Raw genomic sequence first — 72,089 nt, forward strand, 5'->3', positions numbered from 1 at the left:
TGTTTGCCCTCCCAAGTGCCCTAATTTTAATATGAGTGTATGAAAATTTGTGAGAAAAAAAAAAAAAAGATGATTTAACTTTTTTTTTTGCTGTAGTCCTTAGAAAACAGCTTGTCTAACCACAACTATAGCTATGAGAGTTTGATCCCTTAGCTATTTTTCCTAATGATTAACATTTTAGATTAATTCACATTTTGCTGTGACCAGGAGGTCATTGAGGACAACACAAAAGTAACTTGCTCTGTAACTATTTTCTTAGTTTAAAGGTTCAGTTTTCTCCTTCTCAGTTCTTATGTTTTGTTTGCCCTGAACCAGAGGCATATCTAAGGTATGGTAGGCATGGCACGTGCCCTGGGCACCACTTGAAGGGGTGCCACTGAGCAGTTTCTATGAACCGTCACAGTTTTCATCGCCAACTGAGAGAACATTCAGCAAGTTAAAACTAATACTTTAGGATTTGAGAGCCTCCATGGGTCAAGGCAGACTGAGTGATCTTTCTCTTCTAAGTGTGGAAAGAGAAAAAAAAAATGACTGAGCACATCATAGACCAGCTTTCATCAGTGAAAGCAAGGAAGTACAGCTGTAATTTTCATGTAGTACCATACTGTGTTAAGGAAAAGATTAATGAGCTTCACTTGTATTTTTGAGCTGATATTGTGGTAAAGTTATCTCAAAAATGGGTGTCAGATGTTTGGACGGGGTGCAGAAGCATAGCGAAGGAGGACAGAACGCGTACTTGCCCCCAGGGGCGAGCTCAAGGTCTGGGGGTGGAGTGCCAGACAAATATGAAAGATGGCTGACTGAGGCAGCCGGACAAGGGGGGAAGGTGTTTCTACTGACGCGGCACCACTGTAAATGTCTATTCATCTTGAAATAGGGGTTGGGGTTGGGGTGGGTAGCGGTAGGGAATGGCTGCAATTTAGAGATTGCTCCTGGCGCTTGAATTGGAGGGGGGTGCAATTTAGAGATTGCCTCTGGGTGCTCCTGACTTCCGGAAGGGCTCTGCAGGGGTGCAGTTTCAGTGCTTGCCATGGTGCTACTTTCTGTAGATAACGCCTCGGGGTATGGCTTCTTCCCCTTTGTGATTGGATGAATACTGGTGGGGATGCTGCGTGCGACTGCTTGCAAGCTCCAAAATGGAGCTGAATGGAAAATAGTAGCTTCTGGGGTATCTCCTAGGAAGGCACTGAAGAGAAGGTGTCTGTCCACGTTGTGAGAACTGGTGCTAACGCAGAATTATCTGGTATTACAAAATACAGTGCATACATACAAGGAAAGTTTCCATCACTTTAATAGTGTACCTTAATTTTCTTTTTAATTTTACTTATTTGTAAACCTGAAAAATGCCCCCTTTTTTATGTGCTTTGAATTACAAATGCAACAAGTAGCATTCTAGAATGGTGTCATATTAGTGTCTGTGCCTGCTAAGATAATACTGTGGCTTCAGTATGTTGCTGTTTAAATTATTTTGTCTTTGAATATGCGAATCATCAGATATATACAAGATTTCCATATCATCACTGGAGTATTGGCTCAGCTTTATTTTATGATGAGGGCAAATTTCCTGTGGCTTATTTTCCCTTATTTCTGGTGAAAATAATATTCCTTCCATCACTTTCAATTAGGAATAAGTCAATTTTTTCATTATACTTGTTAAGACCTTCATTTTACTTGTTAAGACTTAAAATAGGCCATTGTATGAAGTACAGTTTGTCAATATTGCATTGCTATAGTAATCAGACAAATATTTACAAAACTGACATTTCTGTGTAATGTAATTTAAGAAATTAAATCTAAAACAATAGGGGAAAACATTTTTAACATTGTGGGAAGTTAGAGAAAATATATGAAATGTAATAGTAACCTGAATTTAGATTACATAGTTCAAATGAGCAACACATTTGAGATTGGTAATATTCCATAAGGTTCAGCTGCCTCATAGAAAATTAAATATCTGAATAATTTCTAGTCAGACTAAAAATAATTTGAAAAATTTTTAAAAATATACCTATTTGTTTATTTAGGTTTTCTTATCTCAGGGTTGATTCCAAAGCAGAGTATTGAATTTCTGTGTGTATATGTTTAATAGCTGTTATTTTTCAAAGCAAGAGTCTTTCAAGCCCTTCTCTAATCTCTCTAGCATCTAAAATAAGGCAATCTAAAACTCTCAGGGCTACTAAATATTAGATGTGTTGACATGGGCATGGGTGTATGGGTGGTAATGGGAGGAAGAAAAATGATTTTACAGAAAGTATGTGCTGTGGAATTAAGGTGGTCTTGGCTGCTTTCAATGCCTTTAAAGAAAGTGTTTTCTCAAATGAGAAGTAAGAGCCTTAAAAAAAGAGAAGTAGTTCATTGGCAACATCTGGTATGAAGAATTATTATAAACGATAAGAGGGTTCAGTACCAAAAATAATAAAACATTTTCCTAAAGAAGAGAGGTGAATCTAATAATTAAAATTTTTAAAAATGCACTTGAAAAATTATAGGGATTTTCCTATTTAAATTTATCTTTTAAAAACTTCCTAGACAAGAAGAATGGATTCCTATTATGCCTGGTTAGGATTTCTGAACCATTGTACTGGAAAAATGATTTTGAAACGTTGATTTTTTACCTTTAAGACACTTTAAGTCTTCGTTTCAACCTGACTGTCCCTGGGTGGCAAACAGAATTTGCACTCAATTATTGACTGAAAGCTTGATGATTCAAATTCACTATCTTAGTCATCTAGTGCTGCTATAACAGAAATACTACAAGTGGATGGCTTCAACAAACAGAAGTTTATTCTCTCACAGTCTAGTAGGCTAGAAGTCCAAATTCAGGGTGTCAGCTCCAGAGGAAAGCTTTCTCTCTCTGTTGGCTCTGGAGGAAGGTCCTTGTCATCAATCTTCCCCTGGTCTAGGAGCTTCTCAGTGCAGTGACCCTGTGTCCAAAGGACAAACTCTGCTCCTAGCGCTGCTTTCTTGGTGGTATGAGATCCCCCTGTCTCTCTGCTTGCTTTTCTCTCTTTTATATCTCAAAAAGATTGATTTAAGACACAGCCTAATCTTGTAGGTTGAGTCCTGCCTCATTAACATAACTGCTGCTAATCCCGCCTCCTTAACATCATAGAGGTTAGGATTTACAACACATAGGAAAATCACATCAGATGACAAAATGGTGGACAGTCACACAATACTGGGAATCATGGACTAGCCATGGACACACATTTTTTGGAGACACAATTCAGTCCATAACATCCACCTAGCGACACCTTTCTTGGCAATATACTTCTGTAAGGTTACAGCCATTGAATACCCTATGGAAAATCACAGCCTTTGAAACTCCTTTACAGCTTGGTTCTACTCTGAAACACGTGGGGTCAACTCAAAAGCAACGGGTTTGGGTATTTTTTTTTTTTTTTGCAAAGGGGGTGGGGATTATGATGAAGAAACTTTCACTGTCGAGTAGGCCTGCACCTCTGCCATTTACTTAATTCCTCCAGAGCTGATTCACTGACAGCGGTTACCTTGATCTCCTCAACTGTTGAATTCTTTGAAGGGAAGCTGAGTCATTAAGGAAATGTTGTTACAGAATAGGGGAAAGTAGGTCATTTTCCTAGACGTGGCAAAATTTTAATCAGCTTTAGACCCACTGGAGCAGGGGGTTTCAAACTTTAGGGTACATCAGAATCTCCTGGAGCGTTTATTAAAACAGGGTTCTGGGCCCCACTTGCAGTTTTTGATTCAGTAGGTGTAAGCCGGGACCAGAGAATTTACATTTCTAGCAAGTTCCCAGGTGATGCTGTTGCTGCAGATCATGGGACCACATTTGGAGAATCTCTGACCTAGAGGAATCTTGCAGAGAAACAAAATGGGGCAAGCCCTGGCCTAAATGTTTGGCAGTCTGCTTCACAGTTGAAAGGACAAGGGAACTACCAATTATTATTTGCTAGATACGGTGCTAGGTCCTGACATTTAATGTTACATCCCAAACTGTGAGGTAAGTAGTGACATATCCGTGTGAAAATGCTAAATTAATTTTTTAATTCAATATTTTAATTTATAAAACTAGTGGATATGGAAACAACTTTATTCAATGTGCAAAAATATTCTTACTGAGATGTCATTATAATCATGTACATTGTTAAATATGTTAAATTCAAGTATAAACTCTGGTAATAACTTGTTAGCACCTTGATGGTGGAGCCCTGGTGGCACAGTGGTTAAGAGATTAGGCTGCTAACCAAAATGTTGGTAGTTCGAACCCACCAGCCACTCCTTGGAAACCCTTTGGGGCAGTTCTACTTTGTCCTATAGGGTCGCTATGAGTGGGAATCATCTTAAAAGATGAGAATATATCATGACGGTAAGGATTACCTATAGCTAACTTAGAGTTGGAAATAGAAGTATGTGCTATGTTGAATTGAAAGTCAATTTGGGAGAATGTGATAGAGTATAATCTGACAGGTGTTAATGTTATCTTCAGAGGGAATAAACTAGAAGCCATATAAAGTATATGTTGCCACCACTCATTATATCATACAGTTTTCTGACTGAGCTAAAGGGAACTGTGAAGATTAAAATAATCAGTTTACATAATGCCATATATTGTGAAAATCTAAGATTTAACTTTCTGTTTGAATGACTTTTTCATGTAGAAAACTTAACTTTAGATAGGTATAGTTTATTATTTTCCATAATGCTTAAACTTTTTTTAATAATAAGCTTTATTATAATAGAAAATACCAACTGGAATTATATTTTAATGTTGTCCAGATTTTATTCATAGACTAATAAATACATGTTAGGCATGTAATGGATAGCAATTAAATACCTTTTTAAAATTTTGATGTTACTATTTTATGTTTTATAATTAGAAAAACGAGGGGTTCTAAAGATTGCACGTATGCATTTGATCTGATTTACCCTTTTATAGAATATAAGAGTATGGCTGATTTCTTTCAATTCTGAGAACTTTGCATAAAAGACCCTCTCATTTATATAGGTTATGATTGAATAGATTCTGATTTCAGCTGATTTTATTTCATATAAAACTATAACCATCATGATTTCATTTCAATCTCAAACTTCTTATAGAGATTTACTGTTAAAAAACAGAACAAACTTATTTTTCTAAGCTATATGTATAGATAGTAATTGATCTGAAAATATTTTTTAATATTTTATCATCTCCCTGACCTATAGTAGGATTTGATATATATAACTATATAAAAGTGGAAAACAAGTATGTGATCAAATACTATGCATTGTTGAAAGACAAGTAACAGATTGGGGAAGAATATCAGCAACATATTTAACAGTCAAAGGAATAATATCTAGAATATGAAAAAATTTATAGGAATAAATCAAAATTTAAAAGAATGAAAAGAAAAGAATAGAAAAATGCAAAGGGTTTGAGAAGTAAATTTATAGAAGAAGGGATGACAACATATAACAAAATGTTCATTCTTACTATTTATCTGGAAATTGGAAATTAAAGAGCTTTCCTAATATTGACAGAATTTATAAGGAATGATAATATCCTGTGTTGGCTTTGTCACACTGGTATGGAAAATCAGTTTCTCTCGTGTCCTGGTGGTGGGTGTCAAAAAGATAAAGCCTTTTTGGTAAGACAGGAAATAGCTTTCAAAATCAAAAATAAACATAACTTTTGATTCAGCATTCAAATTCCCTGTATCTAACAAGAGATACTTTCACATGGGTACAACAAGATATGTACACTGCAGAATTATAATAGTTTGGGAAAAAAAGAACCCTAATGGTCATCACTGAGAAGTGTTTAAATATATTATGATGACCATACTAGAGAATACTAGAGAGTAGTTAAAAATGATTTTGATGCCTCATACGTCAGGGAATATTTGTTTTTCCATTGCCTCTTATATTTCTTTGGATGAATGCATTATCTCCTCATTGAGAAGAAATTGTTCTTATACCAAGGATTCTGGCTGCTTGAAATTCAGCCAGTTTCTTGAACCATAGAAAATATACCCAGTGCCCCACCAACTCATCTTCTATGAGTGTAGCTGAAAGGAGGGAATTACAGAGCCATACACACTGGGATCATTCCCTTTTTATAGATTGCACTGTACATTTCATAATTTAGTAATATTTTAAACTTATTATTTTTCTTATGGAATACACATACCAAAAATATATGTACCATTTCAATAATAAATATTTTCGTGTAGTCGCACACAAATTAAGGAATAGACCGTTGCCACATATTTCTGTATCTCTAAACAATATATTGTTTCGTTGTTTGTTTCTACAGGAAAATTTATAATAGCTATTTTTCTGCAACTTGCCTTTTTCACTTCGTATTATGTTTTTAATTCATCCATGTTGATGGGAGTAGCTGTAGCTCATCCATTTTCACTGCTGTAGAGCAGTGGCTTTCAAATAGTTTTGACTGGAAGCCACCATAAGAGATGCATCTCACATGGCAAATCAGTATACACATAGGCACACACACAGAATTGAAACGAGTTTCTCAAACCAGCTTAGTTTACCATGAAGCAAGCACTCTGATAGTTTTTAATCCATCCTACTTTATATTAAAAAAAAAAAAAAAAGCAACTGATTGTGACCCAGTAAATTGATTTTATAACTCAGCTACTGTATAGTATTTAATTGTAGGCATGCATCAGAATAGAATTGTTCATCTGTTTTACTGTTTATGGACATTTTGGTTGTTTTCTACCATCATTCTCGAATAGTGAACACTACAGTGAACATTCTTGTGCATATCTCTGGGTCATCAAAACTAGATCCTTTCTAGTAATGGAATTGCATAGCCTTAGAGTGAATATGTACTTGGGTGGTACAAATAGTTGACAGGCTCGGGTGCTAACAGAAAAGCTCACAGTTAGAGTCTACCCATAGGTGCCTCAGACAAAAGGCCTGGCAATCTATTTCCCCAAAATCAGCCACTGAAAACCCTCTGGAGCACAGTTCTACTTTGACATACATGGGGTTGCCATGAGTTGGAATTGACTTGATGGCAACTGGTTTTAGAGTGGGTGTACTTGTGCTTACTTTCATGTGCGTAAGTGACCTGTTCTCCAAAGTGGTTGGTACCAGTGTAGTGAGGTCATACAGTGTTTGTCCATTTGTAATTGACTTATTTCACTCAGCACAATGTCTTCAAGCACCATCCATATAGTAGCATGTATCAAGACTTCATTTCTTCTACTGGCTGAATAGTATTCCATTTTATGTATATACCACATTTTGTTTATCCGTTTATCTGTTAGTGGGCATTTAGGTTGTTTATACCTTTGGACTATTGTGAATAGTGCTGCAGCGAACATTGGTGTACAAGTCTCTGTTTGAGTCTCTACTTTCAAGTCTTTTGGGTGTATATCTAGGAGTGGAATTGCTGGGTCATATGGTAGTTCTATTTTTAGTTTTTATTTCTTTCAATACATTAAATATAGTTATTTCATATTTTCAGTCTTAAAATTCTGATACATTATATGTTTTTTTTTCTTGTACTTTAGATGAAGGTTTACAGAACAAATAGTTTCTCATTAAACAGTACACATCTTGTTTTATGACAGTGGTTAACAACCCCACAACATGTCAACACTGTCCCTTCTCAACCTTCAGTTCCCTATTAGCAGTTTTCCTGTCCCACCCCCATCCCAGCCCTGCCTTCTAGTCCTTGTCCCTGGACTGTTGTGCCCCCATTAGTCTTGTTCTGTTTTATGGGGCTGCCTAATCTTTGGCTGAAGGGTGAACCTCAGGAGTGACTTCATTATTGAGCTAAAAGTGTGTCCAGCGGCCGTCTTCTCAAGGTTTCTCCAGTCTCTGTCAGGCTAGTAAATCTGGTCTACATTATATCTTTTTTGATATAATTCTGTTGTCTGCTATTTCTGCAGTCTTACTCAAATACCTTTTAAGGTCTTTTTATTGTGTATACTGTTATTTTGTTTTTAAAGCACCTGTTTCTTTGATACTCCATGGGAATTATTTGAGGGGTAGGGTTGTGTGTGTGTGTGTGTTTCTGTCAGCCATATGGGAGGACTGCTACCCAGAATGACTTTAAATTAAATTCACAGCTTCAGGTTTTTGGAATTGAGGAAGCATACATTGAGGTGAGATTTTTCTCTCCTTCACCCATTGCCAGTGCCAAAACAGTCAGTTTTTCTTGCTGCATCCCCTTTCATGTGAGTTATTTTTCAAATGCTGTTGCCCTGAGGGCAGCACTTTTTTATGTCCTAGATTTTTGTGAAAGTCTGCTATATACTCTACCTTACACGTTCCCTAGGGTTTGTTTCCTTTAACCTCTACCTTGTGAAAATGAATAATGTCAAGATTACTAAGTTTTGTCAGGTACTCTCAGGATAAAAGCTGACTTTGGTTTTGCTAACTTCCTGGGACCCTTTTTCACTTTAATTTTAGCCTGTATGGATTCTTTATGACCTTTGATTTATACCTTTTCATTTTTTAATTGAAAAAAATATTATCTAGCTTTTTAGTTGTGTTTCATTTGGAGTTTTGTTCATGTTAATAAAAGATAAAGTTTTAATATTAAGTTCATTATTAACCATTCTTCTAATTTTTATTTTTATTGTACTTCAGGTGAAGGTTTACAGAACAAATAGTTTCTCATGAAACAGTAGTACACGTATTGTTTTATGACATTGGTTAACAACCCCACAACATGTCAACTCTCTCCCTTCTTGACCTTTTTTTTTGGTGAAAATATACATAGCCAAAGATACACCATTTCAAAAATTTCTACATGCACAGTTCAGTGACATTGACTACGCTCTTCCAATTGTGCTGCTATTCTCACTTTAGATGAAGGATTACAGAACAAAATAGTTCCTCATTTAACAGTTAGTACACATGTTGCCCTATAACAATGGTTAACGACCTCACAACACATCAACACTATCCTTTCTCAACCTTGGGTTCCCTATCACCAGCTTTCCTGTCACCTTCTGCCTTCTGGCCCTTGTCCCATTTGGTTTTATGGGGCTGTCCACTCCCCGGCTGAACGGTGAACCTCGGAAATGACTTCACCACTGAGCTAAAAGGGTGTCTGGGGGGTCATACTCTCGGGGTTTCTCCAGTCTCCTTTAGGCCACTAAATCTGGTCTTTTTTTTGTGAGTTAGAATTTTGTTCTACATTCTTGTCCAGAACCCTCTGTTGTGATCCCGGTCAGACCAGTCAGTGGTGGTAGCTGGACACCATCTAGCTGTACTGGACTCAGTCTGGTGGAGGCCTTGGTAGCTGTGGTCCATTAGTCCTTCAGACTAATCTTTTCCTTGTATCCTGTTCTCTTCATTCTCCCTTGCTCCCGGAGGGATGAGACCAGTGGAGTATCTTAGATGGCTGCTCACCAAGGTGGAATGTAGAACATTGTCTTTATAAACTGTGTTATGCCAGTTGAGCAAGTGTTCCCTGAGACCATGGTCCCCACAGCCCTCCAGCCAGCAATTCAGTCCCTCAGGGAGTTTGGATGTGTCTATGGAGCTTCCATGACCTTTCCTTATACAAGTTGTGCTGGTTTTCCCTGTATTGTGTACTGTCTCATCCTTCACCCAAGATACCACTTATCTATTGCCTATTTAGTATTCTCCCACCCCACCCCTCCCATCCCTGGTAACCAATAAAGATTGTTACATTTTGTGTGTGAACTTTTTCACGGGTTTTTACAATAGAGGTCTCATACAATATTTATCCTTTAGTGATTGACTTATTTCACTCAGCATAATGCCCTCCAGTTTCATCCATGTTGTGAGATGCTTCACAGTTTCATCATTGTTCTTTCTCATTGCGTAGTACTCCATTGTGTGTATGTACCATAGTTTGTTTATCCATTCATCTGCTGATGGGCATCTAGGTTGTTTCCATCATTTTGCTATTGTGAACAATGCTGCCGTGAACATAGGTGTGCATGTCTATTCAAGTGACGACTCTTATTTCTCTAGGATATAGTCCTCGGAGTGGGATTGCTGGATCGAATGGTGTGTCTATTTCTAGCTTTCTGAGGAAGCATCATATCATTTTCCAGAATGGTTGTATCATTTTTCATTATTAACCATTTTTAAGATCCATTTTTAAAGTTCTTTTTAAAGCACTTGATAAGATCCCTTAAGGTTGTTTTCTAATTTGTTTTATCATGCTTGTATCACGCTAGTTCTTTGCTTTAGAGGCTACTTGGGTATATAAATTGACTTTGTGAAAATTCTTGCAACACATAATTTTAAGGAGGAAAAATGTCACAAATGAGAAGTCATGGCTATTGGAAAAAGACATCCACTGAGAATTTAAGAGTCAAATTTGGAGCCTATGAACCTTGACAGAATAATTAGAATGCTGTCACTTTTCTGGCAGATAGAAAAATGAATGTTCAGTTGGATGTATAGGACACTCAAAATCTCCTGAGAATTATGAATATGTCTAATTCATAAATTACTGTGTGCATATTCTTTAAAAATAGAAACCATTTTGGTAAATATATTTGTTATTTAGACTTCTAAACTAAGCCAGTCTGCTTTGCTGTTTCAGCATATGTCTAGACTACATACTGACCTTCTTGAAACCTTTAAATTAGTACAGTTTGGGGTGTTGAATTCTAACTAATATGAGAAGCATGTTGGCATTTAGGGAATAGTGAAGTGCTGACATCTTTGTAATCTAATGTCTGAACCTTTTTATGAAATTTAAATGTTAATACAATGTTCTCATTCCAAAACACTAATTTAAAGAACCTTTAAACGACTATTTCTACATGTTAGGACTTGGTGGATATCTGACTAAATGACACATTAGTACCACAGATTAGTGACACATTACTTGCCATTTATAAGAATGGGGCATATCTCAAAAGAAGAAATCATTTTTCAAAACAATGTCCTGTTTTCTCACCTTGGTTTTATATACTTGTTTGTGTGTAGGAACTATTGTTAATTTAGCATTAATTTTTGTGGGGGGAGTAGGGGACTGGCCTAAGTAAATCATCTTCTCTGAGTGGCACAAATGGTCTGTGTTCGTCTACTAACCTAAAGGTTCAAACCCACCTGGCAGTGCCTGGCAAGAAAGGCTTGGAGATCTGCTTCTGTAAAAATTACAGCTAAGGAAACCCTATGGAGCAGTTCTATTGTCTAACACATGGGGTCACCATGAGTCGGAATCGACTTGACAGCAACAGGTTAAGTAATTGCCAAAAACTAGGAGTTAAAATGGATATATTATTTTATAGTAAATTAAGAAAATTATCTTTTCATGTTCCTGTAAGTAGTGATAGTTTCTGGAAATGAAGAGATTAAGAATTAGGACACACTGAATGAAATAAATTGGTATTTATTTTTCTAATAACTGAATGGTTAACGTAAGGTACTATATATCCGTATCTATCTATGCATATGCCCACTCACCTGTACAACACTTTTTGAGCTGCCACATATTAGTCCAGGTCTCAGATGGTAGTCAGTCATGTTGAAAAACTTCCATGGATTATCTTGACAAAATTTTGGTATTTGCTTCTTGCAGATTTGCTACTTAAGGCTTAGTTTATATTTGGTCTCTGTGTTTTGTTTCATTGAAAACACTGTGTGCTCTGAAATTTGGTAAAGTGATATTCTTGTTTTGTTACTTTTTCCTTCTGATTTCCTTAATAACTATAAATGGAAATAGAATCATCTTGTTATTGAATTTATTCTTTCAGCTGAAGAGAAATAATTGAAGCCAGTGTGTCTCCTTGATACTTTTCATAAAGTAAACCTTTCTGGGACAGCTGAGATTTTCTGTTCATTGTGACTCAAGCTTATAGGCATTTGAGAAGTGAACCTGAGTGAACTGCCTTTATCAGTCAAATTTGCCTTAATAAAAGTATATACCGCAGTTTTGTGCAAATAACACGTGCCTTCCATGTTTGTTTGCCTACCGCCCCCTTACCCTGTGAGGTGTTTTCATTAGTACTCCTATGCCAATTTTTTTTTTTACATGTTGCTGTAAAAAAAATTAGCATAGCTTGCTTACAGAAGTAACCTCATGGGGGAGGGACGCAGTTGGCAAACAAAAGTAGAAGGCATGCATTATTTGTGTAAAAATATGGTACATACATACATACACGATTGATGGGGTGAATGTGATGAAAGCATCTAAAAGGCTGATGTAGTTGTGTATTTGGTGCTCTTGGCTCAGCAAGAAGTTGCTGTTATAGGAGTTGTGTCATGAGCTCATTGTATTTGCTTAATTCCAGCAGGCAGTGCCAGGAGGTCTTCCTAGAGTCCTTGACTCCTACTCTGGAGGCATTACTCTTTCTCTTCATCACCTGAGCAACCGCTGACCAAATGCTGAAATACATGACTCCACTGATGAATTTGCGTATGCTGTGAGCTAAGGCAGGGACTGTGCTTAATGTATGTTTTATGTTTTTGCAGAACATCTTAACAGTGCTCCACACATGGTATATGCTGTCTTTGTGTTGGTAGCTTGATCATTATGACTGTCTGGGAAATTGCGCTGAGTGCTGTACAAGGAATCATATTGTTCCCATCTGGTGAAGTTAAGAGAAAACGGAGCAGAAGTGCTGTTGGGCTCCTCATTTCACTAAAGATTTTAATTTAGTTTACATTTGGTTGGTAGATTGTGCTCACTTTTCTAGTAGGAGTTTTCCTTAGAGCATGGAATATGCTACTAAATTTCGGGAAACGTTGAGTAATGTGACTACTCCCAAGTGGAATGTCAGTGATCTGAGCCATTAGAAAATAAAGCATAGAGATTTACCCTAGTTTATATTAGTATGCTCCATTATTTCCCATCTATTTATCTGCCTTTTCTGTCACCAATAAAAGATTAGCAAACAAGGATAAGAAATATTTCAGGTCTGCGTGTCTAATCAGTTTTGCTATTTATAAATTCTGGAAGGATGTGGTAAGAAGTAACCATCCTACCACTCTATGAACTCTGAATGACTTAGCCCATGGCTTTGGAAATAATAGAGTATCAGGAAACAATTAGAACATTAGGAAAATAGAACAGAATAGAATAGAATTAAACTAACTGGTTGTCAGCAAGAGTGGTATGCATTGTACCAAGCAAGATTCTGAATTTAAAAAATAATAATAATTTATAGGTTTTTATTCTAGAGTTAACTTAAAACAAGACTCCTTGATAGTTAACCATTTTCTGTGACTATCAAACTTTATTTGAGTTTGCCATTAAATATTTTACGTAGGTTAAAGAGATTAGCAAGGTTAGCCCTAGGTCAGTATTAGTAAATGGACACATTGCAATAAAATGCCTATTATCAACTCAATGTAATGATCTCAACAAAAAGAAGAAAAACACGTGGACCTAGCATTTTAACTATTTTTTTTTTAAATATAGGTAGTTTTGATTGATGAAACAATCTCAGTATGAAATCATTACAGCTCCCACAGTGTGATACAAGGCGAGTTATTATTACAATAGAGTTTTACAAGTGGCTGCCATTGAACACATTCAGGAGCTGTTTATTCTTTTAGGTTTCTTTCAGAAAGTTTTGGTCAGCAAAACTTGTTTTCCATTTTTGAAGCTATTTTCTTTCAGTGCTCTGCTTTTAAGTCCCAGTGGAGTGCAATGCTCTTTAATTTTTATAACTATAATTATACAAAATAGCATGTATGTGTGTATGTGTGCTTGTGTGTAAGATTCTATTTAAGGTTTGTTATAACTCACTAGGATAATAAAGGTAAATTTATAATAATGCTTATGGTGACCATGTAATGTCTCTTGTCCAATATTTCAAGTGTCCATATTAAAAAAGAAAACAGTCATAGTTTTCCCAGATGCAAATTGGAATAACTTGATAAGCATTCACAAGAAATTTATCAGAGTTGATATTTGAATATTGAAAAAAAAAAATCTATATACAATAACAACCTGCTTTAAGCTGTGGATTTCTAGGGATTAGTGTATTCCCAAGAGGCTGAAGCACTCTGCCTCTGGTCACAGTCCTAATGTACTTGAGAAATGCAATAATTCTGCAGAAATGTAATGCTTCAGAGAGTCTTATTTCTTAATTATAAAGGCAGTTCTAATGATTTCATTTTAAGTGCTAACTTATTTAAGTTTTAAAGGCTCAGTAACTCAGCTAAAATTTCTTTAATTGAGATAGAATGGGAACTGTTGAATCTTGTTCTGTGACTAATAAAATATGTAATAAGGGGGAACACATCACAGTCCACAACTTGATGTCCTAATAATAAAAGTTGCTGAAGTTCTTTCAGCCTGTAAGTCATTATATGATATTTCTCAGTTGTTCATCTTCATTCTTACCAAATGTTAGTCTGGGAGTTTTTTGGATTTTTTACTTAACTGTCAAAATATGTAGGCATTTGCTAGGTTTATGGATCAAAAGAGTTCTCTACTTTCTGCTTTTTGTTATTATTTTTGGTGTTCTATTAGAATGTATTCACATTTTACCATTATCATTGTGGATATCCAATCATTCATTAGCTTTCATTAAGTAATACTATGTGCTTAGCCTGTTGCTTTCGAGGCAATTCTGACCCATAGCGATGCTATAGGACAGGTTAGAACTGCCTCATGATGTTTCCAAGGAGCAGCTGGTGGATTCAAACTGCCAGCCTTTTGGTTAGCAGCCGAGCTCTTAACCACTAGGCCACCAGGGCTCCACACTATGTACTAGATCCAATTTAAAATAGATGTATATACAAATGTTGCATAATTTCAAGAGCCTGTAAGAGGGACAGTTGGGTGAGTTATAGATTATAGGACTATGTGAAACCTCCATAATAATAGAATAGAAAGTGGACCTTAGAATCATAAAAGAGGGCATCTCAACCTTCCTAAGGAGTCAGGGGAGGTTTCTTGGTGGATGCCACATTTGAGCTGAGTTTTGAATAAAAATCTAGTGTTGGCTAGATGAAGGCTGATTTCCTGGTGCAAATAGTTAACTGATCGACTACTAACTGAAAGGTTGGCAGTCAAACCCACCCAAAGGCACCTCAGAAGATAGGCCTAGCTTCTGAAAAGTCACAACCTTGAAAACTCTATGGAGCTTGGTTCTACTCTGCACGTGTGGGACTGCCATGAGTCAGAATTGACTCAACGGCTACTAGCAACAACAATAGGTGAAGCCTGTACTTATGAAAGAAGTAGGGCAGAATGGTAGGCAGGGTTGGGCATTAGGACCAAAGGTTGGGCAAACTGAGTTATCCTTCTTTCAGTGTTGTGTTTGTGTTACACAGAGTAAGTCAGACTTAACGAAGCTGGACGTGAGAGTCAGTATTAGAATTTTCATATACATAAGATCAGCAAACTAAAGGACATGTTGACAATCATAAAAACTCAGTGAGTGATGAATGAACTTTGGAGAGGATCAAAGAAAGAAACAGAGTTTCAAGAGGTGTTCGATTATTTTTTTTTTCCCACAAATATTAACTGAGAATTTTTTTATGCACCAAGCGTGGTGCCAGAAGCTGAGGAGAGAGAAATGAGCAAAATAAGTATCCTTTTTCTCATGTGCAAGAGAAAGAAATTTTAATAAATCAGTGTACAAGTAAATGAATAATTATAAGTTGTGATAAATGCTGGGTTGAAAAATTAAAGGATTTAAGAGAGAGGATGTTGTTGTTAGGTGCCATCAAGTTGGTTCCGACTCATAGTGACTCCAGTGTACAACAGAACGAAACACTGCCCAGTCTTGCGCCATCCTCACAATCACTGTGTTTGAGTCCATTGTTAAAGCCACTGTGTCAGTCCATCTCGTTGAGGGTCTTCCTCTTTTTTGCTGACCCTCTACTTTACCATGCATGATGTCCTTCTCCAGGAACTGGTCCTCCTATTAACATGTCCGAAGTACTAGTCATCCTTGCTTCTAAAGAGCATTCTAGCTGTACTTCTTCCAAGACAAAGTTGTTCATTCTTCTGGCAATTAATGGAATATTCGATATTCTTTGCTAGCAACATAAGTCAAAGGCATTGATTCTTCTTTGGTCTTCTTATTCATTGTCAAGTTTTCACATGCATATGAGACCATTGAAAATACCATATCTTGGGTCAGGCGCACTTTAGTCCTGAAAGTGATATCTATGCTTTTTAACACTCTAAAGAGGTCTTTTGCAGCAGATTTGCCCAGTGCAATACATCATTTGATTTCTTGACTGCTGCTTCTATGAGCATTGATTAGGACTTCAAGTAGATGAAATCCCTGGCAACTTCAATATTTTGAAGTTTGAAAAAGTACGGTGAAAGGATACAACCCTGACACACACCTTTCCTGATTTAAGAGAGAGGAGAGAGTTGTCTTGTTTAAAGGGGGTCAAACAGGCATCTTTGAGGAAGGAATATCTCACTGAGACCTAAAGGGAGAGTTAGAAGTAGTTTAAGGGAAGAGTAAGAGGAGATGTAGCACATTCTAGGTAGAGAAAGAAGCATATTTGAAGGTCCTGAGGTGGAGCAGAGCTTGGATGGATCAAGACACTGAACGAAGTTCCATGAGAATGAAGTAAAGTGCACAAAGGGACAAGTGATGTAAGATGAGGCTAGGAGAGTAGGTGGAAAAGAATACAGAGGGATCATGAAACTAAGATGAAAAGTAAATTGGAATTAAGAAGCAAGGAGGGAACTCCTTAAAGGTCTGTCTGCAAGTGGTGCAGTTCAATAAGAGTCCAGGGGGATTTTTGTTTTATTACATCTTTACAGAGCAGTGTCTTTGATGCAATAGGACTATAAATTGATGAGGTAGACATTATCTGAATATTCAGTTCGAGAGTGTATGTTAGAAGAACATATCACAATTTCCCTGAGAAAATTGAAGAAATATAATTTAGAATAGGGAGGCAATGTAGTTTGGATAATCTGGTGAAAGACAATGAAGCAGTATGTATGGAGTTGCAATCAAGATTCCCAGAGATATTTTCCACCGAGGATAGGCAGAAAGTCTGCTTAGGTGAGTGTTTCACAGTGAAAGGATAATGCTGCTCACATAGCAGACTTTCACTAGCTTTCAGTATGATTGACATGCTTGAGACATAGGACTAAATGCCTCCTGAACTGGAGATACTCCTTTGTTCTTTTCAAAAAAGTCTCTTGTTTCATCTTCCTTGGGGGGAATAGTAGTCTCTTTATTATAAAAGTATACAGACTTCTAAACTCTCAGGCCCACACAAATGGATATATAGCTGCATGATGCCCCTGGTGGTGTAATCAGATGACTTTCTTTGAGCAATTCTACCTTTTTTTTCTCCACCCCCCTTTTAATTTTTTTTTTTTTTTAATCTCCCACTCATTATAAGTTACTGCTAAAGAGTCAGCAAAACTCAAAATATTATCTATTTTTGCATCACTATCACAATGCTGTAGAGCCCCTGGGTGGTGTGAATGGTTAAATGCCCGGCTACTAAATGAAAGGTTGACAGTTTGAGTCCACCCAGAGGTGCAGAAAGGCCTACAGACCTACTTCTAAAATATCACAACCATTGAAAACTCTGTGGATCACAGTTCCACTCTGACACAGGTGGGATGTCCTTGAGTTAGAATTTACTCGACTGGCAACTGGTTTATTACAATGCTGCGTACCAATCCCCAGGTGAACGTTCAGCATCTTTTTTTTTTTTTTTAACTTCCTTCAGTTAATATCATTGACAAGACTCATGAAGGCACAGCTCTTCTAGGTTGTTGAATTTGCACCATGCGTTTTAGAGGCAAGCTTCTCATCAGAAAATAACTTTTACTAGAAGACCATCCTTGTCAATTTCTCAAGCTGCTGGTGCCATTATGAGTCCTGTCTGGAAGAGAGTTTAGCCCAAGAGAGGAGGAGTGAAGCCACGAGAGGAGAAGTGAGTGTTATCCCCAACAGATCACCTGAGGGATGAGGCTACTGAACACTTGCTACCTTGGATTTGTCTTTCAACCTAATCCCTAATGGAATTCATCTATGTTCATAGCTGCTAACTTTATATATTTTTACAAATGAACCCAATAGCACAGTAATATCTTAAACTTATATCAACCATTTAATCATTCGTTTTATCAAATAATATATTAAGACCATCACGTTAACCTCTTAGTTTTAATCATGTGGTCAAATCTCTTTCAATTTCAAGTACCAAAGAGCATTACCTGGCTTTAAAACAACATTTTTTATACTCTCAATTAGAATTTCTAACAACAGCCTTATGCTTCAGAATATTTATTGCTTTTAACTTTCACAAAATCATTCCCATTTTTCTAATATTCTATATGGTCTTCTCTAAGTACTTGAGGCAGCCCACCCCAAAATTTCTGTAAAATTGCAATATAAAATCTTAAATGTGAAGTAAATATGGTTTTTATATGATTTTTGTTAAAAACGATTTTGCTTCAAGACAGGAAATTATTTGTTACATTTAAGAACAAAATGTAATAGCTGATTCCTTATTTTATTTTTTTCAAGGTGAGTAAAATATGGATAATGATAGCTATTGTGAAAATTTACTTAGTGATATCCCTAAGTATTCAACTATAACAAGTATGTACTGCTCCATTTTGAGTAGAAACTTTGGAAATCAGAACTACAAACTTTTTTATTACACACATTTTAGGAGTAGAAAAGATACTATATTTTTAGAAATTGATGATTATAGTCATATGCCCCAATACCAAGACCTGTGGTTTACAAAACTTAAAAAAAAATAAATGCGAAGGGTAATACCATGAGAGCTTCCTCCACCATTTATAAAGAGCAGACATGCTTTCAGAGAACATTACCATCTGTTTGTAAAGATTGGGAAACCTCAGATGTCGTGGCTGAAAATATGTATATTTTGTGACATTTGGGGAGAATGATATCATTTCTTCTGAGTGAACTTGATTCCTGCCATTCACTTAAATGGTAATTTAATTTAGTATTGGGATAGCAAAGGCTAGCAGATTTCATGGTAGTTGATTTATCCTGGGGTCTCTGATGAGTTACTGGGCATGAAAGAGTCTCCCTCTGAAGCCTGGACAGTGATGGAGACGTTAGATAAATTCCCAGCAGTAACAAACCAAAAATGAAAACCCTTGGCATAATCCACAGCAAAGCCTGAAACTGTCTTTCTTTAAGGAATTTCCTGGTGGCCTTAGGGAGGATATTAGTGGAACTCTTTAGGCTCAACCTCGTTAAAGAGACTGTTATGCAGCCCTTGTTGTTTCCACTTAAAACAGGAATTTTAAGTAGATTAGAATGAAGAACAGTGCAGTGCAGCATAAAGTTCACATTATACTGTTAGTAATATTCAACTGAATTATTAATTTCTACCAGAAGTTGCTTTTAAAATAATCAGGATTAACTGTAGAAATAAGGATTGTTTTCGCCTCTTCTTTATTCAAAGAATAATTCATTGTAATTAATAACATCTTAAAAAAGGAAATTCAGCCACAAAACTTGTTATATTAGTAAACTTCTTATATATTAATGACTGATTATATTAACATTCTATAGCTGTCTAATTCCTTATTTCAACAGGGAAGGGTAAAAAAAAAAAAAAAAATCAAAGGAAATTGTTTCCATTCAAATTGTGGAGCTTTTTGTCATCTATAGAACCAGTTTGTTAAGTGGGTAGTTTTTGGGATGATTAGCCTGGCTGGTTAAAATTGAAAGGTGCTGGTTTGCTCTCTCACACTCTTCTGGTGAAAGAGCAATTTGAAACATAACACACCAACAACATGGCCTGGACTCAGAAGCAGAGAGCCTGGCAGATGGTACCGCAGGATGGAGAAACTGCTGGCAGATGGCATGGACTATTTGAGCAACAAAGACACTTTTGGCTACCAGTGCTAAGAGATGGAAAGAATGAAGAAGTCAATTCCTCCAGTGTTGCCAGCTTGTGTGTAGAAAATGTTTTGGCAGAATGGAGACTGATAAAAAAGAAAATATCCAATTGTTAAAACTGCGAGGAAAGAGAAGAGTTGTTGTTATTAAATTTTATAAAGTGTGCTCCCTCTGGTGTGATTTGAACATAGTTTCATCTAGAGGGACCTTTTAGTGATCATCTAAACCAACTTTGCTGACTGAGTATTTGGACACACTCATTTTGTTTTTATTACTGAAAAGATATCTCTTCAAAACTATTTACAAAAGCATAATCTATGTTTCCTTTTCCAAAGGTTTAAAAAATCTTTATGGGTCACTCCATTTCTCTGACTTCATGTACAGTGATGATGTAAGTTTACACTGTAAGGATTATGATTGGTTCTTGTTTCTCAAGTTAACTTGCTCTCTGGCCATGTCTGGCATACTAAATTAATGTGGTGAAGTCAGGTCTGATTAACAGGATGTATATCGAAAACCAAACCAAACCCGTTGCCACTGAGTCAATTCTAACTCATAGCGACCCTATGGGACAGAGTAGAACTGCCCCATAGGGTTTCCAAGGAGCGGCTGGTGGATTTGAACTGCCGACCATTTGGTTAGTAGCCAAATGCTTAACCACTGCGCCACCAGGGCTCCAAACATGATATATAGGCTTAGAGTTTTATCAGCAGAGGGTGTACGTATTTGTGTCTCTGAATTACTTTTGAGGTTATAGTTCTTACCACATGTATCACATTTGTTTTCTGGAGCTGCTGAAACCACCTGTACCAAACAGGCATTTAGTACCTAATGATTTTACTGGAGGCTGCTACAGTTTTTTGTTTGTAGCTTTTTAACCTGTTGGTACCTAATACCTCTCCCTCGTATGCATCTTGTTAGATATGTGTTTCCAGAATTAATTAATTTAGTTGACTTTTACCTAATAACTGTCACCCACAAGCAACACTTTGAATTGGAATACATAACCTAGTTGTTCTAAAAATATTTTTTTTAATACATCAAGAAGAATGATAAGAAAATTATTTAGGAATGTTTAAAATGAAATTTAAAATTGAAATGTATTGCCTAAAATAGAATAACCAATCCCATATATATTCTTGATAATTATTTCTCCCCAGCTCACTGATACTCAGACTTTTGGTATCTCACTTATTCAGAAAACTACTGAGATTCTGGACATAATTGAAAATGCTACTGAACTGAGATTAAAAGAGATAAGTCAATTCAGAGTGGAGTCACTGGAGGTGCCTCTGAGTTACCCAAGTTACCATTATAATGACTATTTAACTTTTGAGAAGCTCTCACTCAGAGTTTACAGACTCTTGCCTTACACAGTATTCTGTCAGTCTTCATGCTCTGGTTTCTCAGTCTATACAAGACTAGAAGCATCTGATTAGAATTGGAAGTCTATAAGAGGGAAGCATGGGAGGTAGACATCACAGCTGATAGCTTAACAGATAAGAGAACCCATAAAAATTACTTATTATTAAAGAGTGAGATGATGGCTTGAAGACTTCAAGGAAAAAGAAAACCCTTATTTCAATACAGTTTAGTTAAGAAATTTAAAAGACATTTCTCAAAAAAAAAAAAAAGCTAAACATATTGGCACTTAGATGGCAAATGTTCCTTTTCTGGAATATACAATTTAGAAACTTTCACTACGTCTTTTACATAAAGTCTAAATCTTATATGATTTTGTTAACCTTTAAATATTTTCTGTAAGTTGGAGATTATATTTAAAAAATTTGCTGAGAGAAATATGCCTTTATACACATAATATCTACCCCCCCACCCCGATGTTGTTTCTTTCTCCTCCTCATTTTGTTAATGAAGATGGTGGTATAACTATGGAAATGACCACTGGATCATACAAGCCACGCAGCCCTCATTCTGACTTAGGCAAGTCACTTCTGCCCTAGTCTTAGGCAAGTCACATATCTTCATCTCTCTGGACTTCTGTTTTCAACTATAAAATAAGGGAGTATGACTTTTAATGTCCTTTCTTCTTTTATTAATCTCTGAAGCTTTTCCTGTCACTCCAGGCTGTAACTTATAAAAAGGAAGGAAAATTGGTATTGATTATTTTAAAACTATGAAAAAGAGAAGTAAAATCTAAAAAGCATATAGTAATAGGTGTTTTATTATCAAGCATTTTGGATCTTAGTCAAAATTTATGACTAGATTCCCTTTGTCTTTCAATGCCTGCTTCCTTAGGGTAGATCCAGCTGGATGAAGTCTGTAACGGTTTTCTATATCAAAGATTGAATGATTTTTAGTTAAATTTAGTAAATTTAAATTCATGATTTCCTTCCTTTTTTTTTCCCTCTCCCCAAGGAGCTCTTGTTAGAACACTCACATCTGTTCTTATCTCCAGACCCCTACCCCTTCATTATTCCTTTTTTCCATCTACCCCTTGATTCTGCAATAAATGTTAAGTCTCTAAACTCTAGGAAGAGAGATGTGGGACCTGACTTCCTCATCACTGCATCTCCAACTTCTGGCTGAATACTTGTTGAATAATTAATGCAAATGATTTTAGCTATACTTTGACTCTCAAGGCTTCAGCTCCCACTTGAGTCTTTATCCTTCCATCACCTTTCTCACACACTGGGCCAGAGTCACTCTCATGGCTTGAGACCACCATGACCCCTACTTGTATAAAGGCAGGTGCATCAGGGCATGGGAGAGCCCCTCATTTTCATTGTCAGTGACATTAAGTGTTAAGACTTAGAATTTTCAATAGGTTTTCCCATAGAGGCAGTGTTTACAATTGTTGTTAGTTTTGATGGTATCTTAATACAGATATAATGTGAGTTAGACACACTTTTGTTTGCTGGCTAAGGAATCTAAATATTATTTACAACATAATATTATTTCTCTGGGAATATATACTCTGGTTTCCAAGTAATTGATTTGAAAATGAACTTTTGTAAGGCGATCCATTTGTAAGTTGAAAATAGCCTTTTGCCCATAGGTACAGAAAGGTGTATCTGGAGAAGTATGGATGTTGACATGCGTGAAATTTGCAGTGCCTCAAAGAGAAGTTGTTAGCGTGTGGCAAAAGAGAGTATTCCCAAATCAGCCATTGGCTTTTTCCATATGCACAGATTTTTACTTTAAGCAAAACCTTTCCAGAACACATATACTACAAGAGCAAAGTAAAACTGCATTTTGTGAGAACTGAATTTGAATAAGGGCTTCATTATTATAAACTTTGCTTATAGTTTGAGGGAACATTTAAGTGGATTATTTTCATTTAAGCTGTCATCTGTATTTTGATTTTCCATGGGGTGATCCTTTCATTTTGATAGTGCTTCTCTGGGAAAACCTTTTGATAGCAAATAGATTTCTTCTTGTTCTATTTTTATGCCTCCATATTTCTGTATCCCTAAGTCACTCTCAGCTTTTGCTAGGACTTCAAAATTACCCTGGACTTCCATCTTTGCCTCCTCCCCTCAATCTAATATAGAAACCAAAGGGAGCTTTAAAAATGGAAGTCATTATTTCATTTCCTTGATTAAACCCTCCAGTGACTACGCCTTGACTTAGAATAAAATATAAATTTCTTAACAGAGACTTGAAAGACCCTAATATTCTGGCCCTAGCCTACTTCTCCAATTCATCTTGAACCACAGTCCCTCTTTGACTCAACATGTCCCAGCTGTACTGGCTTCTTTCTCTATTCCTATAACACCCAAAGCTCTTTCTTGCCACAGAACTTATGCACTGGCTGTTTCTTCTTTCTGTTTTACTCTTGCCAGAATCTTTGCGTGACCAACACTTTTTGTAATTAAAGTGTCCACACTAAAATCCTCCTATTCAAAGAGGCCTAACCTGACCATCTTAATCTATTATAGGTCTACTGTTAGACACACCACTTTCATCTCTCTTAATTATATAGCCATATTTTGTTATCTTCATAGCATCTGTTACTGTCCAAACTAATTATGTTTTCTCTCCCTCTTTTGAATGTAAACTCTGAGACTGGAGACATTGTCTTATTTGCTTATCACCATGTCCTTGGTGCTTAGAATGGCGTCTGACACATAGTAAACCAACCTATTTCCATCAAGCAATTCTGACTCATAGTCATCTTGTAGGACAGAGTAGAACTGCCCCATAGGGTTTCCAAGGAGCAGCTGGTGGATTTGAACTGCAGACTTTTCAGTTAGCAGCCAAGCTCTTAACCACTGCTCCACCAGGGCTGTCTAACACATAGTAGACACTCACATATTTAAGTGAGTTTATTAACAAATGAACGGTTTGTCTATTAGATATATAGGTCATAGTTTTTCATCCTCGACACTATTGACATTTTGGGTCAGATAGTTCCATGTGGTGGGGCTTCCTCTTGTGCACTGTAGGACATTTAGCATTATTCCTGGCCTCCATCCAGTAGATGCAAGTAGCACCCTACTCAGTAACAACAAAAAATTGTCACCAGACATTTTCAGATATTCCCTGGGGGTGCAAAACTTGTCCCTGGCTGAGAACTACTTATATGGGTAGAAGAAGAGAAATTCCTAAAATTAGTGTAGTAGAGTGGTATGAGATGCAGGGAATCCATTTCCACCATTTATGAGGTATGTGACCTATGCTCTTATTGCTGGATCTCTGAGCCTTGGTTGTGAGTGATCATGGAGATTAAATGGCTCGACCAGTGTGACACCCTTGCTTTATGGACAGATATGCCCATCAGCCAGAGCTAGCCTCCCAGTTCATTAAATGCAGTCTCCTCACTCAACCTCAACATGTGTCTTCAGTGAGAGCTTGTACCAGACATTACTGTTTTCATCTCCATCTTTATGTCCTGTGTAGCACAGAAGTTCTTTATTTCACTCTTAATTGATTGGCCATTACTTACATCTAGTGGAGGAAGAGTGAATCCTAAGATTGACTACTAACAGTCAAATACATCCAGAGAGTCCAAAACCCATTTCCACCATATACTAGCCATATAACTCTATATTCTGATTGCTAATTCTCTGTGAGCATTAGTTGTGAGTTATTGTGAGGCCTAAATAATATAGGCGAAAAACTAGAGCAGATCTGGGCACATAGTAGATGCTTAATACATATGAACTCTTCTCTCCCATTTTTAAATTTTCTAAACCATTGGAACACGTATGTGTGTATGTGTATGTTTATACACATGCATACACATATGTATATATGCCTAATCATTCAATAATAGATGTATTAATTCAAAAATACTTAAGAATCACATACTTATTAGACACCTAACACTGTTTTAGGTGCTGGAAATGGAGCAGTTTTAAAAAATACTGCAATCAACCACAATTATGTGAAGACATTCACAGGCATCACTGTCTGTACTCATTCCATTTCAATAATAGATGCTGGAATTATTTAATAAATGTCAGCACAACATTATGCTTAATATAGTAACTTTTGAGTTTGTAGAGAGAACTCTTCAGTACACAGTGAAAGATAGAATAAATATTGCCACCTGATATGTGTATAGGTCCCCTCAGAAGAGAAGCAGCTAACTGGGCATTTAAGAGCCAAGTAGGGGATAATCTTTGGGAGTAATTCAGTTCAGATACAGATGAAAGTAATGTCAAAGAAAGGCAAATCTCATTTAACTGAAAATCAAACTGAATATCATTGCATGTGGATCTGATTAGCAGTGGGTTTACCATAGAGGGTTTTTTTTGTTATTTTAAAGTTTTTTTTTTGTAATGATGATGCACAAGTGATCATTTGGGCAATATTCAGAGTGTGCCATGGTCTTTTGGCATTCTGTCCCTTTCCTTCCTCCTTTCCCTTCCCTTCCCCTCTTCTTCTTCCCCACCCTTCCCTTCTCTTCTGACCATGGTATTAATTTTAGTCTCTTAATACAATTAAATAAAATAGTCTATTGTATTTAATAAATACAGAGCCCCCTTTTGATTTTTTAACATAAATACCATTTTCACTATTAACAATGAAGAAGATTTTAGACTATGTTCTGAGCTGTGTGTACAATAAAAATTATTTGAGAATCACCCTACTCTATAAACAGTCAATTCAAAGCCATGATCCTTTGAATTATTGTATCATAATAAATATTTTGTCCTTGTCAAAACAGTGTTGTCCCACCATTTGATAGAGGACTTATTCATTTTTCAATAAACAACAAATGCAATATATGGAAAGCCTGAAGCTTTGACATAATTAAATTTGAGTTTTTGCCTCTGACAAATCAAACTGATTTGGGCATTAAAAATATAACATTTTTTCAGTTTGATCTTTCTTTCTGGTTTACTGCACTTCTGAATACCGTGAACACTCTAATTAGTGTTTAAAGTCTGCATTGGTGATGAAATACATTTTTACATTGTTTGGAATTTTTTGTGTGTTTTCCTGTTTGAGAACATCCGGCTTGGACTGAATTTCCTCTCAGGGAGATGGGTGAAAATAACTTCTTGCAAAACATGACTGCATCATCCCTGAGCACTATTACAACATGCTTAATGGGCTGTAATAGTATTTTTATTATCTTATAACTTTGGCTCCCTCACCGTGTTTGAAGGTCTTTAAAATGCACCTTTGAGTATTGTTCCATGTGCTTTGTGTCCCTTGAATAAATATTATACCCCTATTGACTTTTTAATTTTGAAATTTGATAACAGTAATGAAAGAGAAATCCCTGACCATTTTATACATTTTTGCCACTTCATTTCACATAGCTTCTTACATTTTCCAGGGATGTATCTAGGAGTCATTTGTCTGTTTTAAATGGGTGTTGTTTGGTTGTTTAAAAAAAAAAAAAATCCCGAGAGTGCTTTGTTAATCTCTAACTGGTGCTATGAGGCAAACTGGAAATGTCTGAAATGTTGAAAATGACTAACCTAGACCCTATACCATCAAAAAGTATATCAAAGGAAGTGGCATCTTGGGCTGGTAAGTCATATTTGTGGGCTAGGTCTTAGGCTTGGATGGAGTTGGGCCTGAGAGGCTGAGTACTGGTTAAATGTGTGAACACTTAACCATCCTGGTGTAAGCATGAATGGTGTCAAAAACAGTCTTCACATCTCACTCATTTCTGGGGTTCATGATGGACTTATATAAGTTATTAGCCTTCTGTATGGCCCTGGTCAAACTGGGCTCCATGGATGTATAGAGTCTGTAGTTAACTACCAGTGAATTTAGCATAGTTTGTCAAGAATAGTTTAAACAAGACTGTATATAAATAATTATATCTTATTGTTTATTGAAAATTTACAACGAGCCAACCAGAGTACTCAGTGCTTTAAGAATTTTATTTCATTTAACCTTCACTAGGCCAATAGTACTATTATTATCTTCATTTTTTAAATGGGGAGATTGAGATTTATAGGGATTACTTAATTTACCCGCAGTCTTAGTGCCAGTAAATAGTGGAGCTATGGTAGAGGGATTCAGTACTATTTTAAATAGATTAATAGATCTATTTTTAACAGATGCTGTTAAAAATTATCTACAGTCATGCCTTAGGTATGGAATTTCAAAGCTAAGAAATAAAAATAAAAACTTTAGAAATCATCCAGTCTTCTCCCCTCTGTTACCACCCGTATTTCAAATGAGGAGAATGCTGAGACCCAGAGGGTTTCTGGGTTTTCCTTCAAAATAGTCTTGATTAAGTTCTATTACTTTAACAATTTTCTGGGAAGGCTTATTTTTTTTATTGTATTTTGTATTAATATTTGTTTATTATAAAAACTCTAGACAGGTCATGAATTGAATCATATTTAAATCTGTAATTTAGAGTTTCTGAATCTTTTGAGTTGATTTGGTCGCATTGAGGTAGGGGGCAGTTGAGGTAAGACTGGTTGAGTTGGGTGATCTCCATAGACCCTGCATCTATGGTAGAGGCTCGATGCAATGGTGATTAAATAGGAAGAGGATACGACCCTGCTAGTTACTAGTTAATATTTAAAAGCCAACAACAGAGTCTCAAACCACTTTTTCTACCCATCCATCTATCTACAAACTATGTAAATCACTACTAGAACAGTAAAGTGGGGTGTTGTCTGTACCTGGTCGCTTTGATACATACATTTTAGGCTGCCTGATGTTGACAATTTTTTTCCTTTTGAAAGCTTCTGTTGCTACCAGTTACCAGCTTTTTACACTGATCAAATGTGATTGGTGAAAGCAAGGAGGCATGGTATGATATGATTTGTATGGGGCTTTGTACCACGGTTAGAGATGAGACACTGTAGTCTCTTTCGTTATTTTATTGTTTTTCAAAATTATGCCTGGAAACCCATTTGAGGAATGTGTTAAAGGATTCTCATTTAAGAATTCTGGGATGGGTCCCAGTACTGTGCTACCTCCACCCACCAGGAAATTTTGATATAGTTCATAACCAAACTTTGAGCAATGCTTAGTTACTAGTAAGATTGTGCTTCTGATCTAAAAAGGTTTCTCCAACATCCTTCACCAAAAAAAAAAAGAAATATTTAGCTCATTCGGCTACCGGCAATTTATCTTTTCTACCAAATATGTAATTGGAACCTTGAGGATGAATTTATTCATCTTTATAGGGTCTATTTTTAGGAATACCTAGAAACCTAAGAAAACAAAATATTCTGATGATTTATTTGATGCAGCATAAAGTTTTCTTTTTAATGTAGACTGTTTTTGTTGACTGTGATTATTTTTATCCAGTCTTACAACATTGGGCTGAGACATTCAGGCAGTTAACATTTTTCTTCTTTAGGATCAAAGAATACTGAAATGGTGAGGGAAGACAAAACTATGTGGATATTTAATCTTATCTATACTTTTAACTTCTGAGTATTCTCTCCCTTGCTCAAGTGTTTTGGAATTGTGTTTTGAAGATGAAAGTGTATTTGTAATGTTTAGTTCATAATTAAATGTCACAATGTTCTGGTCTTCATAATGATAATGGATTATTATGATAGGTAAATCACATCCATTATACTGATCAAATGTGATTTGTGAAAGTAAGGAGGCGTTATATGATGTGATTTGTATGAGGCTCCGCACTCCCGGTCCTCTGTTTTTTGTTCTTTTAGCCATTGGCAGCATGGTGTTTTCTTTTAGGGCTACCACTAATATGAGAAGAGAATAAAAAAGCCACTGTGTCACCCTTTCTGGAATCTCTGGGGGTAGAATTAGGGGTACATGTATGTACCAGTGTATTCTGAGGGTAAGATTATGGGAAGGGGCAAGAAAAAAAATCCCTACTACCTACCAAAAATTCAGACACACTCAAATGATTCGACATGCTTCCATTAATTAAAACACATGGTATCAACAAAAAATTCAAAACAGAAATTACTCGGATATTTCTAGAGTGCCCACCAAATACTTGTGCATTGTTTGGATGCTAGGTTCTGAAACTGTGGGCAAGAGAAGGGATAATATTTAGTGAGTCCTTAGCCTTGTGTGAGGGATTTTATCCTTAAAACCTGGCAGGAGATTAAGTGGTCATAACTCCATCTCATAGATGAGGAAACTGAAGGCCACACAGCTGATCCGTCTATATCCAAAGGCTATGAATTTCTCATCACTAGTCACAACCTCTGAGTGGGGCATAATGGGAAGGTGGGGTGGGGAGGGGTGGAGCTGATGATATCACTAATAATAGAACTATGATTTCCATCTTGATGGGTACAATATCATAGGTCCCACAGATTTTTATTAGGGGATTTTGAGGACAGAGATAATATAGTGGGCTGAAACCATCATCAAAAAAATGTCTTTGTGGAGGAATCGAAACAGGTTTGATGGGAAGGATCTGGATTCGTCAAGAGAAATGGAGAGGCCATTCCAGGTGCGGAGTATACTTAAGCCAAGGTAGGAAAAGAGAGTTGATGATCAAGGATGATGGGTAGAGCCTGTGATGAGGAGATAAGAGACCCTGGGAGAAACTTGAATGCCAGGTTTACAAGCTTGGACTTTACATTAGTTGCAATGGGGAGCATTTTTATGTTGTTGGACAAGTGTCGGTCATGAGGAGTGTCAGGATTAACCAAGAGGAAGTATCCATGTTAGATCTGAGGGTGAGGATACTGGAAGTTTGGTGAGGCCAATTTGGAGATTATTCTCCTACCACAGAGGTTTGAGACGATAAATGTGTGGCTTTGGATGGTAGCATAGAGAATAGACAAGAAGAGAGAGATTGGAATGGTGAATGACAGAGAGCTTAGTGGCTGAGCAAGGCTGGAAAGACTCCTTATGACAAGCTAGGTGTGTCGAGGTTGATTTAGGTATTCTGGTCACTTTTTTAGACAAAATTAGAAGATCAACACTCATGTTGAGGAGTTTACAAGAATAACAATTAAATGTACCCTTTTATATTATGCTGTATAAAATCAACTTGGAAATTTTGTTGTACTTCAATTGAATAAAAATAATACACACAAAAAATCAGTTAGTTGTTAAAAGTCAAAGAGAAATATAGATAATATTTCCTTAGCATTGTTTGAATATTTTATTTGGAATCTAAGTAGTAAAATTGGTTTAAATACCAGTTTTTCTTGTTTTTATATTTGTTTTGAGCTACTAAGTAACATGATATTTAGAGAGTAGTGGAATTACTCGTCCATTTAAAAACATTTAAAATAGGCTTAAACATTTTTAAAAACATCATAATAAAGGAATTACAATGCAGTTTAATTTTATAATATTAAATGCAAATGTCAACTCCTTATTTTTTGATGTAGTATGATTTGATTTGAATTTATTTAGATAAATTCTATTTAAAGTAAATGTACTTTCTGATATTTCCTTTAGTTTTAGGCCCAAAGTTATTTTCCTAGCTGGACTTTGATTAATAGTTGATAGTATTCTCCTACTTTTTGTGTTTTCTTAACAAACAGATATCTGTAGATTATTCATGAATTGTAATTGTTTTTAAATGAATACTTTCTTCAGACTTCCTGTTAATTTCTTTTTTATTTACTGGATACTATAGACAATTCGGAACCCTGGTGGTGTAGTGGTTAAGAGCTCAGCTGTTAATCAAAAGGTCAGCAGTTCAAATCCACCAGCTGCTCCTTGGAAGCACTATGGGGCAGTTCTGCTCTCCTATAGGATCACTATGAGTCAGAACTGACTCGACGGCACTTAACAACAAGATAGACAATTCAAAACACACTCTGTTATTTGAATAAAAATACTAATCATGTCATATTTCTGCATCGTGTCCTGGCTTATCAATGGATTTTAACTTAAAAGTGGCTTCCTCTTTGTTTTTCTGAGCTCAAGGCATAATTCAGAACACTTAGAACAATGTGTGAGACAGAAGAACATTTAAATGGGAAAAAAAGTTCACTTTTAATCCTGTCACTTATCTGTTCTATTTTTAAAAAATGAAGTGCCAAAAATGTAAATAATAATGATATGATTTCTTTAGTTAAAAATCAACTGTCAGTGAACTAATGAATATTCCTTTTCGTTAGTGTTTATTGACAAATTTCCTGCACTTACAAACTCAGTGCTTGCAAAGTGGTTTCATTTTGATAGTTGCTGAAATCCCTCTTATGTTTTGGTAGCATCATGATGGCTGTCATTGTATATCGTTCCCTGAGTTCCCTAGTCTGGCGCTAGATGGAGCTGTGAGATCTTTTGTAAATGTATGCAAGGTTAGTGGCTCTTCTTCAGGTCTTCTGGTGACATAGCCTGATGCCCATTTTAACGTCCTCTCTCCGCTTTACTCTGAACGAGAATGTAACAGAAAATTTCTTGGACTTTAAAAACACTGTCATTAAAGTAGACTGATAATTCTACAATTTTCTAATCACCATTTGTTACCGAGCCACTCAAAACAACCGCAAAAACTCTCAGAACCAAAACGAAGAAGGAAAAATTATCACAAGCTCCAGGTCTGCCTAACCTTTAACTCTCTTAACTCAAAGCCAGATTAAATGCTTTATCTTAAAAAAAAAAAAAAAAGAAAAGAAGGTCTGGTGGTGCAGTGATTAAAGTGCTCGGCTGCTAACTGAGCACTGTAGATGGAAAAGTTGCTGATTAGAACCCACCAGCCGCTCTGCAGGAGAAAGATGTGGCAGTCTCCTTCTGTAAGATTTATAGCCTTGGAAACCCCATGGGGCAGTTCTACTCTGTCCTATAGGAGTTTTTTAGGTATCTTTTAAAAACATTTGTTTTTGTTTTGTTTTTCCAAAACAGGACAATTCTCTCAGAAATCCATAAAATTCAGAAAATGATGGAAAAGGGCACATATGGCAGTTGTTTCAGGATTCATCGTCTAATCTTCCAAGTACACACACACAGACAGACACACGTGTGTGTATTACATACGGTATGCAATTATATATGTATAATTAGGTGTATATATTAAATATATACATATAATTATGTATATATATTAAATATATATACTGTATATATACATATGTATATCTATACACGCACACACAGGTATATAAAAATGTAGAAAGTATTTCACAAAGCTGATTTAAAAGTTTTGCCAAAAAGATTTTGTTTAGAATTTGGAGGTAAATGATTTTCAATTTCCATGTGCATAGGGACGTTTAGAAGGTCTCATCAGTGAATCTGGTCCATGCCTACGGAACACTTTGGGAGAAAATGCTATTAGTTTTCCATGGGTTTGTTTTGTTTTCTGCTCAGCTCTCTGTTGGGCCAGCTGTGCAGTTGTCTCAACTTTCTATTCAGTGTGTTTAAGTCCTGAGAAATATGCCCAGACTGCTGTCCTACTGCTTAATATTTGTTAGGACAAAAGTTTGTTAAAGGTCATCTGCTGCCTTTGAGAAACTAATTGTAATAAATTCTTCTGTGTGATTCTCTAATTGGATTATTTGGATCATTGTGTGGATGATTTTCATTTGCCTTATTTGACAGATAGTACTGAAATAAAATAACTTATTTGAATTCTACACTTTCTTTGTCTTGCTTTTTAAGTCACTTGCGGACTTTAACCCAAGTCTCTTATTAGGAATGCATCTCCTTAAGGTTTAATCTCCCTTTATATTCTGTTCTCATTTGCTTTTCAAATCTAGGAGTAAACAGAGTTTCTTTCAAGTACTGTTTCTAAAGGCATAGGGGTAGGGAGGTGGTTCTTGGTTTGGCTTTAATAAGCACTGTTGTTAGCTGCCGCCTAGTCTGCCCAGACTCATGGCAACCTCATGCAAAATGAGATCTGACCGTTGTGATCCATAGGGTTTTCATTGGCTGATTTTTCAAAAGTAAATCACCAGGCCTTTCTTCCTAGTCTGTCTTAGTTTGGAAGCTCTGCTGAAACCTGTTTAGCGTCACAGCAACTCACAAGCCTCCACCGACAGATAGGTGGTGACTGTGCATGAGGTGTATTAAGAATTCTATTACAGAATAACCAATGCCCCCTTAATAAGTACTTACTGCTTATTAAGTACAAAAGCCCTGCATCCAAAGGACAGAGTATCTTATTTATCTGATGTTCTTACACCTGAAACTTCCTTGAGGAACAAAAAATGTATAAGAAAAGGGTATGCACTAAAACTTATATTCTTCCAAGGCAGAATCTTATTCAGGACCTACTCATTTGCTCTTTACACACAATTTGACTCGGCATCTTTATCAGCCTCTTTCCTCAAAGAAGGCTAAAAAGGAACTCATTTTCATGGCCACCCGCTCTCAACATTATTCTATTCAGTCCTCACAACAGTATTATGTGATAAAATCTGTTAGTTCCATCTTAACAGGTAAGGAAATGATAGCTGAGAGGGCTCAAGCCCTTAGTCTAAGGTCACATAGCTAGGAAAGTGGGAGGTGGGAGATTGTAGGAAGTTCTAAGACCAGTAAATGGAATCATAATTTAGTCTCTTTAGGGTTTGGCTTCTCTTTTTTTTTTTTTTTTTGCATATTTTTTTTTTATTTCCTTCATAGAGTAATGAGGATTAAGATAATGCTGATAAAGTGTTTATTTTTATTGTACTGTAGATGAACAAATAGTTTCTCATTGAACAGTTAGTACACATATTGTTTTATGACATTGGTTAACAACCCCAAGACATGTCAACACTCTCCCTTCTCGACCTTGGGTTCCCTATTACCAGCTTTCCTGTCCCCTCCTGCCTTCTAGTCCTTGTCCCTGGGCTCTTATGCCGCATTAGTCTCATTTTGTTTTATGGGGCTCTCTAATCTTTGGCTGAAGGGTGAACCTTGGGAGTGACTTCGTTACTGAGCTAAAAGGGTGTCCGGCGGCCATATTCTTGGGGTTTCTTCAGTCTCTGTCAGGCCAGTAAGTCTGGTGTTTTTTTGAGTTAGAATTTTGTTCTGACATTTTTCTCTGGGACTCTCTGTTGTGATCCTGGTCAGAGCAGTCAGTGGTGGTAGCTGGGCACCATCTAGTTGTACTGGACTCAGTCTGGTGGAGGCCATGGTAGTTGTGGTCCATCAGTCCTTTGGACTAATCTTTCCCTTGTATCTTGTTTTGTTCATTCTCCCTTGCTCCTACAGGGGTGAGACCAGTGGAGTATCTTAGAGGGCTGCTCACATGGAGTTTGGCTTCTTTCACTCAACATAATGTTTGTAAATAATAATGTTTTAAAGGTCATCCATGTTGTGTGGTTTAGTCTTTTTTATTGCTTAATAGTATCCTGTTGTATGACTGTGCCACAGTTTGTTTCTTCATTCCTCTACTAGGCTATTTTAATGTGTGTGAAGTGATATCTTGTGGTGTTTTTAATTTTCATTTCCTTTATAGCTAATGATATTGACATTTTTAAGAATTTTGAAGTTTATTCATCTATGTTTTTTATAGCTCTGTTGAGATAAAATTTACATACCATACAGTTCTCCATGTGTGAACACTCCAAGTTGTGCAAGTCAGTAGTTTTTAGTATATTTACAGAGATGTGCAACCATTATTATAATCTAGTTTTAGAACATTTTCATCACCTCAAAAAGAAACCTTGTATCCATTAGTAGTCACTCCCATTCCTAATTTATATCTTTTTAAAACATGTTTTATAATTTTATAGATTCTTTATCAGTGTCTCAGTAAATACTGTATTGGCCCTATGTCCATCTACGGTGAGCATGAAGTTAGAGCATCTTTTCAAGTTCCTTTGCAGAGCATCTTGTGCAAATCTTCAAGTAAGGTCTATGAGAGCAGTGCTTCTCAACTTGAATGTGTGTTCACACCACCTAGAGATCTTGTGAAATTGCAGATTCTGATTAAATTGGTCTGGGGTGAGCTAAGATCCTGCACCTCTAATGAGTTCTCACATGACACTTACTCCTCAGGTCTCTGGGACCACAGTTGAGCAGCATGGTTAAGAGATTTTGGCTGGCAATATCTTGAAAGAGGGACTGTGTGAAAAGCTTATATTTTGTCTTACAGACTTTTTAAAATATCATGAGTTATATGCAGGAAACATTTTTGTTCTCAGAACAGTGAATCCATTTTGAGTCGTTAAAAACTTCATCACACCTATTTGTAGATATGTGAAATGGAGATGGACTTTAAAAGTTTTATCATTAGTTTGTTGATAGCTTACTAAGAGCCCTGCTGAAGAATGAACGGGAAGCAACTGTACAGGGGGTATTTTTTTAGGCTTCCACTGGGGACTGTTTGACTATGGAGTAAAATTTCCTGTAAGTCCTTCGCAGGGTCTTCTCTCAAATTCTGGCACCATGTTCTTACCAGCTTCTCTCAAAGCCTTTTGAGGATCTGGGATGAAGAGGGAATTGTATTCAGAGTTGGGGACTGTGGCAATGGAGCCAGTTTTTAGATGTTGGCCTGGGCCTCTGTAAACACAGCAACGTCCATCCCTGCCTCAGGCAGTGGGGTATGAGTTAAATGACAAACAAAAAGCGCATACTGCACTAAAGAATAACACTGAAAACATTTTGGTTTAAGTATTTTGTCTTATAAAGTGTGATAATCCAGGGGCTCATTGATGGAGCCCTCTTTGCAAATAAAACTAAACCCATGCTTGGTAAAATCTATGTATAGGTACCTAGTTTAAATATAAATGTTTTCTTAAAGTTGGCTGTAAAGAACATTTCTGTAGAGCAAACCAAATAGTTCTACTATTCTCCATCATAGAATCAGAGATATATTTCTATTAACAAAATGATTGTTGGATTGAGTTAAAGGATTTTGAGTTTCTGCAAATATATATACAAGTGGCAGATACCCCATTATACTCTAAGCCTTGGCAGACATGACCTAACAAAATATAGCGATGATAATAATTGCAGTAAGTTTGCAGACAGGAGAACTCTGTTTCTACTCCAGTCTAGCCAAATACCATGTGTCAGTTTGGAAACACCAGTTAGGAGCCCTGCATTGTTGTTTTGTTCCTTTCAAAGAGAAGTCTAGCTACAGCAATTTAACTGTTTCTTGTGTGTTCTTAGAACTGAGTAACTTCCTCAGACTGCACATATTAAATTAGTTTCAATTTCCTGCCAAAATTTATAGACGTGTTGTAAATGAAAAAGCTGCCTCTGCTCTTCATTATCACTATGCATTATAGTTTTTTAAATAAAAATGTTATTTACTTGCACCTACTCTCGGGTATTAAACTACAGAGACATCCATCAACAGTTCTGCTGGCACTGTAAAGAAATAAGTCGTGTAACAGCACACCTAGCTTCAGTGTTACAGCAGACAGTTAGTGTTATAAGGTGACTTTGATATGTCAGAAAAGCTAATTATGTCCCATCAAAGGACTGAAGAAATTGCCTTTTTTAATGAAAAGTATTTTATAGGAGGTGACAATGATCTTAGGCAAAGCAGTAAAACTAGGTGTGTAATTATATAAATTCTTTAAATTCTTATTAGACTTAGCTAATTGACATGTTAACTGTCCAATAATGCAGAAAACAATATTGTTGAACATAAAAAGCAGAACAGTAGCTTTGGACTGTAGAGGTAGAGTCTAATCTTAAATTGAGTCTCTCTTCACACTTGTATGTAAAAATGTAGTCTCATTTTTTTCCTAACATTTATGTATATATATGTTTTTATTTTATGTTGAAACAAGAGTATAGCGAATTTTTGTAAGAATTAACTATTAACAACATATATATGCACCTTAAAATAAAAAAAGTAATTTTTAATAAATTACTCAAACCTTTCACTTTTATGAGAGTATATTGTGTGTATATGTATGTGCATGTGTGTGTATTGATATATATGTATGTGAATGTAATTTTTCTTTTTTTTTGAGGCAGTGTATCAAAGGTGAATGTGAAGTGAGTCCTGCTGTTTTGAATATCAGGATTAAGAGCAGAACTTTTTTATTGTTAGCTGTGATAGAATGTATGTGATTATTAGTGATGTCTTTTTTAGAAAATTGTAAATTATAGGAATGCTACACAGGAAGAAAGAAATGAAGCATACAGTAGTTATTTAGGTTTACAAGATTGACAGTGGTTTTTTTTTTTTTTTTTTTCTTTACAGAAAGTTCAGTACTTAAAGCAGAAAGCTATAATTGATGGTTGCTTTAGCTGCCCTTAGCTATGTGGGATGTGGAAAGATGGATGCTATAAATGTTTTGCTCCTCTAACTGTCATCACTTCAGAATAGTTCAGTCATAGCTGTTTTGTAGGAAAGGTGCATGAAGAAACGATTTCTGGAAGTCTTCTATAATGATGACCAGTCACTTTTTAAAAATTGCAAATATAGAAGAAATGAACCCATTTTTGTTACTAGATGCCAGCATGGTTCCTGAGGCTCCTTGTTTTTGTTTTTGTTTTTTTCTGGCATTTTAGGCAATGGTCCTAGCAGAGATTGCGAAAGGGCAGCTAACAAAGTCAAGTTGGCTTAATGCTTGGGGGAGAGAACTCCTCAGGTCATGGTTAGGACTGTTTGTATTTATAACTCTGAAATGTTGTTTTAAGTGAAGCTTTAAAGTATCAACTGAGCCAGATTATAGCGCTCTGTCTATGAGTTAAGGGGTAGCTGGAGTTTTGGTATTATCCTCATCCTAACTCATGTTTTGTAACACTGGGCAAAAAAAACCTCACCTCTCTGAGTATCTAAAATGACGTGGTCAGCTCTAGAATTGCTTAGATTCTGTGGCAATGTGACACTCAAGGAGGAAGCTAATGTAAAAGTGGATAATTTATAGGAATCTGTGCCAGATATCTTGGGAGACAAATATCTTCATGGGTTATGGGCATAGTGCAAGTCCCTGAAAGAATTCTTGATTGTGCACAGTGTATGCCTTTTATAAAGCTACTAAAGACTGTCTTTTATCAGCATTTAAAGACTGGGGATTGAATGCTTGGTTGGAGGTGGTTTGGCCTGTATACTTACATGTGCTTAATCACTTTTTGTACTTACAGCTCATAGCTTGATTCTGAAACTAGGTTTGCAGATCCTGGAAATCACTTTTTCTTTTTTTGCCAATGCTGGGTTGGCTGGCCAACCAAATTCAGGTGCCATGCTTCATTATGATGATTAGTAGAATTTCAGTGGGAAAGAAAGGAGGTATTCTTTTCACTTTGATTGTTTTATTAAGTGTGAAATAGCTAAGCATCCCTTTATATTGATCAGACATAATGTGACTGTTCTGAAGGATTTCTTTCTTTGATGTACCTAGATTTTGTTTCTCAAAAGGAATAGATTAGATCCATGATTTTCTTTTCCAAACTGTCAACTTCTGATATGTGGAGCTCGCTCCATAAAATGACCCCCTTCTCTGAGATATTATTCTTACTGTTTTCAAAGGGGCAGTAAAAGCCTCCAAAAGAAGGTTTGCTATAGATGTTCTTTGAGAAAACTTAGAAGAGCCGTATGTGATTTGACATCGTTTAGCATGTTGGATTTATCAGCTGTTCTCCATCTTCATCTTTGGCTGGTTGCCTACAAGTTCCAAAGTATGCCAGTATGCTCTGCTGTGTTCCAAACTACAATATATAGTATATATATAGTATAGTATAAAGCCTTGTCATCTCCTGGAAACGAACAGCTGATGTGGGGCTACACACAAATGACTTTCCCATGGACAGGATATCTGGTCTAACTACTTTAAAAAATTGCATAACCCTATAGGGAACTCTAGCTAACTAATGCAATAATTACTTAGGAGTGGAGCCAACATCCTGCAATTATATTAGAACAAATGTGCTGCAGTGTTTCTGTTTATGTATGTCCTTTGGCATCTTGAATTAACATTTTATTTAAAAAAAAAAATCAGCCAGAGAAGCCTTGGAAGGAAGATCATTGGAGTTACCTGTTGTGTAAGGTTAGGAAATGTCTGTCTGTGAAACTTCTTCCATCTTGACCAAATAATTTCACATCTCTGTAAGCAATTGATGTCTAGCTCATTGTTAAGTAGAGACAATCATTTTCTTGTGATCTGTGCTTTACAAAAAGATACCATATTAGATGTTATCTTTAGCTACTTAATTTTTTTCTTTTCCTTTTTTTCAAAGTAAGCCAGTATGGTCAATATGTACTTTTTACTTGTCTATGTGCATGCAGGTGTGTTTACATGTATGTGCATCTCAATTTCCATTTTCAAAGGTATAATTAAATTACTTAAAGCCTTAAAAAATTTTTTCGCTAAATACAATCAAAGTAATTAACACGACTCAACATTTACAAATTGGTAAAACTTATTGACAGCCATTTCTTCAGCAGGTTGCTGTGTATTTTATGCATGACTTTGGTTATATATGACAAAGTAAAGTTTGGAAATTTTGCATGTTAACATTAGAGAACAAATAACGAAGACTTAGACTTTTTTTTACCCCATTTCTTATATTCATGAACAATTTACCATTGTTGCTTTCAGAGTCTGGGGGAAATTAGTTGTTTTAACTTCTATATCTCAATCTGACAAATGAGAAAGCATTTGATCTTGGTAATGGTCCCTAACAGTAACACACTGATGTTAACTGTAAAGGCTTCTTTCAAAGGCAAGTTTCTGGTGGATTCCAAGCAAACAGACACGCTGCAGTAGGTAGCTCAGAGGCTGTATGTATATTTTACTGTCGTTGTTAGCTGCCCTCTAGTAGGCCCTCCCTCATGGCTACCACAAGCACAATGGAACAAAATGCTGCCTTGTCCTGCGCCACTCCCATAATCAGTTGCAGATGAAACCATTGTGGTTCATAGGGTTTTCACTGGCTGATTTTCAGAAGCAGATTGCCAGGCTTTTCTTCCTAGTCTGTCTTAGCCTAGAAGCTCTGCTGAAACTTGTTCAGCATCATAGCAACACATAGACCTCCACAGATGGATAGGTGGTGGCTGTGCATGAGGTGCATTGGCTGGGAATCAAACTCATATCTCCCATATGGAAGGTGAGAATTCTACCACAGAACCACCAATGCCTGTGTATATTTTATGTGAGCCTTGTGTAACCAGGAGTGAGGAGTTAGGTGGCAGGCATCATTTATCATCCTCTAGGCATTTCTATTCTTTTCTCAGAACTACAAAGGAGTGCTTTTGTACCGTTCCTAATATCTTGATAGAGAATCTCAGATACTCTGGGAGGGACAAAGCTAGATCCTGATCCCAATAATTGGTATCACACGGTGACTTTGTCTTCAGAAGGTCCAGTAGATAGCTGACAGCCTTGGCTGAAACATCTCCGAGACACATACCTTCTGGTGTCAGGCAAAGCAGATACCTTCTTAAATATCCTCACATACATGGCTGGTTATCCTTTTTTACTCTAGCTAGAGATAGAGCAATGTCTCAACTGCACTGAAGCACAAAGCTCCAAGCTGCCTGGTGAACTGACATTCACTACTTTGTCTTGGAATACAATGACTAGGGTTGCTTTTAATTTCATCAAGTAATATAATTAAGAAAAGCAATTTTGTAGGTTCCCCATGTTTAAAAAAAAAAAAATCTGTACCACTGCTTTATTTCCTGGAAATGCAAGTCCATTGAAAAAACCATTGTTACTTGCCAATACTTTAGTCCCATTGCATTCACAGTCATTATCATTAAGTTTGGTGCCGAATTGCTCTAAACATTGTTTCTAGGTTACACCTTCCATGAAGACAGCAATCAGATAATTCTTCTATAATACTCCTAAAATTTAGCATACGTTGAGTAATGCAGGAATGTCAGAAGGCTTTTTTTACTCACTGGATTGATTTGTATTTTGGCAAATAGCTGACAACAAAATCTTTATCTGTAGATTATCTCTCTTGTTTGCCTCCCCTCCTTCATTCCTCACAAACAATCACTTAATGTCTTGATAGTCATATTCCTTCTTGACAGCATTCACGTTGAAGGCTACTGGTTGATTCTCTGTGTTCCAAACCAGGATTTCTGCTACAGGTTCTCTTCAGTGTCATGACTTTGGTTTAGAACTTTACTGTTCAATATGTGTGGTATGTAGAAAAATAGGGTATCACCTCTGAGCTAATTAGAAAAGAAAAATTTTGCCTTTTCCTGACCAGTACTGTCTTAGAAGACTTTTGAGGAAGGTCAGGTGATGGTGAATTTCACAATGTTTTAAACCACTGAAACCTCAGAGAGTTGACATAAAATACCACTCCAGATGAATTATGGAGCCCTAGTGGAATTTTAGGGGTTATTCCAACCCCATCCTCTGTATCCCTTTACTAGGAATAACAGACTGGGCTCTTCTATGGACAGAATGAGTTTACCATGCTTCTTTAAAGATTCCTAGTAGTTCAAGTCTAGAAAGTGTTTCTTAATTTTCTCCAAACTGTTTGAAATATCATATAAACAAGAATTCATACATTTTCTCAGTATCTGTAGAAAAGATAGTAAAAATAAGTTTTTAAATGGTTGTTGCATTACCTTTGTTGACATCATTATTTATTTATTTTGTTGGCCCTGTGAAGTAGTGGAGAGAACCTGGAATTAGGCATCATTGGGAAACTGGATTTAAATCCTAGATTTCCTGTTATTAGAACTATGTTGTTGTTAGGTGCCGTCCAGTCGATTCCTACTCATAGCCACCATATGTGCAACAGAACAAAACACTGCTGGTCCTGCGCCATCCTTGCAATTGCTGCTATGTTTAAGCCCATTGTTGTAGCCACTGTGTCAGTCCATCTTGTTGAGGGTATTCCTCTTTTTTGCTGACTCTCTACTTTATCAAGCATGATGTTCTTCTGCAGGGACTGGTCCCTTCTGATAACATGTCCAAAGTACATGAGACCAAGTCTTGCGATCCTCACTTCTAAGGAGCATTCTGGCTGTACTTCTTCCAAGAAAGACTTGTTCGCTCTTCTGGCAGTCCATGGTGTATTCAGTATTCTTCGCCAACACCATAATTCAAAGGCATCAACACTTCTTCAGTCTTCCTTTTCATTGTCCAGCTTTCACATGTGTATGAGGCGATTGAAAACACCATGGCTTGGATCAGGCAAACCTTAGTCCTCAAAGTAACATCTTTGCTTTTTAACACCTGAAAGACGTCTTTTGCAGCAGATTTGCCCAAAGCAATGTGTCGTTTAATTTCTTGACTGCTGATTTCATGGGCGTTGATTGTGGATTCAAGTAAAATGAAATTCTTGACAACTTCAATCTTTTCTCCGTTTATCATGATGTTGCTTATTGGTCCATTTATGAGTATATTTGTTTTCTTTATGTTGAGGTGTAATCCATACTGAAGGCTGTAGTCTTTGATCTTCATCAGTAAGTGCTTCAAGTCCTCTTCACTTTCAGTAACCAAGGTTGTGTCATCTGCGTATCGTGGGTTGTTAATGAGTCTTCCCCCAATTCTGATACCCTGTTCTTCATATAGTCCAGCTTCTCGAATTATTTGCTCAGCACTCATTGAATAAGTATGGTGAAAGGATACAATCCTGACACACACCTTTCCTGACTTTAAACCACACAGGATCCCCTTGTTCTGTTTGAGCAACTGCCTCTTGGTCTATGTACAGGTTCCTCATAAGCACAATTAAGTATTCTGGAATTCTCATTCTTCCCAATGTTATCCATAATTTGTTATGATCCACACAGTCAGATGCCTTTGGATAGTCAACAAAACACAGGTAAACATCTTTCTGATATTCTTTGTTTTCACAAATTACTTAATCTCGCTGAACCTCAGTATAATCAAGTGTAAAATGGGACTCTGAGAGAAACTGTTCACAATGTCTTTTGCTTCATTTCAGTTTAAGACTTTACTAAGGAAGTATTTGAGAAGATAAATAGATATACCTCAAACATCACATGTATTTAGCAAATGGTAGAATTTGTTATCACCATCTCTTCCTCCTCCTTTTCATTGTCTTCATTAACACTTGGAGTCTCCAACAGTAACCATGTCAATGTCTTATTTTCAAAATACTGTACAGACCTAAATTGTTCTATGTTTCCTTTTTTGATCAATGCGTGTTTTCTGTATGGAGATGCATGAACTACATTTGTTGGGGAGCAAGGATATATATAAGGTAGTGTCTAAGTCTTCCATTTTTTCTAGGACTAAAAGTAACGCTTCTCAGCTTCTGGAGGTAGCAGATAAGAAGTCTCCGAGAACCCAGTTAATCCTATAGGACCACTGCATATGAAGCTGTCACTAATTAGACAAGGGCTAAGTGGGTGAAAAATACTAATAGAATACGTAGACAGATTTGAAATGCAACTGCTGAAATAAATGAAACAGGCCCATTTGGCTGAGGATAAATAAAGGTAAAGTTGTATAATTTGAATTTGAATACTTTTAAATAGAATTGTGGCTTTGTTACCAATAGTGGTTTGTTTTGTTTTTTTTTAAAAAAAAAAAAGCTCCTACCTTCCCACCCCCGCCCCCCCAGAGAAATTATTAAACTCTAAATAGAGTAGAATTTTTTTTCCTGGAAATAGAAGCATGTTCTTTACAAACACAAAGCAATTGTGTGTGTGTATTTTTGTTTTTTCAGAGAGAACTAATATTTATTGAACACTGTTTATCCAAGCCATGGTACATACTTTATTTTACTCTCATGGAAGTCCTGTGAGGTAAATTTTGTTATTCATATTTTCAAGATTAAAAAAAAAATTATTCTCAGAGATTAATAATATGAAACTTCATTTTAGGCCTGGGTTCGTTTCACTTAGAGATTGATAGTTAAAAAGAATATAGAGATTGGAAACAGAGTTTGTTGAACCTGATTAATTGTGGTGAATATGTCATATCATGTGTCAAGTGTCTAGTTGGTTGCATATGGGTCTAATTTCAAGGAAAATCTTTAAAATTCAGGAACTCTAGTTTTATATCCCAAGTATAACCTGGCATGCTTTGTAGTTGCTCAAGAAATGTCTGTGGAACAAATGCTGAATGAGCCATACACTGCTCCTCCGAACCATCTGCTATGTGTGGAAACAGCTCCTCAGTGTGACGTTTGTCACCAAAACAGATTCACCTCTCCCACGTCTCATTTTCTAAGAAGTGTTAGCCTGTGCTTGAGCTCCTGCAGAGAAGATGGATTGCAAACTCAGTTTTCCATAGTTTTCTCCTCTTCATAATTTTGAGAATTAATAAAATAATCCTTCAAATAGTAAAAAAAACTTCAATTTTGTTTGTAAAATCCACAAAGCATTTGCCAAGTTGAGCCAACTATAGAAGAAGAGAAGAGTTAGTCATCTATTGAGTCTTTCTTTGTTGGTTCCATCTTCAGCAAGGAATATGGGGAGACAGGTCTGATCTTCATGCTTTTCCATAAAATGGAGTGAAAAATTAGGTTGTGTGTTCCCAACCTATTTATATGAGTTCCTATCATAAATCATGCCAATGTAGCATAAACAACTGACTCCCATCATGGGACATCAAGAGGGCTGTCACTATTGCTCTCGTGCCAGGGTCTCCAGTAAAAATTAGAAATGCTACACGATCTCATTTGCTGAATTCCTGAGTGTTGCCTGCTGGTGCTTTAGGTCTTGTTGTTTTTTGAGTTATTCTTCAGCCTATGTACTTCTATCATGCTTGACAGTTCTGATTAATGGTCCTTGCTAGTTTTTAACAAAGGAAAATATTCGATATTATTAAGAAAGACCTGCTTGGATCTGCTTTGGCGATGCAGAATACAGAAATTAAAAATATTTGAGATTGGTGTCTAGACCATAGGAAACATACAAATATATACTCACTCATATCTTTTCAATGCCAGGTGAACCCCATAAAAACTGTTTCATTTTGGGCTTGTTGGTACTGCTAAAGAATAAAAATGTTTTCTGTGGACTGAGAATGATGTGGAGATGAGGACACTTGGGGATTCTTGTCCTTTGAGGGATTGTCAGACAGTTGTTCTATTTAATATCAGGGTGTCATACAAAGGCAGTTTTTTTAGATAGGGCATTAGCCTAATGACTATGACTGCCTTACAGTCACTCTTTGTGTCTGGCAGGCAGTTGTAGCATTTGTGAAGGCCTTTAGGGTACGTGTCATTACACTAAACATTTTATGCAGCAAGCCCATTGGGGCACTTTGGCATTATTTTTTAAAATCCATTTTCATTTCCATCTGTTCAAAAAATAGGTAAACTGGATCTCTTTGGTTCCTTTGTTTTTTGTTTAGGGAAAGTTATCTGTTCAATTGAGATGAATAGTAATTGGATTATATTATTGTAATTCATTTATTAACAGAGCATTAGAATCCACAGTAGTATGTTTCCATCCTAGAACCCACAAATTACCAATTAAACACAATCTTCTCTTCTAAAACAATGTGATTATTTTTATTTAAGCTTATTTTGGAAGCTGAGTCACTCGCTGCCTGCATATATCTTTGTTTAAAAAGCATTAGTGGAATGTTACTGAAGCTGAAGCCATTATTTATTTGTTTGTGATTACATGGGGGAAATTGTGGTAGCTGTTTGTACAGACTACAGTTTATCCACTTCTGAGATGTCCTTTCTGCATGTTGGCTAGTTAACAGCAAGTTTTAAAAGCAAACCCTCAAATTGTAACACTTCTAAAATAAAATTAATTTATCTGAGATTGGTGATAAACTACCCTATAAATCAAAAGACCAGATCACTGTAGAGGACAATGCTGTTTTCTTTGATTTATCACTACTGATTGAGCACTATTGTCTATGTGGATCTATTCCATGCCCTTGGGGGTTCCAAGGGATTTAAAATCACGTCCTGCCCTCAAACAGAGTAAAATGTAATTGGAGACATAAAATGAGCACATATAAAAAACTAAATAACAATGCAGAGCAGCCCTACAATAGGCATAAGACAAGATAATATATGTTTCAGTACCAGAAGTTGAATCTATTGAGTTTATAGCAGAGAGCTTACTGTGGATTTGAGTACCCAGAAAACTCTTCAGAGAGGAGGTAAGATCTGACCTGTCTTTGTGAGAGCTTGCAAGCCAAGCCCTTAAGGCCCCAGCATTCCAGCCAGGAGGAATGGTTTGAGAAGGGCTGGGGTGTCCGGGGCATGGTTACAGGAGTGAGTGGAGAAACAGGAGAGTAGAGTAGTGAGGAGGCCAGAATCAAAAGGGCAGAAGTAGGATCACAAACAGTAACGAGCACTTGTTTTACAGAGAGGAGAAAAGTTTTTAGAAGTGTTGAAAAATGAGTGCTTTTCTGAACATTCGTGTGAAAATAACTACTAAACATTCATGGAGGTGTAAAGAGATTCATCGATAAGAAGTCTGGGGCTGAGGATACCAGTCTTGACATCTTCCAAGAAGAGAGGATCAGGTGGTTGGGTTGGGAGTGGGCGCTGAAGGCTACAAGAGCAGTGGACCAAGATGTTGGTGAGGAGAGAAGATAGCAGTCAGAGGGCAGGCAGAGCACAGAGAGAGTAGTACTGTGTCTCTCAAGCCCAGGGGAAGAGGAGGCCTTGAACTCAATGTAAATGTGTCAGAAAGTGGGGTGTGGCGGGGAGGTGATGAGGACTAAACAAGTCCGTTGGTCATGACAGCAGAAAACTCAGTGTCTTTTGAGAATCCAGGAAAATATTAAGGAAAAAAAAAGCAAACCAAAATTTATGTAATTTAGGGAAAAATAGTTAAGTTTTTTTTTTGAAACATTAAGCCTGGTAGATTCTGTAAGCTAAATAATTTAGATGATACTTTAAATTTTTTTTATTGTGATAAAAATATATATATGTATGTGTATATATATATAAAACAAAACTTTCGCCAATTCAGTAATTTTTACATGTACAATTTGTGACATTATGTTCTTAGATGATAATTTTAATAGACTGTTTATTCCTCAGATTAACAAGGCCATAAGAGCAATATTGCACGCAAATGAGAAGGTAAAATAAGTAGATATGATATGACTGGACTCCCAGAGGTCAACACTTCATAAACTTGATGATATTCAGTGTTTTAAGCGAACCCTGAGTCATCCAGGCTTCTCCCCTCATTTTGCCCCTTCTGTGGGGGCAGAGGCCAACTACTCTAGATTTGTTTCCCAGACCCTTAGCTCTTTAGGGCCATTCTAATCCAGAACTGAGCCCACCTTCTCACCTTTTATACCCATAATATTGGCTCCTGGTAAAGCCCCTGTTGTTCTTCTAAAGATCTTCTCTGCTTCTTCTTTATCATCTCTGATTATTCTTATATTCTTAAGAATTAAAGACACAGGAGGGTTTTATAGAGAATGGCATGTGGCAAATCAGGCAGTTCTCTGTCTTTCCACCATGTATAGGTGGGATGCTGATCTTTGCTACCTTTCTCAATGGCAGTAACCAGTTGCCATTGAGTTGATTTCAACTCATGGCGACCCCATGTACATTAGAGTAGAACTGTGATCCATAGAGTTTTCAATCGCTGATTTTTCAGAAGTAGATCACCAGGCCTTGCTTCCGAGGTGCCTCTGGGTGGACTCGAACCACCAGCCTTTCTGATAGCAGCTGAGTATGTTAACCATTTGCACCACCCAGGAACTCCACAATGGGTGATGCCAATTATTTTTGGGGCCCAGTACAAAGTGAAAATGTTGGAACCCTTTTTCTAAACTTATTAAGAAGTTCAGCATGGCCACAACAGAGCATTAAATCAATCATGGAGCCCTCTGCAACTGTACAAGTTGCACACTCATGAAGCTGGCCCTGTCTATGGGACTATTCAAGCCTGCAAAACGGTCAGTAAACCATTCTGCTGTCTTAAGAAGAAACATGAGTACAGAGTAGTAGTATGAACAATTGAACAAAAAAGTGAGTATTTGCTGACTAAATTTCTCTCAAGTAGTCCTGGTGGTGCAGCGAGTAAGCACTTGGCTGCTAGCCGAAAGTGACAGTTCAAATCCTCCAGCTGCTCTGCTGGAGAAAGATGTGGCAGTCAGCTTCTGTAAAGATTACAGCCTTGGAAACCCTATGGGGCAGTTCTACTCCATCCTATAGGGTCGTTATTAGTTAGAATCTACTTGATGGCAGTGAGTTTTTAGATTAAAGTTCTTTCATGTTGTGAAATGATTTTCAACAGCCAACACATTCTGCTGGTTATAGGGTAATTTATCTGTACCTCTGATAGACATTTAAGTGTTCAAAATAGTTTCTTTTCTGTTTTTACATTCTGACTACCACTGATTCCATGAAGTGGGCAAGGAAGGTGAAGAGAAAATTGGAGATGTTAGGACTCACAGTAACACAACTGGACATCTCATTTTGCAAAGCCAACAAAACCTATTTGCCAGTAGCCACCCACGCTTCTTCTACTCGGGAAACAGTCTAATCAGTTACCCAGAATTGCTGATTTGAAAACCCTCTGAATTAGGTGATGCCTTTTTCCTCTTATAGAAAGAGGTGTGAAGTGTTGTTGTTTTCAGAAGTTTAATTATACCTCTGCTGTGTATACTCTGGGCAATCTCTTTTTCTGCAGCCGAATGCAGGAATTAATGCGTCTGCTTTGCCTTCTCCACGTGCCCTTGGGTTGCACTCACCACACTTCCAACCCATATGGCTTCCAGGTGGCAGTCTAGTGCCAAGTTAATGGTACAGTGGCCTGAATGTATTAGACAAAGGTAAGCTTTGGTTCAGCACTGCATACGTAGTAGACATTTCACAAATATTTGTTGAGTAAATAAATGAAGGAGCTTAATTTGATTTTTTTCATCAACGTCTTTTCAGCAGAAAATGACGGAGCATGAAATGGCAAGGTGCTGTTGGGAGCCTTTTTGCTTTGTGAAGAGTAGAAGAAAATGATTTTCAGTCATTAGTCAAGAAGTTTCATTTGCCTCCACATTCAAGGGTAGGGGTATCTCAGCTGATGAATTATATGCTTTTGGCTAAAATGTGTATACATTCAACGTATATTAAATTCATTGGGTAATTATTTAAAGGAACACTATGCTAATGGATTTTCCGTGTTTTGGGTAAAATCATTGATTTTTTTCCCTTATTGTCTTTCTCTGAGGATTTTGCTATAAATGAAATTAGCTGAAGAGAAGTCAGGAGACATTCCCAACCGAGACTGTCACAAAGTGACAACTGAGATAGATATATACATGGCCTAAGGCCTGCTTGCTACAGTGAGGCAGGGATGTCCATGCTTGCCCCACCTCCCATCCCATCCTCCTTTGTTCATTTTTATTAGGTGATAGCACGTTTTACTGCAGCCAGTACAGCATCTTTGCTGTCTGGAGGATTAGAATGTTTGATGCGGATGTTGTTTCGGATCTAAAACAACTATGACATTGATCCTTTTCAACGGGCAAGAGATATTATCTTTTGCCATCATCCGCTGCCTCCACTAGGATATGCTAGGAATCTGTATCTAATTACCTGTGCAGCTAATTACCTCTTCCATGTTAAGCAGCAGCAGTAATCTCATTTCCCTTTCAAGTCCATTTTATGGCATCAAACCATATTATATTCCCCTTTTAATGGCTGCTGACAAAATTACAGCAGCACCACCCAGGACTTGACAAGGATTTGCCTGCCCGTGACACAGCTGTACCTTGCATGTTTTCTGTTGATTTCTTTTCTTTTTATACAGTGTGCTGTTAAATACCTATATTTCTGGATCATCTCCCCACAGCTCCGTTTGTTTGATTAGCATTACGATACTGTGACAAGACACTATATCAGTAGTAATCGATCTGATTAGCATGGAGATGATATGAACACAGATTGTATTGATGTTTAATAGTGCAGGCATCCAGGTGCTGTAAACATTATAGATGTTTTTGTATGCTGCGTGCAAGGTCTCTGTAATGAAGACAGCAACCACAGCAGATTTTAGAGCTCGATGATTTATTTTCTGCCAAGTGCCACAGTGGGTCTTGCATAGTATATGGCACTCCTGTGCTGGATCGCGTACAAAATGTTTTAATCAGTGTTCAAAATAATGCAAATATTTTCAATGGACAGATTTTAATCTTGCTTTATTAAGAGATGCTTGCCACACTGCAGTGAAAAGCTTACTGCAGTCTCATTGAAAACCAGGCATATTCTTCTCTGAACTGTATCCTCAGGTTGCTTTATTATTATAATGCATCTCATTTTTTAAAAAGGCCTACTGGAGTTTAGTGCAACTCACCCTTTTTCTATTCACACCACATAATCAAGCTTAAAATGTAGCTATTGTTTATCCATTTTCACTTTGATTAATTTTTTTGCTAAAGATCACCTATTGATTTGGATTTTGCGGGTGAAGGAAGAATCAGCTGGCCACCATTTGGGAGCTGGCTCTTGGCAGCATGTGATGAACCAAAGGGAGTCTCTGCCAAGGAATATTTTGTGTAAATTGATGGAGCCCTTTGCTGGGATACAGTGGAGAGTGGGTATTCCGAAAAGAAGGTCTTTGTTTGACATCCTCCATTAATCCTGGTATCTACATCTCATAGACTGGATGATAGAACTCTCGGAAACACATTTAGATTCTTCTGCTCTTACCTTCTGTTTTTCTGCTGCTAGATATTATAACCTTACTAGAAAATTTAGAAGTCCGCAAGATCATATGAATATGAAATGAGACCATCTCTAACCTCCTGACCTGCACTTCTATGGGTTTACAGAATTTGTAGAAATACGTAGATACCAGGATTAATGATCAATGTCAAAGAAAGATCTTTTTCTAGGAATATCCTCTCTTCATTGTATCCTGGCAAAGGGCTCCATCAATTTACATACATATATATAGGAGCCCTGATGGCACAGTGGGTAAGTGCTTGGCTGCTAACTGAAAGGTTGGTGATTTGAACCCACCAACCACTCCACAGGAGAAGGGTGTGGCCATCTGCTTTCATAAAGATTAGTCTTGGAAATCTTATGGGGTAGCTCTCCGCTGTGTTATAGGTTGCTGTGAGTCAGAATTGATTCGAAGGCAATGGGTTACAACATTGTTGTGTGTGTGTATATTCATATATATATAATCATATGTGTGTGTGTGTATATATATATATAATATATGAATATACACCTACTCCTCACTTATTAATATGGTTAGGTCCAAAGATCAGGTCATTATGTGAAAATCAGTGTTATGTGAAAATGGAGGATTTTTTGTTTTCAGACCATCCATTTGATTTTTTAATTTAGAAAATATGATCATAGAAATAATAACAGCTGAGTTTTACCGATGTGTTCATTACTGTGACGTGTCAATTATGAATTATTCCTCTGTGGAGAAGGAGGCTTGGAGGAGACAAAGCTGGATAAAGCAGGGCTGTGTTACTGGAGGGCCCAAGGCTTAACCACTTCACCTTTCTCCTGGGCTGGGTCGGAGCCTCTCTTTTAGAGCCACCTCCAGGCCTCCACTCCTACCCTTGCGAGCACTGCATTCACTGTCTGGAGCCTGCTGTGCCTAGTGAGTCACCAAGGCTGGGGCACCCGGCCCCATCAGGGTAGAGGCTTAGGGTAGAGGCTTCAGGCCCCTGTTGGCTCACTTTGAGGTGTGGTTAAACCAGCATACATTTCTTCCAAACACCCTCTCTCATACCTCTTTCTTTCCTCCCTTCCCACTGCAGAACAATTTTGAGCTGCAAGGCCTCAGGCCACCTAGGAGCTGGGAACCCAGAATAGGCACCCGTTGGCTCGTTGGCTCGGTGCTGTCTGCATGTCTGCCTGGAGGCCATGGTCACGGAGGAGGCTGGCCTTGGGGTAGTTGAACACTGCCCACGCTGGCAGGAGGGAGCTGAGGGTGCTGGGCGGTACAGCCCAGCTTCCCAGAGGCCTCCCGGAGACCCTCCTCGAGGGAGGAGACGCTCTGCAGCCACTGCTGCTATCTATGCCTGTCGCCTCATTAATGCACAAAATAATCAGTTGGTAGATTTCTCACTCTTGTCATAAATGCAAAATGTTGGATAATGAGGTAGTCCATAAGTGTGGAGTACGTGTATATACACACGTGTACGTGCATGTATTTGCATTCCATGCACACCTACTCAAATATATGTGCATTTTTATGTGTATTATAGTAGTTTGTATTTATCCTGGCATGCATGGGTCTTTTATTTCTCTTCCTTCCCTCACCATCTCCTCTTCCTCCATAGACACCCAGTACCAGAATCAAATGCAATGCCTTCTTTCTAAAATGCACTGTTCTCATTTAGCATTCTTAGCCTCCAATAATGTTATTTCCTTTTTGTTGGAGTGTTTTCCCCACTCTTGTTACCACCATATCTGGATGCCTACCATTTACCAGCCAGTACTCAGCTCCAAATCTCCTGCTTTGGATGTTTTCCTTGGATTTCTCATCCACTTGCCCTCAGTAGTTAGGAGAGGCTGCCTCTGAGCACTCCTAGAATCTTGTACATGACTTCTATTATAGCACTCCTGGCATTGTAATTATATGTCTGTGCCTCCTCCCCTTGGAATGAGGACTACTTGAAGACAGGAATTGATACCCATGTTGTGCACATGGCAACCAGCAGAGAGCTTAGCTCAGCTTCCTGCATTCCTTCCTTCCTCCCTCCTCCCTCCCACCCTTCCACTATTTCTTCCTTCCTTCCGTGGTACCTTAGAAGAAAGACCTGGCGATCTACTTCTGAAAGATCACAGCCATTGAAAACCCTTTGGAGTAGTTCACTCTGAAAGAGATGGGGTTGCCTGAGTTGGAATTGTCTCCACAGCAACTGGTTTTGTTTTGTTTTGTTTTGTTTTGAGTGCCTCATGATGTATTATGGATGATAATCAGTGGGGACAGGAGAAGTTGGTAGGTGCTATCTTATATGGAGTTTAGAGGAAGGCGTCTCTGAGAAGGTGCCGTTAAGGTGGAGAGGACAGTGAGTGCACAGGCCCTGGGACTGGAGCATGCTTGCTTTGCTGTAGCAGTAGCAAGGGGTCATCTGTGGTTGGTGGTGAGCGGGAAGGGGGAGAGTAGTAAGAGGTGCAGTCAGATGGGCACGGTGGGAAAGACAAAATATTACAGAGGCATGTGGCTCAGAGTAATGACTTTGGCTTTTATTCAGAATGAATGGTGGACTCATTAGACTAGAAGGCTTTTAGTAGGGAAGTGAAATCATCTTACTTAATAATGGCAGTTGTAGGATCAATCTGGCTGCTGTGTTGAGAACAGATTCAAGGATGAAAGAAGAGAGACTATAGAATCAGAGTTTCCTAGGGCTGCTGTAACAAAATTCCCCAAAGCGAGTGACTTCAAAGAACAGGAATGTATTGTCTCATGTTTCTGAAGGCTAGAAGTACAAATCAGGTATCAGCCATGTTGATTCCTTCTGAGGGCTCTGACACAGAAACTGTTCTGTTCTCCCCTGGCTTTTGGTGGCTCCTGGCAGTCCTTGTTGTTCCTTGGCTTGCATCTGTCTCCACAGTCATGGCCACCCTTCTTCTATCTAACTCTGTATATCCGTTCTCCTCTTTTATGACACCACTTGGATGAGATTAAGACCTACCCTACTTTGGCATGACCTTATGTTAATTGATAATATCTTCAAAGACCCTATTTCCAAACAAGGTTATGTTCACAGGTACCAGGTATTAGGACTTCAACATATCTTTCTGAGGGACATAATTCAATCTGTAACAAAGAGGCAAGAGTTTAGGTGGAGGATGATAATGATTTGGACCAGGATGATATCAGTGAAGGCGAAGAGGTCTGGTGATGTTCTGGGTATATTTTGAAGACAAGCTCAGGAAAATTTTTTTTTTCTTTTTTTCCTTTTTATTGTACTTTAGATGAAGGTTTACAGAGGAAGCTAGTTTCTCATTAAACAGCTAATCCACGTATTGTTTTGTGACATTGGTTGCCATCCCCATGACATGTCAACACTCTCCCCTTCTCGAACTTGAGTTCCTCATTACAGAGGCTAACAGTTACTAATATGTACTCTGTGCAGGCATCATTCATGGCACTTTACATGGATTAACTGATTAATCCTCAAAACAACCCAGTGAGGTTGGTTCTATTATTATCCCCATTTTAAACAGGAGGAAACTGAGGTTCATGGAGGTCAACTGCCAACTGACCACTGAGTAGAATCTTGGATGAAGAATGAAACTCAGGAGAATTTGATAATGTACTAGATGTGTGGAAATGAGAATGAGAAGAAACAAAGTCAATTCTAAGATTTTGGTCTGTGACAGTATAAGAAATGAGTTCTCATTTATTGAGATGGAGGTACTGTATATGTTAAGGTAGAGATAATAGTATTATACATCAAGGCAGAAAGATCTATTTGACAGTTACAGAAAGCATGGGTTTATAGAAAAAGTCCAGATGGAGAAATAAATTTTGGTGTGTAAGCATCGAGATGGTTTTTAAATCATGAGACTGCATGAGGCCACACAGTGGGTAGGTCTGATTTAACCCAGGCACACTCTAACACCTCGGTTTCAGAGACAGTTGGAAAAATGAAGGAACTAGCAAAGAAGGAGAACCAGGAAAGAGTGGTGTTCTGGCATCCAAGTGACGAAGGCAGTTCAAGAAGAAGAAAATAATCAACTGTGTAAAATGAGTAAGATGAGGACTGAGAAATAGCCACTGGGTTGGGCAACATGGAGGTCATTGGCCACTTCCAGAAGTGCTATTTCAGTGAAATGGTGAGGATGAAAGTCAGTTTGGTGTGAAAACAAAAGAGAATGAGAGCAGAGAAAATGAAGCAGTGAGTAGGGCTCTTTCAAGGAGTTTTGCTGTAAAGTTGAGTAGAGAAATGGGGAAATACCTGGAGGAGACTGTGAGGCCAAAAAAGGATTTTTATAAGATGGCACTGACTAGCTAAATAAATGGTATTTTTCTGATAGATCAATGAGTAAACAAATGAATGTACTTAAAGATTCTAAAGCTGTGCTGTCCAAAAGAAATAGCATGTGGGCCATGTATGTAGTTTTAAATTTTTTAGTAGCCATATTAAAATGTAAAAATAAACAAGTAAAATTAATTTTAATAATATATTTAATACACCTAAAATATTATTTCTATACATAATCCTTATACAATTATTAATGAGATATTTTGTTTATCATACTAAGTCTTTAATATCCAGCGCACATTTTACATTTATAGTACATTTCAATCCAGGGTAGCCACATCACAAGTGATTAGTAGCCACACGTGGCTAGTGGCTATATTATTAGGTAGTGTAGTTCTTGAGACTAACCCTCTCAAATATAAAAGAGTTATTGTTAAAAGTAATGCAGTATAATTTTTATTATTTCATATTTTTTATTTAAACTATATAATTTATAAAATTACTGTACAATGAATAAGAAGTAAATTAAGGTGCAGTAATTAGTTTGTTGCTTTTATATGATTTCAGAAGTAAAACATTTCAGATATATGACTGTTTCTTTCAAAGACACTAAGAATTTAAACTGTTTCTATTTTAGTAAAAAAGTTAATTTCCGTTTCTACTATGTGGCTTGCAGTAAAATTTGAAATGAGTTTAATGTTATTTATAACATTTATAAAGTTTTGGGTGATTTAAAGGGCATTAAGAGTTTTTTGATGAATTATACATGTTGGTACCCAGAGATTAATGGTGTCCTTTGCAAGGAATGCGTGTATTCTACTTGAATCTGTTGAAATTGTAGTAATGGAATTGCATTTTTGCAAAGTTGTATGTTATACAGACAGTTTCTTTAAACAAATAGTTGGAGGTGAGGAAAAACAGAAAAGAGTGCAAACTAGAGTTGGAATATGTCGAAACTCATTTTTTAAGCATATTAGAAAAACATGTTTAGAGTCATGTTCCAGACACAGGCCTCCGGCCTTCCCCCCTTCTGTCTATAGACAAGTCCAGACCTCAGTTTCCTCATCAATAAAAAGAGCTGGACTATTGTTCTTTAAGATGCAACAGTTCTGTGATTCTCAGAAGTGGAGCTATTTATAGTAAATTGCAAGGTTAAAGTAAATTATAACTGCTGGTTACAAATTTTCACATCCAATAATGACAGTATGGAGTAAAGAAGTAAACCTGTAAAGCCCAATCGTCAAATGCTTGGATACCATGCCTAGGTTGAGTTGTTGCTGTTTCAGAGATAAACATTTAATTTAAAGTGGATTTCATGGAACTAAGTTTCTCAGGTTTGTGTTTTTTCAGATTTTTAAAACATTAATTTGTATACTATATAGGTTAAATAAAGTAAGGTGATATGAAGAATACAAACAGCTATAAAAGACAGAATGCCTTTGGTTCATAAAAGAAGGAGAGATTATTCAAAATAATAAACTTGATTTGGAGAAATAAAAGTTTATTTAAAAAGGAAAAATGCTCTTTATCCCTTCAAGATAGAGGAAGACTGACTTTTTAAATACTTGGGCTAAATTCATATATTTTGCTAAGCAGAAGGATTATGGAGAACTATATAAAAAAAACCTACATAATTCAAGTATAGAACAATGTGAAGGGAAGGATGAGTAGATGTGCATTTATGTTGGGAAATATCAAGGAGTAAGTGTAAAAATATAAGTAACTTAGAGAAAAATATACAGAAGGTTAGGAAATACTAGGATATATTATGAAAAAGTTGTTTTTCTTCATATATGTTTGTTTTTAGAATACACCTATAAAAAGCTAATTTTGTAATATCTTTTGCAATTTTTTGTCAATAGATTTTATGAAACTTAAAGGATGCTTACTATATACCATTACACTTCTGCCCTTTAAAGCTCAGAATATATTTTAGATAATTCACAAAATCTGTGATTATAGCCTAGTCAAAGTTAGTCTTTTTAACTCTTCTATGCGTTTAGATGTTATGTATCAGTGTGATTTTCTTAGATCAATTTATTTATAGAACTATAAATGAATATTTTTTTGGCAAACATTTTTACTAGAACATGGTATTTTATAATAATGAGCTAAGAAAGTATATTATTCTTTCATTAAACTCTTCACTAAAAAATTACTGAAAATTACTTGAGTAAGCTTTTTTGTAATTAGTGAATTCTAAAAGAAAAGAACTGGTATCAATTTTGCTTTTTTTATTCTCCTTAATCAGATTATATGTAAATTTAATCTACTATTTCTGTTTAAACTTACTTCTTCTGACACTTTTGACTATAAACTGAAAGAATATGTGTATGAAAGCGAGAAGTAGAGAAGAATTTAGAAATACAGTAGGTTAAAGGGAATAGTTCTTCTTAAGCTAGATAGGGGGTCCACCTGAAAAGGAATACTGTCTGTCTGTCTCTTCTGTAAACAGTATCTGGAAAGGTAAATAAGACACCAACGAAGAATAGTACTGTGGATTTCGCTATATAGTAAATACACCCTGAAATGAAATCCAAGTATAAATAATTTACTCCCTATGACTTTTCTGCAACTGTAAACATTTTGGTTTGGGAATATACAGGCTGCCCACTCAGACTGTGCTTAAACTGAACTTTTCAGCTGTTGGAGCCTTGACACTACGTTTTTGTGCTTGTTTCTTCTGTGAAATGGGATACTGCAAATGCTAGCTATAATTATTATTATTTGTGACTCCTCCACTCTGGAATAATTAGCAAATGAGATAATTATAGGTTAGGTTTTGAAAAGGAGGGTGAATTAGTGTCAGAAAAGTATGGGATTTTGGCATTGAAAGCAATAGTGAAAGTAAATGAAGGTAAGAGAAAGTTGGTGTTGGCCTCCATGTTACACCTCTGTCTCTATCAGGAAGTAAGATGTTAACTAAGGGTGTTGTGCTGCATATTGATAAGGTTAAACCCAAGGGCTCTGGAGTCAGACTACCTGGGCTAGAATGGAGATAATTTTTAGAATCTACTGCAACATAGATATGTGAGAGGTCTAATTGAAATCATGTATGTGAATCATTTTATACAGTTTCTGGCACATCGTAAGGGCTTAGTAAATGTTAGCTATTAAAATCATCATCATTGCTGTTTTTATTATTTTTACCTGCACTATTTGTAAGACAGACTAATGGCAATGCAATTTGAGAGATAGCTACCACAGATAAATGTAAAACCCTACAGTCCTATTACTTAGGAAGGGAGTTGAGAAACATCTATTCAGCTACATCTAGTGCATTAAATAAAGGTTATCTAAAGATTTAACCATGGTTAACATCCTTGTTACTCTAATTTCTGAGACCAAGGTAAGACTTTATTTTCTGGAGATCATAAAGTAAGAAAGACTTTGAAATTTTGTCTAAAAGTAAAAATTGCTGCTTGATATGTGTATGATCTTCAAAAAATAAATATGAGTTTATTAGTAGTTAATTGCATCTATAGGGAAGGGAGATATTGAAAAGAAGATAACAAGTGAAGAATGATAAAAAGAAAATTATGTATCACTCAGTGTTAGTAATGTGTAGTGTCATAGATCTTTTTTTTAGTGTTTTTTATTTTAGCAAATATTTTTAACAAGTAAATTTAGAAGGTTGTCACATGTTTATTTATAGTGTAGTTCTTCAGGCCTTGATTTTGGTGTAAGGGCTTAGATTCATAAAAGTCTATGTATCAGGAGAATTTGTGAATTTGGGAGAGACTGTTGCACTTGTGTTTTTATTCTGATAGGAGTTTCTCAAATAGACAATAGATAATTGATAACTTTGGTGAAGGGTAAGACGCAATACCGGGGAAGCCAGCCCAGCTTGTAGAAGACAAGGTCTTGGAAGCTCCATAGACATATCCAAACTCCATGAGGGACCGAGCTACTGGGCTGAGGGCTGTGGGGACCATGGTCTCAGGGAACATCTAGCTCAATTGGCATAACACAGTTTGTAAAGAAAATGTTCTACGTTCTACTTCGGTGAGTAGCGTCTGGGGTCTTAAAAGCCTGTGAGCGACCATCTAAGATACTCCACTGGTCTCACCCCTTTGAGAGCAAGGGAGAATCAACAAAACAAGATACAAGGGAAAGATTAGTCCAAAGGACTAGTGGACCACAACTACCATGGCCTCCACCAGACTCAGTCCAGTAGAACTACATGGTGCCCGGCTACCACCACCAACTGCTCTGACAGGAATCACAATAGAGGGTTCCAGACAGAGCTGGAGAAAATTGTAGAACAAAATTCTAACTCATAAAAAAAGTCCAGACTGACTGGCCTGACAGAGACTGGAGAAACCCCGAGAGTATGGCTCCCGGACACCATCTTAGCTCAGTAATGAAGTCACTCCTCAGGTTCATCCTTCAGCGTATAAAACAAAACGAGACTAAAGGGGCACACCATCCCAGGGGCAAGAACTAGAAGGCAAGACGGGACACAGGAAAGCTGATAATAGGGAACCCAAGGTGGAGAAGGGAGAATGTTTGACATGTCGTGGGTTGTGAACCAATGTCATAAAACAATATATGTACTGTTTAATGAGAAGCTAGTTTGTTCTGTAAACCTTCATCTAAAGTACAATTTAAAAAAAAAAAAAGAATTACAACAAGAAAAAAATTGTACAGACCATAAAAAAAAAAAGTAGTTTCTCATTTAGACTTCAGTAAAATTGCCGCCTATCAAAAGTTTGGAGCATTAAGAGTCAGTAAGCAGTTTCATAAATATACTTCATGTGTTTCATTCTGTACGCCATGATAGATATAGAAATACTATATCTTTAAGTACCACTTTTGAGAATTTAGGAGAATCCGAGAGACTGCTGAAAGTATATAGAGAGAGCCAATGGGCTTTTACCCTAAAACTCTGAACTCTGATTTTTTAAAATTTTTTTGAGATAATTGCAGGTTCACATGCACCTGTAAGAAATAATACAGAAAAATTCTGTGTACCCTTTACCTGTTGTTAGTTGCTGTCAAGTCGGCTCCGACTCATGATAATCTTATATATAACAGAATAAAACGTTACCCTGTCCTGCACCATCTTCTCTTCCTACAGCATTGTATTGGACGGTATTCTGTTGTGATCCATAAGGTTTTCATTGGCTAATTTTCAGAAATAGATCACGAGACCTTTCTTCCTAGTCTACCTTAGTCTGGAAGCTCCACTGAAACCTGTCCACCAGAGATGACCTTGCTACTAGGTAATAAAGGACAAAGGAAAAACAGCTAAAAACCACTAACTATTTTTTGTCCTTTATCTACAGTTTAGGAGTTCTGTTTTAGATAATAATTCTCTTCTTAAAACCATCAATTTATTTATTTATTTATTTTTGGACAGAAAAGGTTTATTTCTTTAAAGAGTTACTGGAAATGTAAGACTTTTTAAGAACTTCTGTAAATTAATTCATCATTATTCTTGACCCATGGTCTTAGGGTTTAAAGTCTAGGCTTGGAATTTAAATATGGGTTGGCAGCATCCAGGGATACCTTCTGAGTTGTTTTTAACTTGCATAAATAATAGTATGCTATTTGTTTCTACAATTGTCTCCTAAGTATTTCCTTAAATGAAGTGTCTGCTTTTTAAGGAAATTCAATAAGTTTTAATTTATCTTTTCCTGGTTTATTTGGACAAAAATAAACTATCTAGCCAGCAATAGCTCCTGCGTTGTGTGTGCTCCTTCCCAATACTTCTAGATCCATGGTGGGCCACTGTTCACTGGGCTGCTGGCCACTGCCCAAAACCCTTGGAAATGAGAGGTGGTAATGATATCGAGAATATTTTAGAGCATCTTCTGGCTGAAATTGAGAGTTTGGGATAGATAACTCATAGGGAATAGAGTTGGGTGTCTTGTGGTTGGATGATTGAGGTGCTTGAGTGACAAGGTAGTAAGTATAAACTCTATCATATAGACAAGAACAGCCCTTTTCCCTTAGGCTTTGTGGTGTCTACAGTTTTAAGTGAGTACCTATGTTTAAAAATGAGAAAAGCTGAAGTTGTCTTAACTTATAAAGCCACAAAACATTTGGGGAGTGAAAGATGGAAGATAAGTTTGAGTTTGAAACAAATTAGAAACAACATGAATAAAGTAAGTTTTTCTTTTGACCCAAGTTATATATAACATATAATTTTTCTATTTATAGTAAATGAATGACCATGCAATAAATAGCCAACATTTGGTATTCAGCAATAACTCCCAGCTTCTAGAAAAATTGTGTTATGTACATAAATTTTTACCCTTAGGCAGGCACTAATTCAAGCTTTAAAATGTGCGTTTATTTACATTTTTAATGTATTTTGTTTTAAATAATCGTTAAGTGGGCTAAAACCATTATAATGTGCTAAAACTTATCCATCTCTTTTTCCAATCTAACATTGCTGTTTATATTGATAACTTCCTGATGCTGTGAACCCACAAACCAAGGATACTGTAACTTTGGCAGGAGAAGTCTTCCTAATTGGGTCACACTTTTTCTGTTCTTTAATTTCCTGAAAAATTTCCTCATTCCCTTGTTATTGATCTGGCATAAAATGAAGAATTAATATAACTCTGACTATCTTAATCTCTTCCTCTCTGCCTTTTCATTAAAAAAAAAAAAAAGGTGGGGGAAGTCATTGCATTGTCCTTTTATATGTAAATCTTATTTTGCCTCTAGCCATCGTTTAGCTTTGTAGAAGCTGGAAAAACTTTTAAAAGCCTATGGAAAATAGAGCTCTATTTTCAGCTGTAAAGAACCTTCTTTAAAATTAGGTGACCAGCCTCTACTTAATGCTGAGATTATTCATTATGCTGTCAATGTATAATTATCGGTCTACTATTTGTAATTTCTCTTTGCTAAAGTATCCCATTTGCTATTGAATGGTACTTGAAAGAAAATCATTGATCTATACCACACATAAGAGTTTTGAAATCTTCCATCAGAGGATATTGCACCCTTAGAATAAAAGAAGCTCTGATTGTTTTTCTCTCTATTTTTTTTTGCAAACAACTGCTTTATAGTTCTGAGTTCAATTCATTTCTACCCTTTGTTAAACTTAAAGCAAGAAAGCCTGTATTGCTTTCTTTTGTTAAACTGCTTCTGCTTTCTCCACGTAGTACAGGATGATATTATTAATTAAAATAATTTTTTTTGTTACTACTCAACCAATTGATATTAAAGTGCCTTATAATCATTATTAAGCATGTTAATTCAAATATTGACCCATACCGTTATTAACTATTATGATGGAGGCCTGGCCATGGACCTTATTCTGATTTTTTTTTTTCCCACTTAATCTGTTAATAATACATCCCAGGTCTCCACCACTGAGTCTTCATTCATAGCCTTTTTCCCAGGAACTTTATCAAGGACTTTTGGAAAATTTGTATAGTTTGCATCCTGTGGGTCACCCTTACTTCTCTTTTATTTGTATTAATTTTAAACATTGGTTAGTTGAGAGGCAAGTTTTCTATTTTAAGATTGTATTTATTTATAAATTTTAAACCAATTGTTGCCATCAAGTCGATTCTGACTCATAGCAACTTTATAGGACAGAGTAGAACTGCCCTGGAGGGTTTCCAAGGCTGTAATATTCAGGGAAGCAGACTGCCACATCTTTCTCTTGCAGAGTGGCTGGTAGGTTTGAACCAGCAACCATTCAGTTAGCAGCCAAGTGCTTTAACCATTGTGCCACCAGGGCTTCTCTATGAATTACATTCATAGCAATTTCTTTTCATTTTTTTCAGAAATCCTGAAATGTTCCTGAAAATTTTTTTCCTCTGTTAACACTGAGATCTAAAATATATTATCTACTTTTCATTTAAAAAAAGCTCCATTTGATGATTTATTACATTTTTTAATGCAATTTATGTTCTTCACATCTGCCTTATTCAGAATTAATTTGGGGTCCATAAACTTATTATTGTTAATAAACTTCTTTTAAGATTATTTTATATGCATATACACATATTTATATGTATATATATATACACACATATATGTGATTGTGAGCGTTTTACTGAATTTAACAGTCTGTTCATTTTTTTTTTTTTAATTAAAGACTTGGAGAGCAATCATAGCAAAGTGAAAACAGCATAGACTTTGGAGAAAGATAAACCTGGGATTGAACCTGACTTCTCATTTTCTTTCCCTATGTCCCTGAGAATAATCACTTAAACTCTAAATTGCTAGGTTGTTATGAAAATTAGCAGAGATAATATAGAGAATCCCTCATACATAGCAGTACTTAAATGTTCCTCCTTTTTTCCCTTGAGTTTAACCAAGTGAAGGAGAAAGTAAATATAAAGAAGCAGCTAGAGCAGTCCTAGCACGTAATATTCCCTGCAGTGGTTTTCAGACTGTGTTGGAGAATGCAAGTACTTGGTGGCCCTTGGGTCCTGGCATAGAGGAAGAAAAGGGAGAAGAGGAGTTGGAACTCTGACTCCCCTCAACTGTGTCAACTGATGTAGCTCTAATTTTTTATTTAAATCTGTTTCATAAATTGTGGTTCATTCTAAGATTTCTATTGAAAGAAAAATGGCTTCATCACTTGACAGTAAGAAATTAGTGTATCCGTATATAAATATGCTTTGCATTACTGAATGTAACTTTTAAAAAGAAACTTTGCACAGAATGCCTTAAAAGTTAAAAAGAGTGGACTGTCCTCTGGAATGACTTTCAGAAGAGTGCATCCTCAGCCTCTAAGAGGCATGTTGCGGTGGTTGTGTGCTGTCCAAGAGTTGACTCCGACTTACAGCAACCCTAAGTGACAGAGTAGAACTGCCACATAGGGTTTTCTAAGCTATAATCTTTGTGGGAGCAGATCAACAGATCTTTTCTTCCTCGGAGTGGAATGGTGGGCGTGGAGTGGGTTCGAACCACTGGCCTTTCCCTTAGGAGCCAAGTGCTTAACCCTTGCGCCACAAGGACTCCTGAGAGGCATAGGAGACTCAAATCCCTGCTGTAGATGAGGGACTGAGCATGAGGTGGGTACCATGGTAAATGAACAGAAGTGGAGTGGGGGGCGTTAAAATTAGATTTTATTCAGCCACTGATCCCTACCTAAAGTATTCAAAATGAATGAATTCAGCACACAATTTAAGAGGGGAAAATAATGATCTCTTAAGGACCAGTGGCAGCCATGCTGCCGTTTTTAACACCTTAAAGCATTCTTGGAAATGAAAAGCAGCTACATCAGTGGAAGGAGAAGCAAAGAGGGTAACGTGTAAGATGTTCTAGGGCCTCATGTAGGAATTAAATGAAGTGGAAGACAAAGGAAAGAGGGTGCTAGGGAGGAGTTGTGGCCATTACTCTACTTTTGGCTAAAGTAATTTTGCTAAATATGGGTGCATTAAAGAATTACTGATTGCAGTTTATGATTCATATACACATAGCCTTGAGTTGATTCTGACTCATAGTGACCCTGTAGGACAGAGTAGAATTGCCTCATAGGGTTTCCAAGGAGCGGCTGGTGAATTCGAACTGCCAACCGTTTGGTTCGTGGCCAAATGCTTAACCACTGTGCCACCAGGGCTCCACATATGGACAGTAGACCTTATTATTAACTGGAGAACCCATGATGTTTGGACTGTTATTGTTAATCGTTTCTTTTGCTTATTGTGGCACCCAGACTGTACTTTCATTGCTTCCTCTTATGTTGGTAATTTAGCAACTATTGTTCTGTTAAACAACCACAACTTGAAAGACATACTTTTTGAAAGATACACTAGCTGGCTAACTAATATTTGTAAAAGGAGTGAGTTCAAAATTTGTTGTCATATTTAGCCTGACTTCCAGTTTTCTTTTTAATATAGTCACCAAGTTGTATTTTCCCCAGGCTTATTTTTATGTTAAACACTTTACATTGGCTTATTTCATCTGTGTGGTTTCCTAAACCATTTGAATTGAGGTGTGGAGGGTGTGAACTTAGAGAATGTATGCTATGTAGAGAGAATGAAAATTTTCTGGAAATTTAAACATTTCACTAGAGAATTGGGTATATTCAAACAACAGAGGCAAAAACAATAATTACTTTTGAAAAGTAAAATGCATTTAAGCTTTTTGGCAACTAGGAAAATGTCTATAGACTAGACAATGCCTGTGACTAGATCTGTGATCCACGATTTGAATCCACAAAGCCTTGCTTCTACCTCTTGTCTTTATACTGTCTCCTTTTCATTTTTATTTGAAGGTAAATTATATTATGAAATAAAATTTCTGGAGGAAAATTCCCAATGTGGCTAATTCTCTAGAGTGTCCTGCTGATAATACAGAAGAATTTATGCTTTTCAAGGAATTTTCCTCTGTCTTGATAAGACATTTTCGGCTCAGCAAAGTCCTTATTTTCATTGGATTCAGAGTCTACTCAGTGTCTGGTTATAAAATGACATCTTTTTATTGATATTGTAGGACTACCTTGACTTTCATTGTTTCCCAGGCAATAGCTTGTTTCTATAAAGAATTTTTTAGAAGTTTCCTTCTCTCTGTTTTTGGCACCTACTGGATTCACTGTAAATTACATTGTTACTAGCTTGTCTGTCATAATAGTTTAAAGGATTTTATAAGCCCCCTGGTGCTGTACTATACCAAATAATTTAAACAGATACAATTTCTTCCTCCTTTGAACTTTTAATGCAAGAGAATAATGATAGCAAAGGAAATAGTAAGTGCATTTAGAAATATGAACATACATTAAGACTTCCTAGTCATTGAATCGTAAAATATTTGAGATGGAAGGAAATTTAAATATACTTAAGTATAATTATCACATCTTGAAGGTGAAATTGAATCCCATCTAAATGAGTTGCCCAAGTTTATGCAAAAAGCAGGTGGAAGAAATTTAACTAAAACACTAGATTTTTTCTTTTCTTGACCATTGTTCTGGTGCATCAGGCTTCCAGGATTATAAAATGTTTGAAATATATTGAAACTTTTCTACCAAATGAGAAGACTAACAAAAAAAAGAAAATATTGCATATTGAAGAAAATCACTTCCCTACTGTTGTTATTATATACAAAATTAAATTACCTTAGCATGTGTGTATGCTCTACAAAGAATACAAGTATAGGTGATAAAAAGAATACAGTAGCCTGGCTTAGTTACTAGAGAGTTGAGATGGAAAAATGTTGTACTGGAGCCTGCGCTCTATTGTACTTACTGCCATTCTCCTATAATTCTTGGATTCCTGTGAAACAGATTAATTGGAAGTACCTAAAATAAGAAATGATGCCTTCAAGTAGCCACCAACGGTGCAAAAAGACTAAACAGAATAACTATGTTTCCTTTTTCTCTAAGTTTACTAGGTTATTTGATCAAGAAGTATTCATAAAGATAGTGTATTTGACGTGGGTAAAATGTGTTTAAAAAAAAAATTCTCATGCTAACTTATGAGTCTGGGGGATAACCAGTTGAATGGATTCATAACTATCAGTTGTGTTCTTTGCCAGAACTGGTTTCTGCTGCTGTAACTAATTTAAGCCAAAAAGGACTTTATTAATAAGAGTTTAGATATATCTAGGATTTACAGGAGGGTTCAGAGTTTATGCAGTCAGGAACAATATGCATAATCACACCTTAAAAGAAGGATGGGCACTGTCATTCACTTTTGGACAGAATATAAACTGGTACAAGTATTTGGGAAAGTAATTTGGCTATACCTATTAAAATAAAAAATGCATATAACCTTTGCACAGAAATTACATGACTAGGAGTCTATTATATAGAAATGAATTTTATAAAGATACGTATACAGAAATATTTATTGCAACATTATTTGTAATGGTTAAAAAAAAAAACAAAATAAATGTCCATTTATGTTAGAATTATTGAAAGTATATGCTACATTTAAGGAGCCCTGGTGGCACAGTGGTTAAAGTGCTCAGCTGATAAACAAAAAGTTGCTGGTTTGAACCCTCAGCCTGTCAGCAGGAGAAAGATGTGGCAGTCTGCTTCCATAAAGATTTACAGCCTTGGAAATCCTATGGGGAAGGTCTACTCTGTCCTGTATAGGGTGGCTATGAGTTGGAATCGACTCCCTTGCGGTGGGTTTGTTTTTTTTTGTGTATGCTACATTTACACTATTCAGCCTTCCCAAAAAAGAAGATAAATCTTTGTAAACTAATCTTAGATGTCCATCATAGAGTGTGATGTTTACAGGCACAAGCTCTGGAGCCAGATTACATGGATTTGTATGAGAGGTTTTCTCCTTCTTATCTCTGATGACCTTGGGCATGTCACTTAGCTTGTCTGTGCTTCAGTGTACTCATCCATAAAACGGTGATAATTATAGGACCTACCTGAAAGCTTATATAACGAATTGTTAATAGTGGTTACTCCGAGGGTTAGGATGTGAGTGGAGGTCACAGTATTGGAAGAGACTTTCACTTATTTTATATAGTTTTAAAAAGAGATGTGAATGTGGGTGGCTTTACTTTTGGAATCATCAGTTTTGTTGCACAATATTCCAGTGTGTTCATTTGCCATGATTAATGCAATACTTACTGCTAGACATTTAGATTTTTAAAAACCATTTTATTCATATAAGAAAAGGGAAGACATCCCAAATGGAAGAAATGGCATGGATAAAAGTTTGGAGTCAGGAGTGGGAGTAGATGCTTAGGTGATTCCAGGTTAAGAAGGGAACTTAAATATTTTAATATGATCCTGAGTATAAGGTGCCCAGCACAGTGCCAGGTACACTGTAAGTGCTTAGTGTTGGGTCTGCTATTATCATCATCATCAGTGGTGCATGTCTGATTACAAGAAAGTCTAGAGAACATCATTGGCCAGAAACCACAATACTGCTTATATTTTTAATTTCTGTATCATTTTTAGAATTTACAGCTCATCAATATATCTTCAATAATTTGGAAACATTTTCTGTTTTAAATTTCCAAAGATTTCTAAATTACAAAAAGGCAGAATGTTACCTGAAATTTGCTTCTGCAGTCTGAGAAACCTTCGTTTTAGTCCACAACAGTACTTGTCCATGATGCACTAAATGTGCATTACAGCTCCTGGTACTTACTTGTACCTTAGGGTATATGTGGCAGTTTGCCAGTGTCAACAGAAAATCACAGTGAATCCAGGGCATCTGCCTGTAGAAACAATTTATTTGAAGATTTAGGAAACCAAAATAGAACACTTAAAAATATATATTTAAACAAACCCAATATATCTTTGGGTACAATGCAAGATTTGCATGAATTTGTAGAATAAAATACCAAAGTTCAAAGATAGTTTGAGATTCTAAGAAAATATTTTACAAATTCTCCTAATCTTCTAGACTAGACTAGTATTCATTTGGGCTATTTAGTTTTTTCTGCTGTTAGGAATATGTGGAGGCACTTATATTTAAATATTTTGAAAACATTACTCAGTAATTTCAAAGAAAATTTAATAGTTAACATTCGTAATAAACAATCGTAGAAATTCAGAAGTGATACTGATTCTTGCTTTATATACTTTTTGGAATAATTATGGTAGCTTTTTGGTCATATTTACTTTATCCCTTTAGATCTTTATTTCCCTATAGTGCTTTAAAGAATAACTTAATCAAATAAAATATACAGTTGACCTTCAGTTTGAATTTGCTATCATGTCATGTTAAATATTTGATGGATCATTTGTATGTATGTCTTCATTTTCGTAGTGGTTTTATGTGTTAGAAGAATATAACTGTGTTAACATAAATATATACTTTAGTAACAGTTTTATCAAGTTTGAAAAGTGCAAGGTATACAGATTTTAAATGCATTTCAGACGGTAGGTTTGTTTTAAGGACATATATTCTCTCCAAACAGTTAATAGGTGATCCTGCAGCATACTCACCATTTGTTTGCCTTTTGATATCGAGTATTAGAAAGTCTGTCCAATTATTGAGCAGCAAAGGGAAAAAAAAATCTTGAAAGTTTCAGTTGGAAATAACTAAATATAAAATTATATGAAAAACCGAAATTGATTGGTAAGAAATGTTTGAATTCTTCATTTATTTGTTTGCAACATTGTTATATATCCTTTATTATTATTATTATTAAGCCCTTGTTTGTTCCCTTCTCCATATGTTTATCAGGATTCTTCCATGTTCATCTGGCTAATCTGAATACTAACCATAACAAATAGATGTTTGGAAGCGTTAAAACGATGACTTTCAAAGGGGCTATTATCATTTATCATGGAAATGAATTCAGCCCACTGATGGTGATTTAGTGTATGGGAAAAGTGAGCATCATATGTTTAGAAAATGAATTTTTGAACTGTTTAACTTTCTCAAAATAATGTTTCCTTGAAATGCAATATTGCATTTAATATTATGTCCACAGGAGAGACCTTACCTCATCAATCCCCAAATTCTATGCTTAACTGACATAGAAAGATAACAGTTTAGAGATTTGTTCCTAAAAGTATTCAATGGACAACATTTCATAACTTTCATGGAAATATTGTATTGCATTCCTCAATTGTATATATTCTGTACATTATTAGCTTGGTGAAGACCCTGGTCTCTGAAATCAGACTCTTTGGCCCTATTTAAGAACAATGTGAAATTGTTTCAGTTTCCTCATCTGATAACAGTAATGACCTTATATGACTATCAAGAGAATGGTGAGATAATTCATGCAAAATGCTTAAGAACCAGGTTCCTGAATTACGAGTTGCAGTACCTTGGGGCATGTCTGAAAACTCACAATGGCACTATACAGTATTTTAACTTCTGTTAGACACCACATGAACTCCTAGCTTGCAGTAGTTCAGTTTCAAAATCAGAACATGCTCTTTTCCTTTCAATCATGTCATATTTTTGAGAAGCTGGATTTCATCAGTTGCTGTGATGAAAAGCAAGTACCATGTGAAAACTATCATGGAACAGAAATTGAGGATAGTGATGTCTGGTTTACATTGTGCAGTGCCCAACAGATACACACATCCCATTAGTTAGTAACTGTGCTTAATAAATAAATAAAAATATTATTTTGGTTCAATTTATCTGTTTTATATTCTCCAGTGGATACTGTGTTGATAAGACACAAATAAATAGTTTGACCCTACCTACTTAACAGAACTGTTAGATATTTCTTTTGGCCTAAAGGCACTGTGAAAAAATTACTGAGAAACTAAGTGCTCCTTGAACCAAGAAAGTCTGGGAACCTCTGGCTTAACATTATCTCTTGCATGTAGGAAGGCCTCAGTGTTCATTGTTGTTGTCACTGCTGCTGCTGCTGGTGTTGTTGTTGTTAATGGTGGTGGTAGTGAGAAGGTCAGAAACTATTTTTTTAAGTCTAACTGAAATTCCTCCAATTGTCATTTTACCTCTTTTCTTCTTGTTTAATGACAGCTAGAGGGGAGAGAAAAGGAGAGAATGAAAGAGAGATGGAGAAAAGAAGAAAATGCAATAAATACATGTGCTGATGGAAATTGGGATGTCTTAACTATAAAGATGAAAGTAAAAGCAGCCCCCAAAGAGGAGTAGTAGATGAGGAGCTGCATCCTGCAAAAGGAGAGGGAGTAGTTCATCATATAGGAATTGCACCAAAAACTTCCTACAGGCATTCCCAACCCAGCCTGAAGAGCAATGGCTTGGTGGTGCCCAGGTTAGTAGCAGCTGTGCAGAGAGAAGGAAAGAAAACAAAGGACTGACAGGGAGCAGGGAAAAAGCATGCAGCAGGACTGAGGAGGGGCCTGTGTAATGGTGCCCAGGGCCGAGGGACCACCTGTGCTCCTGTGGGGAAGCTCCAGCACCTTTGACACAAGGCTGCCCAGGGCTGTAGCCCACAGCTGAGGAGGTCTGCACAGGGAGGGATTGAGTTGGAGTCTAATTCTCAGAAGCCTCAGGCACTCAGCCAGGGAGAGATACCAAAGCCATGGAGACAGAGGAGGGAGAGACAACTGTGAGACTCCCATATTCTTCTTCCTCACCCACCTCCCTCACCTATTTAGGAATCCCGGAATCCCTGGGTGGACTGGAGGAGCTGAGGTACTGAGAAATCTTTTCTGCTACTAATGTGTACCCTTACTATACCTCTTGTCACATCTGTAAAGCATTTCCTCAGTAGTAATAGAGAACATTGTTAGCTGATTGCTTTTAAATATCCCTTTACGAATGTATATATTTTTAGCTCCCTTCCTTTACCCCTTTTTTCCTCCAAGTAAAATTATATCACTTTCTTTCGCTTCATCAACGGACCTGTTCTACACTTAATAAACTTAATAATTGATAAAATTTAGTTTTAATTTTAGAAAAGCCCCCTCTTTGGAGAAGCCTTCCCCCAAAATGAAGCTATATTTCATTTTAAGTTTATTATTAATTTTCATTAGTCCTTTGGTAGTAATTACAGTGCCTGCATTTGTTATGGATCCTATAAGGACAATTTTGAATTAAGGATACTTTGTCATTATTTTTCTATATAATTTTAATTAAAAATATACACAAAAATAAATAATATTTTGGGGGTTATATGTGAAAAAATCCCACTCAAAGTTGAGTTAAATAAACTAAAACTCTACTTTCAGCATGGGAAAAGCTACACATAAACAAACATATTTAGAGTTTAACTTCCTCAGAAATCACATACTCCCATAGTGTGAAATAATGATAACAGTATTTGGGGCTTGCACAAAACTCTACGCAGTTTTTTGGCAAGACTTTAACTAATTAATCCTCGCGACACCCCATTCTCTAGGTTCTTCTGTGGTTTCATTGTCACTGGTACGTATTAATGAATCAGACAAAGTGCCTTTTGTAATTGCTTGTCTCAAAGCATTGTAAAAATCAAATATGGAATAATTAAAAATTCATTTGCGGTTTGTGGCTGTGAATTTGACTGCTGGAAGGTTGAGTGGTGGGCTCATAAGTACTCTTGATAGGTTTGCATGGTTGATTTCAAGTCCAGTAGCTGCTCTGGTCATATTTTATAGATGGCTTCAGTCAAGGGTGTGGGGGGGATGGTTTAAAGTAGAGTTTAATAACTGTGCACACCGGCACAAATAATTGTTGATGGGAAAGACACTTGACTGTGTAGTTTCCAAATTAAAAATTAAGGGGTCAGGCTTTATACACCTCCACACTTTTCACTATTCATGAAAGCACTTTCATTTAAATGTAAGAATATTTTATGTATTTTTGAAACAGAAAATGGTCAGTTTTAGATTTAATTCCCTGTTAATTTCTAATCATATGCAGCATTTTCTATTGTATTCATAGAATAACAGGGATTCTCTAAAAAACAACAAAGAGATTTTCTAAAAAACATGTACTATTTTAAAATTTCCTTGGTTAACTCAAAGAACGGGTAAAGAAATGTGAGAACTACCCAATTTATA

The sequence above is a fragment of the Trichechus manatus genome, unplaced genomic scaffold, assembly GCF_000243295.1.
Source record: "Trichechus manatus latirostris isolate Lorelei unplaced genomic scaffold, TriManLat1.0 scaffold00056, whole genome shotgun sequence".
In the NCBI taxonomy this organism is placed as follows: domain Eukaryota; kingdom Metazoa; phylum Chordata; class Mammalia; order Sirenia; family Trichechidae; genus Trichechus; species Trichechus manatus.